At 34.9% G+C, this 71,248-nt stretch overlaps 7 protein-coding genes, 1 long non-coding RNA gene and 2 pseudogenes across 9 annotated transcripts in view; 3 read left to right on the forward strand and 7 right to left on the reverse strand.

Moving 5' to 3' along the window:
- Positions 1-4,275, reverse strand: part of LOC145586495 (histidine--tRNA ligase, cytoplasmic-like) — a 14,758-nt gene extending 10,483 nt beyond the window's left edge. The window contains exon 1 of the mRNA XM_081643340.1: positions 2,838-4,275. Within this exon, the coding sequence (XP_081499466.1) occupies positions 2,838-4,184 (1,347 nt within the window). The 5' untranslated portion in view covers positions 4,185-4,275. The remainder of the gene's footprint in view (positions 1-2,837) is intronic.
- A 1,574-nt stretch (positions 4,276-5,849) lies between these two features.
- LOC145585271 (putative protein phosphatase 2C 25) lies at positions 5,850-10,584 on the reverse strand. The gene is made up of 5 exons (XM_081641986.1): positions 10,197-10,584; positions 8,234-8,410; positions 7,126-7,296; positions 6,825-7,004; positions 5,850-6,307 (listed from the first exon to the last, which is right to left on the reverse strand). The coding sequence occupies exons 1-5, from the start codon at positions 10,560-10,562 to the stop codon at positions 6,128-6,130; spliced, it is 1,074 nt and encodes a 357-aa protein (XP_081498112.1). The 5' UTR covers positions 10,563-10,584; the 3' UTR covers positions 5,850-6,127.
- A 1,546-nt stretch (positions 10,585-12,130) lies between these two features.
- Positions 12,131-16,006, reverse strand: LOC145585272 (protein PARTING DANCERS homolog). The gene is made up of 9 exons (XM_081641987.1): positions 15,886-16,006; positions 14,941-15,065; positions 14,762-14,850; positions 14,567-14,662; positions 14,364-14,458; positions 14,239-14,279; positions 14,081-14,164; positions 12,755-12,924; positions 12,131-12,383 (listed from the first exon to the last, which is right to left on the reverse strand). The coding sequence occupies exons 1-8, from the start codon at positions 15,953-15,955 to the stop codon at positions 12,775-12,777; spliced, it is 750 nt and encodes a 249-aa protein (XP_081498113.1). The 5' UTR covers positions 15,956-16,006; the 3' UTR covers positions 12,131-12,383; positions 12,755-12,774.
- Positions 16,007-17,646: 1,640 nt separating this feature from the next.
- On the forward strand, positions 17,647-21,807 carry LOC145586496 (uncharacterized). Its single transcript, XM_081643341.1, has 4 exons — positions 17,647-17,804; positions 17,901-17,954; positions 18,069-18,120; positions 21,262-21,807. Exons 1-4 carry the CDS (start codon positions 17,662-17,664, stop codon positions 21,454-21,456), a joined length of 444 nt encoding a protein of 147 aa, XP_081499467.1. The 5' UTR covers positions 17,647-17,661; the 3' UTR covers positions 21,457-21,807.
- Positions 21,808-24,220: 2,413 nt separating this feature from the next.
- On the forward strand, positions 24,221-30,347 carry LOC145585273 (uncharacterized). 2 transcript variants are annotated; one of them, XM_081641988.1, is made up of 7 exons: positions 24,221-24,769; positions 25,504-25,556; positions 25,722-25,814; positions 25,906-26,129; positions 26,867-26,933; positions 29,575-29,685; positions 30,125-30,347. In XM_081641988.1, the coding sequence occupies exons 1-7, from the start codon at positions 24,304-24,306 to the stop codon at positions 30,146-30,148; spliced, it is 1,038 nt and encodes a 345-aa protein (XP_081498114.1). In that variant the 5' UTR covers positions 24,221-24,303; the 3' UTR covers positions 30,149-30,347. The 2 variants fall into 2 exon arrangements, with proteins under 2 accessions (XP_081498114.1, XP_081498115.1); XM_081641989.1 differs by lacking the exon at positions 30,125-30,347 and having other exon boundaries at positions 26,850-26,933.
- Positions 30,348-32,959: 2,612 nt separating this feature from the next.
- LOC145585274 (uncharacterized) lies at positions 32,960-34,110 on the forward strand. The gene is made up of 2 exons (XR_014100619.1): positions 32,960-33,132; positions 33,444-34,110. It is a non-coding gene; the product is annotated as an uncharacterized LOC145585274 (long non-coding RNA).
- A 2,220-nt stretch (positions 34,111-36,330) lies between these two features.
- Positions 36,331-39,524, reverse strand: LOC145585275 (putative glucan 1,3-beta-glucosidase A). Its single transcript, XM_081641990.1, has 8 exons — positions 39,288-39,524; positions 38,830-38,949; positions 38,553-38,750; positions 38,260-38,418; positions 37,999-38,168; positions 37,730-37,891; positions 37,212-37,561; positions 36,331-36,537 (listed from the first exon to the last, which is right to left on the reverse strand). Exons 1-8 carry the CDS (start codon positions 39,501-39,503, stop codon positions 36,350-36,352), a joined length of 1,563 nt encoding a protein of 520 aa, XP_081498116.1. The 5' UTR covers positions 39,504-39,524; the 3' UTR covers positions 36,331-36,349.
- Positions 39,525-42,654: 3,130 nt separating this feature from the next.
- LOC145584282 (putative glucan 1,3-beta-glucosidase A) lies at positions 42,655-56,473 on the reverse strand (annotated as a pseudogene).
- Positions 56,474-59,002: 2,529 nt separating this feature from the next.
- LOC145584284 (putative glucan 1,3-beta-glucosidase A) lies at positions 59,003-64,489 on the reverse strand (annotated as a pseudogene).
- A 6,585-nt stretch (positions 64,490-71,074) lies between these two features.
- The window catches only part of LOC145585276 (putative glucan 1,3-beta-glucosidase A), a 4,104-nt gene continuing 3,930 nt past the window's right edge, over positions 71,075-71,248 (reverse strand). The window contains exon 8 of the mRNA XM_081641991.1: positions 71,075-71,207. The gene's annotated coding sequence lies outside the window, so the exon portion shown is untranslated. The remainder of the gene's footprint in view (positions 71,208-71,248) is intronic.

The following is a 71,248-nucleotide window of genomic DNA, read 5'->3' on the forward strand; positions in this document are numbered from 1 at the left end:
TGCATGACTCCAAAGTGTGGACGGCTTTCTCTGTGCTTCTCTTCTCCTCCATGTTGGGTATGTGAGTTAGTGAGGTATATGGGATGAATGTTCTCATCATCTCAGTTGGTATTTATAGCCGTGAAGGAGAATGAATATCTAAGAGAAGGGATAAGAAGATAAACAAGGAGTTAATCATACTTATCTCCAATAAAATCTCTTAAAGTTGTTGAGCATTTCGTGCTAGTAACCATTTGACTTTCAAGTCTATCTTCAGAAAGGCCATCAAGTATATCTCACATATATTTTGTTAAAAAAAAAAAAGTGAAAGAAATTGAAAAATGTTACTGCTAAACATGAAATGTTATTTAGGTGCTTAATCATGATAAGGTCATAGCTATCATTGATTAACAACTAAAGGCATGCAGTACGTACATTTATTTTGTATGGCAAGTAGCCAAATTTGCTAACTAAAATTAGCTAAATTGGATTTTACAAAAAAATTAAAAAAAAAAAAGAGGATTTCGAGCCCGATCACGATTAAACACTCCAACGTGTCCGTGACCGATCTCGAAGGGGGCAATTTGTAGGCACAAAAATTTTAATTAAAGTGCCACGTCGGATATTATGTGAGTCAAAGGTCAAATTATTGACTTGTTTATTATTGACATTTAATTAAAGTAAATTAATTTGGGTAAATATATTAAATTAGCCCATTTTAATTATTTTAACTAAATTGTTCATTTAATAGTGAAGGCCTACTAAAATTGGTTAAGCTATTTTATATGAGTCATGACTACCAAGTCAAAAGCCCAATACATGCATATCAAACCCTAACTAACCCTAAGGGTGTCTCACACTATAAATAGAGTTCTCTCTATTTCATTTAGAGAGGAGGAAAAACCTACCGTAAACAAGGAGATCAAAATACAGAGAAAGCCTCTCAAATACTCCAAACCTCTCCAGAGAAAACCTATCATCAAATACTCTAAACCTCTCCGGAGAAAACCTTTCAAAACCTAGAAGAAGAAAAACAAGCATTCAACGTGCCGTTCTACTCTAGAAGATCACCCGTGAAAGAGATCAAGCCTCGACGGCCCTCAACACAAAGGAAAGAAGGACTTCAAATCATCAAGAACACCGGTTCAACCTCTACATCAAATAGTCATTGATCGAGATCAAGCCTCATCGGCCCTCAATCAAGAATTCAAGTCAAAGGTCTACATCAACAACAAGTCAAAGGTCTACATCAACAATAAGTCAAAGTTTTGCATCAAATCTTCGATCGAGATCAAGCCTCGATGGCCCTCGTTCGAGAATCAAGTTAATCCGTGAATTACATCAAAGTCAAAGTAGAGATCGAATCAGAGGAGCAAATTAGAGATTGTACCCATAAATTATCAAATTAATAAAATTAATATTTTGTTACATTTATTTTGAATCTATATTTTACAGATTTAAAATTTGTGTTTACAGATAGTACAAGCTTATCAAAGAGGCATTATTCGGGAATGAGTTCCAATATAGCTCCATGGTGCTAACTGTTGAATAATTCATGAAATCTGTAACATTTCATGAAATTGTAAATTCTGTATATGAATGTAACAGCCAATTAGCTCCATGCTGCTAACTAGTTGAATAATTCAATGAATCACACCTCTGCATAGCTTCAAACTTCTACTCCCTCCGCCCATAATTACAGACAAATATCTCTAAAAAGTACGGTTTTTAAGCAGGATGGAAAAAGTAGAGGAATATTGTATGGAAAAGATAAAAAGAAAAAAATGTTCTATGGGAATAATAAAAAGTCAATAGAGAATATTATATGAGAAAGTTAAAAATAAGTAATAATTTTTTAGGTATGTGTGTATTTTGTATGAAAATGAGAAAAAGTAAGTAATGATTATTTAGGTATGTGTGTATTTTGTATGAAAAAACTAAAAAGTAGATAATGATTGTGTGTTATTTTTAGTAATAGGAGGAACATTTTAGGACACCCAAAATGGTATATTTGCTACTCCTTCCGTCCCTAAAAGAACGACCCTTTTGGGCATTTTTTACGGGTAATAAGAAACTTAAGTGGGAAGTACAAAATGTTTGGGGAAGTTAATAAAAGTACATTGAAAAGATAAATTTACATGGAATTTGTAAAAAAGTTGAGAGAGAAAGTAATAAAAGAAATGTAAAAAGCAAATTTAACATGGGGAAGTTAATTTTGCACAAATATTATTGCAAAATGAAGGTATTTAAAATGCAAATGGGATGAACATTTTGGGACTAAAATTAGGCCAAAAGGGTCATTTTTTTAGGGACGGAGGGAGTACTTAACATATGTATGTACAAAGATGAATTATCGAAAAGAAATCAGGCAACTTTGTCGATATGCATCAGCCTAATTACCCCAAGCCACCAATTTGCTGGACTTATGCCAGGCGTCATGAAAAGGACAAATTGGGAAATCCCTCGATTATTTCAGCAATCGGTTGGGAAATGCCTACAGTGCCTTGGCAGAGTTTGTTATGGAATGAGAAGTGACGTAAGCAAATTGGTAGTATAAAGAGAAGGGGTGAGGGAAAAAAAAGGCCTTGAGAGACTAGTTCATACAACCATTTTCTGTGATTTTGGGGTGATCTAATAGCACCTTTTATATCATAACTTTTATAGTTCCTCTATTCGTTTAATCTCATTCGTTTTCATCATAGTTCAATCCTTAAATTTCATTCAATAAATGTTATATAATTGTAATTTTATTTGCATTTAAGCAGGAACAATGATTTACAGAAATAAAAGGAAATATGCAACAGACATCAACCGCATAAAAGATACAAAACAGAATCATAAGACCAACAAAACAATACCTTTGGGATCTTTGGGAGTCTTCTGCTTTCATTGCTTTCTACAATTTCTTTTATCTTCTCTATGAAATCACCAAAGGCAGGAACCTTGGGGTCCAATAATGAGCATAAATTATCACCGAGTTTTTGCAAGTTGGCCTGAACATCAGCTCCATCCTCTATAACATTCTGCAACCTGTCTCTAACAAGTTCCAGGACGACCAATGTCCCCTTCCCGAACACCTTTTTCTTTTTATCTTTCTTCTTATCTACTTTCGCATTTTCTCCATTAGCAGCAACAACTTCATTCTTATCAAGCAAATCACTTCCCTCCAACAAAACAATGGCAGTTATCATCTCCCAAGATACCACGGTCATTACCAAGCCAAACAGTTCATTGACATTGTGCACCAACTTCACATAATCTTTCTCACAGGCGGCTTTCGAGGCTATCATATAAGCATCTCGCAAATTCTGTTTAGTTGGACACTTCTCACCAATTAAGCTTTTCAAACTTGACTGTAACCCATCACTAACAATGGAACTAACACTCAAATCCGCCCTACTCAAACTACTTTCACCCAAATTCCTAAGCACGGATTCTAATGACATCAAAACCGATTCCCAAGCCTCCCCTGTTCCACCTACATTACCCTTAGCAACCGAATTCAACTCGGCCCTAGCTATCGAGTGCACAGCCCTCGCAGAAGCCCTCAAACTCCCGTAAACCTTCGGAATACTCGAAACCGCATCAATCTCAACCTTACCAGTCAATTTAGACCCATTAAGCATAACCTTAAGATCACTAGCAACACTAGCTTCATCTTTCACACATTTCCCATCTCCTGAATCAACCAAATTAAAAGCCGACACATTCGCCTTCGACGCCTCACACGACAAAGCCGCCACCATCTCCGATGCAGGGGACAAACACGAAGCCCCATAATCCAACAACGCACAAATACCATCTATCACAGATACAGATAAACACGCATCTAACACACATTTCTCCTCTTCAGTAACATCAATTGACTCAAAAATTAAAGTAGCTGATTCAGAATTTAGGGTTTTGCATATCAAATTGGGGATTTCAATACGAATTGGGGAGCTAGATAGCAATAGCTTGGACAAAAGAACATTAGCAGAAGCTCTAATTTCTTCAAAATTTAGAAATTTGGGAAATTCGATTTGATACTTGATTGAAGGAGAAGCGGTATTATTCTTCGAAGAAGATGATGATAATCTCTCGAAAATGGAGGAATCTATACGTACCTGCGAGAGCTTATTGGATATCAGAAAAACTGAGGTAGATGAGAGAGATGAAGCTTTCCCACCAAGTGTAATGGCCGCCATTTGAGGTTTGTCAGCCATTGATATAAAGGAGAGAGAAAGTAAGGTTTTAGGGGTTTTCTAATGCGACGTCTGCGAGTAGCGAAGTAAAGGAAGCGTCGGGGCAGTGGAAAGAAATCAAAGAAGTCGCAAAGCCGCTAAAGAGGAGAATTTGTTATATACACCCGCGTATACCGTGCATCCAACTAATTTAAGGTTAGTTTTTGTTCTTTATTTGATGATAAAATAAAAGTTTTTACTTTTTGATAAACAAAATCTGGTTTATCTAAAGGTTTTATATATGGGTAATTTTGTAATTTCACCTACTTCCTCTGTTTTTTAATAGTTGCAACAGTTTGACTTTTACACTATTAATGTATTTTCGCTTTGACTAGCTTTGACGGTTTATACTTAAGTAAAAATATAGTCATGTAGGATTTTGTTAGATTCGTCTCGACTTATACAATTTTAATAACAAATGTTTATAATTTTTACATGTTGGGAATTAAAGATATTAACGATTGAAAACATGCATTAGCAAGCGTGAAAAGAGAAGTGTTGTAACTATAAAAAAAAACAGAGGAAGTATAAACAGAGGGAAAATTAGTTTTAATAATCCCAATTTTAGCCGATTTTCTTTGAATAATTCTAACTTTTGATTATTTTGGAATGATCCCAACTATTATAGACATCTTCTTATAATAATCCGAACTTTTGTTTTACAATACATAATAATCCCGGGTTCAACAAAAGCAACAAAAATAACTTTTTGAAATATTTTAGGAAGATACATGTATAAGTTTGGATTATTTCAGAATAATCAAAAGTTAGGATTATTTAAAGAAAATCGGTCAAAGAAAGAAATTAACATTGTTAAAGCTTGTGGAATGGCGTTTATAGAGGATTTTGAATTCGAAAAGCTTCAATAGAAATTTTAGAAGCTTTAAATGGAGAAGTTCATGTTCAAGGGCAACTTCTATTGAGGAACACGTCACCCTTACTCTTTGGGGTTGATCATGCCCTTTATTTCTCCCTTTTTCTTAGGGGTTTTCATTTATTTCATTGACAAAGTCGTCGTAAATAGTGGAGGATGGTATTGAGTGGATGGAAGGTGGGTGAGGATGAAGAAGATGAAGGTGGAGGAAAACTCGAGCTCCTTGAATGGAGTTAACACGAGATGAAGAAGATGGTGTTAACACCAACCTTAATAATGAGCTGGCACAATCCTACTGTTCCTTAATATTACAATAACACAATTAGATCAACGAACTATGTTAATCTAATACAGCAACTGGATGGGGCATTCCTCTAGGAGAAAATACAAGTTTATCTCTGTGGTTAATAAGTGTCGGTAGCAACTTGCGAGTACACTAAATACAAGGTGTGCTAGGGTTTCTTAGGTGGTGATCAATGCACCATTGCTTGTTAGCCACCTTGGATTTTATCAAGATCTAACTTGACATTTATGAGTAATATTAACAGATTACAGATTTAACACGTGGAAGACCTTGTTCTCTATAAAAAGAATTTTCTTTAATATCACCCAAGAAGTAAAATTTCATTAGGCTGATATCATGATGAGAGTCATAAAACTATCCAATGTAAGAGTAAAAAAATTGCTTCTTTGTACATAAAGTAAACATGCACAAATCAAGAATTTGTTTTTCCACACCCCTTTTTTTCTTTTAGCTCCTTTCATAAAATCTGCCAATTACTACTGAAAAAAAAAAAAAAAAAACGTTACAGAGATAATTTCTACTTGTCTACTTGATAAATCTAAAGCTAGTACGTACTAGTTTATTTCTAAGTCCTAACCAAATCTATACAAAATTGATGCAGTTTGTTTTCCCCTCCGTGAGCTTTCCGTTGATCATTGAAACATATCATAAGCATTTTTCGCCACTACTTCCCATGTCCAGCTTAATTATTTATATTTACAGTCCAATAACGGAACATGAAATTTTATGATGTTGATAAATGCACACTTATGTGAATGTTTCAGCACTTGAATCAGCAACCGCGACATATGTTTGAAGGTTGATCACTATGACAGTGATGTCATCTTTGTTACCTCTGCTAAAGGATACATCAACAAGTTTCTTGCAGGATTCCATTGCATTTGCTTCTTCCCTTGAAATGATATCGACAGCCTCTTGTTCACTCACCTGTGTGCAATATTCACCAAAATGCAAGAGATGATTAATTTACTTTCTCTGAATTTTGACTGCTATTGATTGTTCCTAATAGGTATTGATCTAACATGTTTCAGATAAAATGTTTTGACAGTACTTTTTATTATAAATATGATTATGCATGGAGTAGTTTTTACGTTAAAACTAGTAATTTCTAAAAACATTTAGTAATTATTAGAAATCAAACTTATCAAAGTGTAATCTCCTAAGCTAGACAATGCTGCAACCCGTTGGGATAATGGGAGACTTGTCATATTATTAGATTCGACTGTTTGAGGGATAACTTTTCATATTATATTAAGGTGACTTTTTATAATATGTCATGATAAATACAACACATTTGCTAGGTGTGACTTATTATATGTTTGAGGGGTGACTTGTTAAGGGAGACAATCGGCAAACTACTTATCTCACCATATATAGGATGAAATGGGATGCACACAAGACCAAAGACCAACTAATTATAAATCAAAAGGATTTCTTTCTGTACCTTGTCCCAAAGCCCGTCGGAGGCCATTATAATGAAGTCACAATCTGAGGTTAAGGGGACTTTCTGAATCTCGGGTTCAGAAATAATCCACTCTTTCAAATGCAGGTCTCCTATTGCTCTTGACACTGCTAGAGTACCTTGAAGTCTCCAAACTCCGTTGCAGCTATGTATAAATCCACCCTGCAATTTCATGATGATTAAACAAAATTAATATCTTATGATTATTAACTACAGAGTAACAGAGAGCTGCAGTTCAGAGTTATATATGGCCTGCAGGCCCTGCAATGTTAGATGCACTTACTGTGCTTTCTATTCGAAAACGCTCATCTTCTCTGCTTAGGTGGTGATCATTTGTCAGTTTAGTTGCTAAACCTCTTCTACTCAAAACTACTCCACAATCACCAACGTTAGCAGCGTGTAATTCACCATTCCTTATGAGCACACTCGCTGCACAAGCTCCACTACTTACACCCTGCATTTAAAGCATGCATACTGATCAATACTTGCACATATAATATAGATTATCATCATCATAATATATTCTAGTAATGAAGCTAATTCAAACTGTTAGTCATTCAAAAGCTAAGTGAACCATAGATAAATTATGTTTGATAAGGCAATGGTCTCTCATCAAACTCCATTAATGGAATGATCCTATGCTAGAATCTCACTCGATCATCCACAGGTTCAAGGGATGTACAAAAAGGATTTGCCCAGAGAGATAAGTCCTATTGGGAGGGTGGAACCAAGTAAAATGGTGTATGATAGAAAATCTGGGGGCTACTCTACACAAAGTTATGAGGTCAAATGTGCACAACACATACAAGGCCAATAGTAATAGAGAGGTTGTTTCCAATTGACCTTTAAATTAAACTGCGATTTTTAAAGGTAATTAAAAATTTAGACATTTTAACAACCATTTAATGTAGTCAACTAGCTAAAGTTGGGAAAAAAGGATTTTAACTCCATTGAAAATAGATAAAATTAAGGGTACAAAAGCTACATCCTACATATTTCCTAATAGAAAATTCCAATCTTATACTATTCAAAAAATAATGTTGTTACAAAAGTACCATAATTAATATTCAAAAAATGAAGATTGAGAGATTTCAAAAGTAGTCATGCATGACATAACATCCGAATCTGAGTAGGATGAATAATGAGTTGTATATACAACAGCTTGCATATAGAAAAATCATACTTACGTAGGAATCAACAAGGAAATTGCTGAATTGAAGTACATTTTATTAAAGGCATAGACTAAGTCAATAATATTATATGTATCAATGTATACAGCCGTTTTAATTTCTTGTCACGTAGACGCTTTGACATGGTCAATGATTGTAAAATGCTTGTTATTGTTACATACAAACAGATTACAGAAAATTACTTACGGTTTAATAATTTACCTGACTAAGGAATCCTCTATCAGTCTCCAAGTAGCCGTCGCGTATGGCTTGATCCACTTCTTGCTGATCTTCTTCCTTAAGGTTTTCAAGTGTATTCAGAATGTTTTTCCGTAAGTTATCTGCAACATAATCAGCTGCAGCTTGGCCTCCGTGTCCATCAACAACAGCAAAAAATGCCTGTTTTTCCAACGTTTCAATACAAACATCAATTATTGAAACAAATTAGCATCATAACATACTCCCTCTTAAGACAGGCTACTACTTCCTAACAAAGGAGAAGGAAGAAGGGCCTATTGCATTTTCACATGAGGAGAAGAGATTTATAAAGCTAATTTGGAGCATGAATATTCAGCCCAAATGGAAGATATTTTTGTGGAAACTCTTTCATGATGGAATTGCAGTCAAAGGCAATTTGGCTAAAAGAGGAATACAAGTTGAGGTAACTTGTGAGTTTTGTGGGACGGATGAGGAAGATAGCCAACACCTTTTAGGCTATGTGATCTAGCAAAAGAAGTCTGGGGGAATGGCTCCCTGGCAATTTGCTCTGACATATCTGGGTTCAATTCTTTGAGGTTATGGATCCAGCACTATATCCTGCTGTTTTATAGCGAGGATGGTAGGTATGGCACTCGTATCATTAAGTTTATTGCTACTTTATGGGGGCTATGGAAGACTAGGAATGCTCGATGCTTTAAGGGCGTTGAGGGGGGTTCAAGCCTTGTGTTGGAATTTTTTAACTTGGCAATGCGAGACCATGATACCTTTTGCCAAAACAATGGGAATGTCAATAACATTAATGATATCCCTGTGGATGACCCATACATTCCCCCGGGGTTCAACGCTGTGCAATTGGGTAAAGAGAGGAATGGGTACGACAATTTTATTGTGGGAGTGGATGGCTCGTGGGATAAAAAGACAACAAGAGCAGGGATTGGGTGGACAGTGATAGGAAGTAACCCTGGTAATGTTGATAGCGAGGGGGGCAAACATGGAGTGGCCACTTCGGCTCTACAGTGTGAGGCTTGGGCGTGCCTGGAAGCTATGAAGTGGGCTAGGGCGGAAGGTAAGCAAGGAATCCTCGTACTATCGGACTCCATTGTACTTATCAACAATATTCAAGGTGATTCAGGTAAGGATGTCTCTATTACTTGGATGGTGAAAGAGATTAGGGAAGTGGGTACCTTGTTTCAAAGGTGCACAGTTCTAAAAGTCCAAAGGGACCAGGTAAAGAGGGCAGACGAGATTGCCAAGGAATGTCGTACTAATGTTTCGGATTATGTGTAATTATGTTGTTTTTGTTGTATTTTGCTATTGTCAAAAAAAAAAAAAAAAAAAAAAAAAAAAAAAAAAAAAAAAAAAAAAACATACTCCCTCCGTTATATAATAAACATCCACATAATTAGTATGTATGGACGGAAATCATGACACTACTTTAGAATATTTTGATATTACTCCCTTGTCCTATGTATTAAAAAACATTTCACCTCGGATATCATTATGATAAAAATAATCGCTAAACCATCATCAAGGTCCCGTACAAATTAAAACTCAATACTGGGTGTACCATCTAATTTGCAATTTAGTATGACTTATTACATTCGTACGAGCAATATGAATTTTTCTTGTCTCATGATCAACATCATCAGTAAATTCACAGTACTTTCTCACTTTTTGTTCGTTTCCATTCCATCTACGTTCTACATTTCATTATTATGTTCTCATTCAATGACTGTTCCCAAAATTTCAAAATAAGAAAAAACATTAATTATTAATTTTTACATAAAAAATAAATAAAAAACCAGCTAATAAAATATTAGTATAATGGTAGTCATTTTAAGGATGACTATCATAGAATTTTCATAATCTTGGAATTCTTTTAGGGACAAATTAAGGGAAAACCATTTGATTTTTTTTTGCATGAAATCAACTAAATGAGAAAGGTTAAAGGGTGGTGACAATGTACCTGGTTAGAGTCACCAGAAACGTCACTAACGACCTTGTATCGATCTTCCATATGCTCTCGCCTTCCTTTCTTACTAAACACACAATATTCCCTCCCTTGGATTGCAACTTCAACATTTTCAATCTTCCTTTTCTCCGAAAAAAACACATTCTCAGGGCTAAATTCAGGCAAGACTAGCATTGCAGGCCTCTTTCGCGACTTTACTAATGGCACTGCATTGACATTACCAACGTCAAATGATTCATTCCCCTGTGAAAGCGGGGAATGTAAATGCCCTCCAAGTTGATGAACCATAACATCGGTAACCCATGGGAACGAAGGAGGAGACGATAGAGGGACACGAAGTGGCATAGGAACGGCTTCCATTATTATCACTCGAATAAGACACTAAACAAAACTAACTTCCTAGACAATAAAGGAGAAAAACCTTAGGAAATCCTCATCATCTACCATAACTTATGAATTATATATATATAACCCATAACCTTAAGCTAACTTAGCTCGACAAATAAATAACTAATACAAGAAAAGAGTTGTTGTACACTTGTACTTATATAATCCATGGTATATATTAGACGGGTCAAAACCCGGGGTTAGAAGAGAAGGTTGTCACGGTCGTATAATCGCGACAAATGCACGTTTCTCATAGAAGAGAGAATGAAAAGGAGGGAATGAATTGAATTGGAAGCTTTCTTTGGGTTAAGGGAAAGATGGAAATGGTCTTTGTATGGTGACGCATTCTAATTTCTAATTCGATCATTATGATTCATAAAGGTTGACTTTTTTGTATGGATGCATAAAGAATCGTTGAATAAAAGGCACAAAACTATCCGCCGAATTACCAAGGTCGTACTATTGAAAACGACAACAAAAGCTAACATGCACGACATCTCCTATTCAAGTATTTAATTTCATGAAGTCCTATCGATTAAATTGGACGTTTCGAGGAGGGAAAATCATGGGTTTTTGTTATTGGTGCATGATATTTAGGTGGCCGGTGGTCAATCATGAAGTGTCCGATACTTCATGTAATCTAAAACCGTTGCAGAAAGAAAAGGGCTTCATATAAAACGAGTTAGATGGCTAAAATTTTAATGTGTGAAGTACGAAGTATACAAAATTACAAATTCTACTTCAGTTATTAAAGTTTGTGTTGTATAACATTGCAAGAATAAAACCCCTAAGGGCACTTTGAGGTGGAAATTTCTTTTAATCTTCCTCCTCTCCCTAACTCCACTCCAAAGGGGTCTAGCAGATTAAGCTAAGTTAGATTGAGCTGTAATGCTGTATAGGGTTCTAGATCGATAAGCACTTATAACAGTTTTTGACGAAGTAAGATACTAAGATAGAATGGAAAATGTCTATATGCACTCTCAATTTTTTTAGCGCCTCCAACTATGAGTTCACATGTAAAAAGGATTACATAACTAGTTTAATTAGTCTCTGTTTCCTTAACCATGTCAACTCTTTGTTCATAGTCTAATTTACTGTCTATAATATGAGGCGTTATTTACCTAACTTGTCAGCAAGTTGAATTTTGTTATTGGGAAGTAAAAACTAGATATACTATTTTACAGATTGAGTTCAAGAAGTCTAACATTCTTTACTTATGATTGATTATTTCAAAGCATCCGGGCACAAGCTAAATACCAACACCGGCAAATTATAGCTGTGATCTTTGGACCATGGACCATTGTCTCACAAGCCAAAACCAAGCCATAGTGGGTTAGAGAGTAAGAACTAGGTCTTAGTCTCTAAGATACATCATACGCCCGAGTGTATGTAAGAAATTGGTTCATTTACTCATGCACACTACACACAAGAGCTCCAAGCCATAAGGATGTTTTGTTCTATATGATACGTCATTTTTTATTCATTCTGATTAGCGAATATGACTACTACTAAGTAGAAGATTGTTGTCTATTAAAGTATTAAACAATGATGCTCCAGCTAAACCCGGTCCACCAGGTTAGGTGGTAGCTTCCTGAGTGTATTGTCTGATTCAACCCTTTCTTTTTACAGTGAAGCAATACTGAGAGAGAGAGGTTATAAAAGTCAAACATACATTTATCAGCATAAATTTTGGTCAATTTGTGCCAACAGTTTCTTCCTTTAAGTGGCAAATTTTCATCTTCCTCGAATAGCTAGTAGATTAAAATTTCCGCGACTATACACTCATTCTATTGCCTGAAAATGAACGAGTCACAAGTGAAATAAATTAAGAACAGACCAAAAGAGCAGGCATTGACAGGGCCAAACATAGTGCCAGCCACGCAGTATTCTAGATGTTTTTTTTCAGACTGATAGAACATGCAAATAACAATCAGACAGCAGGGTTGTTATTGTTGAACGGTTGAACATAATCAGATTACTTAAACACTGCGTAAGTGCAAATTTCAACAAACTGCTGACATAAATATATATATGATGGTGATTTAATTGCTAGAACTTCTAGTTTCTCGAAACCTAAAGAAACTCTAGACCGATATTTGGAACATCAATAGTCAATGTAATATAGTCGTATAGATAACTTAGAGAAGGCAGATAATATTTCATACCTCTAATTTGATATCTTCACTCAATTAATTTTTGGACTGAGGTAGTACTTTGGATCCCTGAAAAATCTCCAAATAGTTTCTGCCTTCTCAGCTGAAAGGTCGGTGTTTTCCAGAATATACTCCTTTGATGCTTTCGCTATTGCTTCAATAGACCCAATAGCTTGATTGAGCTGGACAGAGCAGATATTTAGTTCTATGTTCTTAGCTAGTGAGAGTATAACTGTATGCAGCCATGCAGAACACCAACGGCAACTGACCCTATTTTAACTATCTGAAATATAGGTCTGGCATCCCTATAGTTAATACAGTAATCATCTATCTGCTAACATTTTTCGCTAAATTAACTTAACATTCAGTCGGTAGGGATTCATCTTTATTCATCCAACTGCAAAAGCTAGTCATACATAAATCAACGGAAAATATTATGGACAAATAGTATTCATTTTTCATGTACAATAGCATGCATTAAGTATAGAAAATTAGTGTTCAGAGGTCCACAGTAATCCATCCGGACCATCCCTCATAAACAACCAGTTCCATCACCCTCTAATACTATCACACTACTAAAACAGCATAAATTTGTACAAGGCTGCTTGGTTAACATAGTTCTAAGGGCTCCCAACCTGAGGGAGGCTTTTTTTCTCCAGATTTTCATTCCATGACATAAGGCTAGAACTTTTGTATATTGATGAAATGACCAGAACCATTTCCTAACATTCCCGGTCAACAAGCAGAGTTTAACATGCATGCTTTCACCATCCATAAAGGCACAAACTAGTAATGATGCAAGCCAATTTTTAGCTATAATGTGAATATGACCAGAACCATTTCTCCTTTTCTAAAACTAACCCCCTTCATCCAGATGTTCTCCTCTCAGAGAGGAATGTTCCTGTCCTTTTCATTATTCATGACTTTAGGTTGGAGGGGATGGGGGGTGTGTGAAGAGATATGGGGCTCAATGATATACAAAATCATGTACCAAAGTAGCCTTCTCATTTTCCAGTTAACTTCATCAAGTCCAAGCCATACAACAGTATCTAGTATCTACACTTCCTCCAAAATCCAAATAATTCTTCATGGACAAGCAAGTCAGCAAGACAAAGGATGCAAATTGTCATTTACCAATGGATATATAATACCATTAATAATCTTTCGTTGCTGATGATAATCTTTTTTCAGTGGACAATCATTGAAATCATTTGCTCATATTTTGAACCTTATTCAAGTTTTCAAAACAAAATGTATTAACTTTTTAATGCCAAGGAAAATGGATTCTTTATTCTAACAGAAAAAAGGTAAAGTGGGATCCAATGTTATTTGAATTACCGAGTTTGCATCATGGTTGTCTATGCCAGGTATAGATGTGACCACCCTGAGAAAAGCATCCATCCCTTCCACAGCTTGTTTCCTCTTCAAGAAAAAGGGAATACATCATGTTAAGTATTCATGTATTAAAGCATAATTCCACTCAAAGAAGAGCTAACCTCAGCCTTCATCCGCGCTATGATATCTTGTTGCTTGCATACTGAACAGGATTTTCATCAGTCAACAAAAAAAGAATGAGCAAACAATCAATAACAAAACTGACATCAGACAAACTATTCTTTACCCCCACGGGCATGAGCAATCTTCACAATTTTCTCAAAACCCATCTCCAAGTCAAGAACTGGCAAAAATGTAGGCCTTCCAATATCAATTCCACTCCTTCACAACGCAAACAAAATAACAATAAAATAAATTACAAAGAGACTTCAATTCCAGTTGAGTGCAATAAAATTAATTCAAATGAGTACAGTAAAGTCAGGGACTCACTTGAAGTAAGAGCGAACAAAGGACTCATTTTGCTCCTTAGTTGGGAGGGTGACAACAACATAGAGGTTTGCAAATTGTTCCTTCAGCTTATGTACCCTATAAATCAATATCACAGTCAGAGAATGAGAGAACTCCTACAAGAAAGTTTAAGGGAAAGCCATAATAAAAATAAAAATAAAAATAAAAAAATATTACCTGCTGTACATTTGTGTGGAGCTGTTGCAATCCCATGAAGTGACAAAGACAAAAGCCACTGACACTCCACCACAGTTGAAAATAAAATCCTACTAACATAGATGATATGTCAACATGGAGTGCTTAGCGAAATGTAATTAAAAAAAATGACAGATTATGAAAAGTTACAAGCGAATTACAGGTGCAATAGGGACAATATTAAACCGGAAAGAGTTTGCACTGAGGAATGTCGAGATGAAGTTGATGAAGGATGGATGTTGCTCTTCTTTCCACTTGTTGCTCATCATACATACCCCACTACTACCTGTATGATGACAGAATTTGACTGATTTACTTCATAATTTCTATAAAGGCAAGACATATTATACAAGAAGCTTAAACTCCTACCTAAATACAACAAACATAAGAAGTCATAAGAGATGAGACAAACTTAATTTTATTCTTCCCAAGTACAACAATCTTTAATCAGCAAAACACAGCCATTTAACCAATTTCCAGGTTGTCTTCCTCATTCTAGCCAAAATCATTTTACGAGTCTCATTGCACTACTAGTGTTACGGCGTTTACAACCCTTACTACTCAATTATATAGTTCAATATGTTCACGGATAATATTGGTAATGGTTTGCTCAAATGATTATTATGAACCTTTCATTACTTCCATAAATCTAGGAAACTAGCAACTCCTAGCAAATTGTAAATATCAGGACTAATCAATAGTTTTGTTCATCACACCTTCACATCAAACATGCTTACAGAACTTGAGAAATCAATTAATTCGAACCTAATTTTGCATTATATATATTATTTGAAAATATACACTGTAATTAGAGCATAATTTGGCATATGCATTGAAGAAATTAAACAATTTCCTCAATCTAAGCGAACATTATGACGATTAATTTTATTTGCCAGCCTACTAAGTAGAGCGATTAATGTCGCGAAATCGCTGATTAAATTGCGAATTAGCACACAAAATTGCACGACTATACAGAAAATATGGCGGAAAATAACTGAAATCAACAATTCTAAGACTACAATGGCGGAAATCAATTGGCAATGTGATTTATGTTATTTCAATTGACCTGAAAATTTGAATAAAAGAGTAAAGGAAGTGGAAATCACCAGTCTGATTTGAATAGTCTGATGAAGTTCGAGATGGTTGGGCTCTGTAATTTCTTCCGAAATCCGCCATTGATGCTGAGCAACTGCTCTGCTGCAGGAGAGCGCGCGAGAGAGAGAGAGGTGGTGAGGGAAGAGCGCGAGAAGGAGTTCACTTGTTCAAATTTCTGTACAGAGATAAGTAGTACTCCCTCTATCCTAATTGATTGCTCCACTTTCCTTTTTAAGGTGTTCTCAAAAGATTGTCACATACTACTTTTGGCATGTTTTCTCACTAGCACTCTCTCTATCTTTCTCCTCATTGATATTTGTGTCAACCCATGTGCATCATTTTTTGCCCAAAATCTTAATAGAGTGAATTTATGATTTGGGACAAACAATTGGGGACAGAGGGAGTATAATGTATGGAATTATGGGAAATTGCCAAATTGGGAATTCCTCTTTGATAATTTTAATTTTTTTTTTGGTTTTTGTTTTTTGTTTTTTTTTTTTGTTTTTTAACCCTTATAGAGGATTGTATGGAATTCCGAGGTTGGTCTAATTTTTTAAATTTACCGTCAAAACAAATCAAGATTATGTATTTATGGTTAGTCGGTCATGTTTAATATTCATTTCATTTCTAAATGATTTCACCGTTTGTCAAAATTCACGAAATAAAAAGAAATAAAAGTACATAAAGTACGGAGTACATTAAAAAGAGAGAAAAATACAAGAATCGTGAGTGGATAGCAAATAATAAATACTCCGTACATGAAAAAAGAATAAAGTACATGCACATGAATGGGGTATAAATATTTAGAGAATATATGTAAGGTTATTTTAGGTAGTTTAGTAAATTCTTATTTTGCTTGAACGCCTTAATCTTATAAGTGGGGTCAGCTATATGAACCAACATGAGAACTTCTCAAAAGGTCACCCATCCTAGTACTACTTTCAATCATCGTGACTCAAGTCAAGCGATATAACAAGGTTTTACGCTGGCCTATCGTAACCCTCTTTCTTTATCTAGGCTTGGGACTGGCAGCGGGAAACTCACTGTGGAGTTAGGTAGTTAAATAAATAACAAAAAAAAAAGGATAATTTAGTCTTTTCATAGAACCATAATGTTCAAAAATGAAAAAAAAAAAAAAGTGAAACAGGAACAATATTTTGGGGACGCTTAAAAGAAAATTAAAACGAGAAGATCATTTAGGGATGTTTAGAAGAAAAAAAATGTCATATTAGAGCTGATATGTGACGGGGCTGGTAAAGAGGAGGGGCGTTTGCAGTTTAAATGTTTAATATTATGTGCACTTGAAAAAATATACAACTATCTCCCATAATATAGATGAACATAGGTTAGGTAATATGAAAGTCAATAAGGTACGACACAAACGTGACATGAAGCACACAAGAGTTATGCTACTGGACCATAGGTCGTGTTACTCGTGTATGAACATCATTTTACAAATTTGGCACTAGCACAACATATCGATTATCGACCTACAAATACTATTTAACATATACTATACATAGATTCGCAAGCATTGATGCATTGGCACAACACGTGTATCGGTTCTTGCACCGGTTTCATTTACAAAGATCGAGATGAGCCAATACCATGACTATTTTATTCTCTATTCAAGACACGACCCGCTTGAGCGCATTGCACAACACATAAGTCTACACGGCTTGGACCATGCGGCCATGCCCCCCTTTATCCCCCTAATACATCCCGTTCCCCTTAAATTCTACGGAGTACATAGTAGTTTCAATAAATTGACGAGTGTGAGTGCTTGAATGCTTGATAGTAGACAAGAGTTGAAGGAAGAAAAAGGCAGAACCACTCAATTATCATTCACAAATACTATTTCTAACTCCACCACCATGCCAACCACCTCCACCACCAAGCGCCTCCTCTTCGACCGCCGCTACGGTTGGGTGTCAGTCTCTCTCCTCCTTTTTATTTCTGAAATTCGTGTTCTATGAATTATTGGCTAAATTTTGATTATTATTTTTTCAATCATTTTTGGGGTCAGAATTGATGAATGGAAAAACCCATCTGAAGAAGCTCTTGCTGGTGGCCGTGGAATGTGATTTACCTACAATTTCTCAATTTTATTGTCTCAATTTAATTTTGGTAAATTTAATTTTACCAATTGCTTCATTTGTTCATGATTTTCTGATTTTTTTATTGTTAAAATTAGGTTCTGCATCGTCCCAATTGCTAAAGGGTTGCTAGAAATGGCCTCTAATTCGGTGAGAATTTCTTCGCTTGTTACTGCTTAATTTCCCATTAAAATAGCGTTTGTGGCTAAATATACCTGGGAATTTCATGTTTTAATTAGCAGTACTTAATTGTATAAGCTCTGTTTATTTGGACCTTAATTTGGTTTTAGCAACGGTTTTGGTTTCTCTGTGTTACATCTATATTGCTGAATATTTCAAAATGAAATTTAAGCGTTTGTGTTTAGTGTAGAATTTTGGAATCAGAGATTTTAATCATAGTTTGAATTCGTGACTCCAAAACTTTGAGCTTTATCAGTGTTTCATGTATCATTTGAACACTGACTCTATGGTATGAGATGGAATAGAAAATGGGATTGAACCGAATTACGTATAACTGTGGTTTCTTCTTTACAGAGTTCTTGATATAGATGAAGAGTTTTCTTACAAAATTTCTTTTATTGTTTCATACCCGCATTTGTCTTGTTGACACGAGTGCTTCTAGAATTGAAGGATGAAAATATGCTTGTTGACTAAATTTTTTTTGTAGTGGACCTATGCATTAGTGATGCGATAGCGGGCTAAATGAGGAGAGTGAAGGTGCATTTTTTGTTGCTGGAAATTATTTTCAACTGTGCCTTTGATATCAATTACATTGGTTCAACAAATTTTATGGTTTGTAGGGGCTTCTGACAAGTCAAATTTCATGGTTTGTAGGGGCGTCTGACAAGTTCAGTTGTGTTAATTAATAGAGGTTTTATATCATTTCTCAATTTTACACACTATCTTTGACCAAAAGCTTTAGTCGAGCCTAGTCAGTAGTCGCGAGTTATCTATGAATATGTTGGTTCCTTACTTCCTTTTCAACCTAATTAGTTCAATCATCTCGCAGCTTGCCACTATTTTCTTTTTGATGAAGTTTTCCCCTTGTCTTAGGAAATTGGTTTCCTGCTTATCAAAGTTAGCCTTACAGAGCCTCTTTTTACCTTAGTTAACATGAAGTTCATTTGCAACCTTCACTGTTGTCCTTTTCGTGAATTATGGTTGATATGTAGTTTCAGAAATTTCTGTTTCAAAGTGGAGACAGTTCTTTGGGTTTGACTGATGAGCAAGTTGCCAGATCATATGCTGACAACTTTGTTGAGCTATGCTAACAGAATTTGACCAGCTAGTAAGGCATTCTTGTTAACTGTAGATTTTCTAATAGGGTAGAAGGATTGAGCGGCAAGCCGGGAAGTTGAGAACTGGTTAGGATAGACTGACTAGTCTGATACTTCATTTTTGAATTCATATTATAGAAATACAAATGTTACAAGAGAGGGAACCTTTCTCAACACTTGCTTGCGGATAACTTAAATTGGCTTGACATCTAATTTTACAAGAATTTGCAAACAAATCCAATAGATATTTCTTACATGAAAATGCATGTAAACCTCATTTTAGAATTGGGAATATGTTCGTGAATGTCATGGCCTGCACCTGTGTCCAATCTCAGGACAATGTGTGTCAATAATGTTGAACCTCAATATTCGACCACGTACCCAACACTTGAATATACTTCCATATCTGACACTCATAACCGAGTTTGATCAACTAAGGGACTTAGTTTTGTATCAGGAATACAGGATTCAAGGTTAGTTATAATGTTGCAACTGCATAGAAAATCCTAGGGTTTCTACGAGCTGTATAATTGTAATATATTACTATTGGATTTATTATACTATCAATATGGAAATTGGTGGATATCTGGATTTAAGTTTGTCTTTAGTTTCTGGGTCAATCAATCAGAAATTACTTACTAATTGTTAATCTCTTCTGTCAAACTACCAAGTATGTTGAAATTGAAACTTCAATGCAATTAGATGAGTGTGAGTGTGGCAAGAGAAGGTCTTGGTATTAGATCAGTAACGCTTTATCATTATTCAGGAGAGGGAATTAAGTAAGGGAAATGGAGTTTCTCAACATCAACAGAGCACAGGTCCCCTTACCCAGCACTCCCTCTTCCCCAGCACCAACATTTACTTTATATCCTAGCAGTAGAAACATCTGAGTATCATTCTTCCAGACATTGCCAGACCCCCTACATCCACCAGAATCATCTTGCTTGCCCCTACTCTACCCAACAGGAGGCCTCATTATATCAACTTCATCTGCTTTCACACTATGACTATACCATCTCCATGTTTCATGACAATTAACCAAGTATGCTTATTCCAAACTTCCTATCCACCACCACTATATTAACTCTGTAACCGACTGCAATGACCATCCTAGTCGTGAACTTCCATTTCCAGGTCTTTCTATCCAAGAAAACACCACTTTGCTAGAGTGCACCTTTATATTTTTTAATTCAAAAAAAGATCTCCGAAAAATCAACCCACTGGTTCTATTCAGCGCCCTGTATGTCATTTTTGGTAAACCCTATCCTAGAATTTGACCTTTATCCGGCAGATAATTCTTAGGTGGTCCAATCTGATCACTAAAGTCAATGTGGTAGAGTTAGAAAGTGGGGAGATAAAAGTAGGTTTTGGGGTGCATAGAGAAAGCCAGAAAGGGAGAAGTGGTTGGGATTTGATTGAATTGGTCTACCAAACACAATGTAATGATTTCGATACTCTTTCCTCTTCCCAAAAAAGTCATGGGTAAATTGAAAGGCCTTTCATTTCTTTCCTTTCCTTTTCTGTCTTGATTTATTTTCCTTCCCTTGAATCAAAAAAACCCCATATTGGCCATATTTGACTAGTTTTTTTGTTTAGGTAAGACATAAATTCTGCCTTTATTGCTTTAACTAAATTGATGACCATTCCTGGATACCTTATCAGCATATGGCTTTTTCTTGATGGTGAACTTACTGCTGTGAAGTAAAATGTTCATTCTGTAACTTACAAACCTTACCCTTCTGTTTCTTGAGGGCTGAGGCAATTGCAAAGTTTGTCAGTAACTGCCTACAAGCTGCTCAGTACACTTTGTCCACAAACTTGTGGGAGTATTTGCTAGTTAACATGTCAAGTAGTAGTGTTGGACTTTGTCATAATTGCATCTGTATATCTTTGTATCTGATGAATTATTAGCCGTTGTTTTTGTATTCTATTAGCCGTTGTTTTTGTATTTTATTAACAACTTAAGACTATATGGGCTTCTTGATCAAGAATGAACTTAACTGTGTTTTCATAGATAAGCATTGTGGCAAACTCTGCAATTGAAATTCTGGAAAGACGTGACCGCTTCTGTCCTCAGCAGTTGCAAGCAACAGTTGGCAATCAGCTTCAGCAACTGGCAGCTTCTATACAGAAACCAGGCTTATCCTTGTTAAAGTTTAAGAGGAAACATGCAGGAAATGGTAACCTACAAGAACTGGAAACTGCCTAAGAATGGATTAGGCCTTGCTGTGTATGCTGGTTTGGTTTTAGTATTAAGATGTTGGTCGCATGTAAAACAAATGAGTATACCATACGTCAATACTGTTGCAGGCACACATTTGGCCTTCCATTCTGGTTTCTATTACTCAGTTTTCGAGTTTGTGCTTGTTTCAGGTGAGAAGTTAGATACACATTAGGTAAGATTATTTTCTGCAAAGATAGATTTGGAGTCGGTTTAATGTTTAGGATGTTTGATGTTTCAAGTTATTTTATTTTTTTCCTCTTGCTGTAAAAGTTGTAGAAAATTATAGTTGTACTGTGTATTATTTTTGGAAAGTGCTTTAAACAATTTGGTTAACTACATGAAGTGCCTTTAAGAAGTTCCTTCTTCGGTGTTCAGAAAATCTTTCCTCGAATTTATATTTTTAAGGAACGGTCGTCACCACTAATCACTGTCATGGCTGCAGCCTTGTGGGTGAGGGCAAGGTGGCTAGTTTGCTTGGGAGTATTGATGCAGTAGCAACAACGAAAAGCTATGATAAGTGGCTTTGAAAGTTGTCCCGTATGAAAGCTTTTGTATTGAATTTCTCAAGTTAGGGTTGAATAGGGGTTAATGGCCAAAAATTGATGATCGTTTGTCATAAAGATTATTTCTCAAGTTAGGGTCGAATTTTGAATATGTGAGGGTGTATTATGAATAGGCAATATCAGTATATGCGGTTAAACATGGGCAACAGGCTGTGCCGTGCCGCCGCGGGCCGTGCTGCGGTGGGGGGCGTGCCGTGCCGTGCCTAATTTTGGCACACCCCAGCCCACGTGCCTGGCGGGCCGGGCCGCGGGCCAAACCGTGCCACTTAATTATTTTTTTTATTATTTTTTTATTTTAATATATATATATATATATATATATAAATTGATTTAATCGATTTATATAAACTTATTTAATTAAGTTTATTTATATTAACTTATTTAATTAAGTTTATAACTTAATTAAATAAGTTAATATAAATAAATTTAATTAAATAAGTTTATATAAATAAACTTATTTATTTATTAATTAAATAAGTTTATATAAATAAACTTAATTAATTAAGTTTTATTTGGGCATGGGCCGTGCCACGGGCCGTGCTGGCGTGTTGTGCCGGCATGCCGATGACCGTGCCCGTGCCGAATTTCAATTTTTTGTTCACGGCACGGCCCACAAGTGGGCCGCCATGCCGTGCCGTACCGGGCCCGTGCCGCCCGCGTGCCGGCACGGCCCGTGCCCATCTTTATATACGGTGAAAAACTGTACAATGAAATAAAGTCATTAATAGATTATATACTGACAATGATGTATACAAGATTCAATCCATTTCTCACAGGTTAATTCTAATACTTTATCAACTATTTAGGTAATTGTATTCCACCATTTAAAGTCTAAACTCGTATTCGTATGTAAATAGATAAATCGTGAATCTGTGTTGAAATAACAAATAAAACTAGATAACCCAACTAAAATCAATATAACCAAAATTGAACTAATTTTATTACAAGTTACCTATGATTAACAAATTTGAAAGACAACGAATCCATATTATTACCAAAATACAACCAAATAAACCCACCTAAATTCAACTGAAACGACCCGTTCACCACCTCTCCTAATTCCCAAAGAGACATACGTAGTACAAGATTACTAGGTGAAGGAAAATTGTGGTCAGTATAAGCAGGGATATTCCTTTTCTCCAGAGCACCCTCCAGAAGATCACACCAACACTGCTCCTCCTAAAACTTCGAACTACACTTTTGTCAAACAGACCTCCACTCATATTTCCATGGCACTCACTCTTCTTCCACCACCTTCTTCATCATTCTCAGCCCCGGCCCTGAGGGTAGGCGGGGAGTGCCGTGGCCTAGGGCCCATGGCCAGTGGGGGGCCCAAAAAAATATATTACTCCAGTTTTCTTAAAATAAAAAAAAAAAAAAAAAAAAAAAGGAAAACTCTAATGCATGACAACACTCTTTAATTCTTTGCCATTAATTCTTTATACGCTTCGCTTCACTATAAAATTGTTGCAATTCCCGTTTTCCAATTCCCTGAGCATTAAATACAAGTTAAAAACTTCATTTCCCACCAAGTAAATTAATGGGTTCTTGCCTTTCACTCTTATCAATTCCCCAAATATTTTGATACTGTAAATGAAATTATGAAAATGTTTTAAGCACGTAAAATATCCTTACAACTATTACTCATTAGTTTCAATTATATTCGTAAGTCTCGTATGTAGTACAGTACGGAGTACATTTTAATTATCCTACTATGAATGAAAATAACAAAATCATTGGTTTAATCATCTCATCGAGTTTTTTTTGCGTGTATTTGTGTCCACTAATTGTGTTTATTCTCTTTCACATTCAGGTAAAGTTTCTCTCTCCTTTCTCTGTTTTTATCCATGGATAAATATTGGGATTACTGTTTAATTTACATACTCTATCTTTAACTTTTAAATTAACAAACTTTATGATCAAGTATTCAACTTTATTTTTTGGGTTGTTGATACTCTTAAAATATAGTACGTAGTATAGCAGTAGATCATATTATAAAGTTACAATGAAACATTGTTCTTATTTACTCTGTAATACACGTACATGGAGTATGCTGCATATTGTATATTTTGTACTCCGTACTAGATACAAAGTATATATTATATTATTTTAGAATGATTTTTTTTTCTAAGGGCCCTTGATTATGATTTTGCCTAGGGCCCATAAAATGTCAGGAACGGTCCTGATCATTCTCTTGAACTTTCCCAGAAATATTAAACAAAAATTCATCAACAAAACTGAACAAAAAGGGTGTCAAAAACCCAGAAAAATGCGGAGTCTCTTAATCCTAAGACCACCCTCACCATACATTTCTTCTCTCTCCTCCTCCAATTCGCCGTCTTCTTCTCTCTCTCCGCCACCTACAACCACCAGAAGTAGCAGAACCTGCGGCAGGTTGCCGCGGCGGTTTCAATTTCTGAGTCCTTCTTGTTCTTCTTCGAAGAAACAGCAGCAACAAACTTCGCAAACTACTCTTCAGAAATCTCCTCCTCCTCAGAGTCTTCGACGTTTGTTGAATTGGAACCCGAAACCAGAAGATGATGATTCGAAATCCGATGATTCGGGTTCGAAAGATGAGGTGGAAGAGGGTGAATTGGAAGGTGATACCGCCATTAAAGGTACTATTGTTGCTGGGTTGTTGTTAGTTGGTGTTGTTGGTGGGTTTGGAGCTGCTGGGTATTTTTATAGGGATCAGATTAATAGTTTCTTGACTCAGTTTTCTACGTTGATTGAAGGTAATTTCTGTAAAGATTGTTTAGTTTTTGTTCTGTTTCAGTTCATTTAAATTTAGTTAGGAAATGTTAGGAAATTCAGTTATCAATCATTGCTAGTTTGCTACTTAAGGGAATGTGACGACTTTTTCCGGACATCTTAAATTATTATTAATGAATAATGTAAGGAAAGAGTATACTTATATTTGAGTGTTGGTTTCGGGTGGATGGTCTCCATTATGACTGTTAAGTTTGTGCTACATTTCACTTTGGTATTATTAAGGAAATGTTAGAGAGACTATGACAACTTTTTTCCAGACATCTTGAAATACTAATCACTTCATATGGAAATAATAGATATGTCGGTAGTATAATTTGAACTAATAACGTGACAGCTAAATTCGAAAGGAAAGCATATGTGAGTGTCGGAGTCCATATTAAGTGTTAAGTTTTTTGCTTTGGCTCACTTAATGTAAGTTAGGATTTGCTAGGAAAATAGGAAATCCAATGACCAATATTTTATTTCAGGGAAGGTGAACTTTTTCTGGACATTTTTAAAAAGTGCTGAATCCATTCAGAATTTATAGTAATGTTGGTAGTGTAGTTGAACTAGTAATGTGAGGTGAGGAGGGAGTATATTAGAGGGTTGATTTGGGGGTGAAGGAATTGATCATGATATTATATAATTTTGAAGGAATATTGCGTATCCTTTGTAAATTTTTTGATCCTGATTCTCATGGAGTACTTTCAGTATACAGGTTATGGGCCAGCAGGATATGCATTATTTGTGCTTGTATATGCCGGACTTGAGGTTTGTTATCCCCCTATGTCTTTATTATCACCAAAAGTTTTTATTGGAAGAATCCAGCTAGTGGAATCTTAATCTAGGAACTAATCCATGAATGATTTGGTCATCCTATGAGCTTGTTGGATTGGATTCTGTTTCCTTAAACTAACCTTATGCCATTTCTTTTAGGTTCTTGCAATTCCGGCTATTCCATTGACAATGTCTGCCGGTCTTTTATTTGGTTCTGTCACTGGAACTGTACTTGTTTCCATAAGTGGAACAGTGAGTTTTTTTGTCTTTCCTTTCTATTTTGTGTAACCAAATGCAAAGATTCTTGCTAATTATCCTTAGGTTTCTCTTGTTTCTGTTTCAGTTAGCAGCAAGCATTGCTTTTCTAATTGCAAGATACTTTGCCCGTGAGCGAATATTGAAACTTGTTGAAGGAAACAAAAAGTTCAAAGCAATTGATAAAGCCATTGGAGAGAATGGTTTCAGAATTGTTGCCCTCCTTCGCTTGAGTCCTTTGCTTCCCTTTTCCCTAGGGAATTACTTGTATGGACTTACGTCCGTCAAATTTATCCCCTATGTTTTGGCAAGGTCTGCTTCTTGTTATCTCACTATTATGCCTTTTGATTTAGTTGTGGTGGTAAATGGTTTTTGGTGAGTGCTGCGTTTATCTAATACACTTGTTGGGCTGCAACTGGTGGTTTAGAGGCTTGTCCTTAGACTTGTGGCTCAGCTCTTGGTAAAAGCTTTGTTGAAGCAACGAGATCCTAGGGTGTGTTATTGATGATGTTTTCTTGAAAGCTTTAAACAATAAAATTCAAAAGTGAGAAGAGGGTCCAAATGTAACTTATGAGTAAACATTCCTGATCTAAGCTGTAAGTGCAGCACTCGTGTTCAAGATGTGCACCTTGAAAACAATGTGTGGAGACATATAGTGTGGCGAAAGGACATATCCTCTGTCTTTGTGTATTGTGCTTTTGGGTCCTTTCCATATCCGTTAGTGTACACTGTACAGTTTATCTATTGGGTTTTTGTTTGATGTTTAATATTGAATTATTGCAAGTATACAGTAGTTTCAATGATCTGCAATTGCATTTTCAGTGAAATTGTTGGTCATCTTTATTCTTTAATGTGCATGTAACTGCTGTCTTGTTATTTCCATTGATGTGAGTACAGTTTTACTAGCACTAGCATATTTTGCATATCAAGCTCATTATTATTTTTTTTCAAGCATCTATGTGGTGCTAAAAGCTGATGATAAAGTTGAATGAAGTTATTTATCTACACTCAATTGCTAACATACTTATTCAGCACTCAATATCACGCAGTTGGTTGGGGATGCTTCCAGGGACATGGGCGTATGTGAATGCCGGAGCTTTTGGTCGGGCGATTATTGTAAGTAGCATTCTATAACTTGACTTCTGTTGTGAGTTCCTTCAAAAAAACCAAAAAAAAAAAAAAAAAAATCACACAAATTCCTTTCATATTGTTACCAAGTATCTACCTGAAGTTTTTTTTTTTTTCCCACCCAAGTTGAGATATAGGAAATGGGAATGAAAAACTTCTTGGTGACTTTTGTTTACAACAGTAGTTACTGATTGTTGGTGTGAACTGTGAAAGTGGTTATTTTTTGGAACAATACTACCTCCCCTTATACTACTTATGAAGATTAAGCTGAGTATCTTGGCTTTAGTTGCTGTGTGCGTGGAACTGAAGTTTTTAGAGCACCCTTACTTATTATCAGGGGCTGGTTTGTTATCAAGCAAGCCTTCAGGGGAAATTGATACTCTTATCCTCTTTTATGAGTAAATGATTTTCCCTTTCCTTTTTCCATTTCCATTTCTCCTTATTGTGTTCATCTGGATTCCCTCTTCTTTGTTCCCTACCTCTTGGTAGTTTAACTCCCTACTATGGGATCTTTCACATTGCACCACCTACCCCAAACCCACCCTCACCTCTCCCTTGACAGGACTGCCATAGTGCCATGCTTTTACCCACTACCACCATTTTCCCTTCCATGTCCCATCCCAACGACCATCAGTCTGATCTTCTATTGCCACCCAAACCAACAACCCTGTGCACTTTCCCTTTACAGAAACGCACCACATCCAGCTCCTTTATTAACCTGAAGCTATCCAAACCACCTTCTTGATCCCCTCGATTATCCCAAATCTCATGGGCATCAACTCTAGCTGTACCCAACAATCTGTCGTAGCCCAACTACCAACACTGCAACTCTGTATTTTCCACACAGATTTTTGATTTCCACATTGTCTACATCAATTGAAAGATAATTGCTTTCCAATTAAGGTTGCCTGAGAGTCCTGAATAGGCCAGTGGTGATGAAAACCTATATTTAAGGGACCTGTATAAATATATAAATAAGAATCGAAATGTTAGTGATGTGGTTGTATGAATAAGAGAGAGAAGACCATGATCTGTTGCCAAGTTGGTGGTTATGAAATTTGGTTCAGGAGCTTGAGAGTGATAGAGATAGAGAAAAGGGTGCCTGCGAGGATGGTGATAGGAAGTGAGAATAAATTAAAGATTATCCTTTCTTTTTCAGTTAAAATATTGTTAAGGGGAATTGGCTTTCATTCTCTATATCTATTCAAGGAATTTCCTTTTCTTATTTTCTTACCCCTCATTACCCTTTTCAGTTTCTCTGGAGTCAACCAAACAGGCCCATATGGCACAGAAGTATTTTACATAGTCAACATATTGCTATGCTGTCAAGTGTTACACTTTTCTTGGATATTTAGATAAAGGGGAAAGGAAGGGTAGAAAAAGGTGTTCCCCTCCCTTTCCTCCTCCCCCCCCCCCCCCAAACACACACACACACACACACACACACAAAAAAAAAAAAAAAAAAACTCTCCATTTCCTTATCCAAGCAAAGTGTTAAGGTTGGGAAGGGCTCTTACTCTCTTAGGACATTCAGTTTAGAAGGAGATGCGGTGATAATTATATATATATATATATATATATATATATATATATATATATATATATATATATATATATATATATATATATATATATATATATATATATATATATATATATATATATATTGACAGGTGTGGTGATAATTATATTGATATTGCAGTGATTGTGATGATATATGTTTGGTTCATTATTTTCACCTTTTAGATCAAAGAAAAGAAATTTCAAAGAACATGTACCTGTTCAAAATTCGCCTTCAATGATGTTATAGTACCTTTAATATAGGGATAACCTTAGGAGGGGTCGATTTGGGAAGTCTAGTATTATTAGGTTAGTAGTCTGTAGCTTTAGTATAAATAGGGGATAGGGTATGTAGTAATCATTGTGTGAATTGTGAGGAAATATGTTGAGAGTAGTAACCTCAAGTTACTAGGAGAGTGATAACCTTGAGTTAACAAAAGAGTAATAGCCTCAAGCTATTAACCTATCCTTTTGTATCCAAATTTCTGCTATTATCAGTCAAAGACTCAAGCTTTTATCTTTATTTGTTAGCCTTGTTGAATAAGAAATACAAGTCAGATTAGTAGTCAATTACAGATGTTAAGGGATTTCCTGAGCTAAATGGATAGTACATTGGGTTGCGGCCTAGTATTGGAATTGCCTTAGGTTGTATTCATGAAGTCTTCAAATGCCATTTTCATTTATTTTTCTTCTTCCCTAGCTGCTCCTTTTCTCTCTCGAGCAATTGTTAAAAGAGCTGACACAGATCTTGCTAACTATAATTTGGTTTTAAAATATTCTGGAATCAATTAGCCCCTCACCGAAGTTGATATTCATTTGCAGTAGTTGCCTGGACAATTTCATTTGTTCTGTTTCTTTTCTGAACGTGTTGTGGAGTCTGATTTGCTGTCATAACAACGATCATGTTTCCATGCTAAACCAAATATGAGGGACTGCTTGCCCTGCTAATTATTGTTTAACTGTGAAGATTTCATGTCCAATTTGTACTCAAATTTTAACTTATACTGCTGTCTGGTTCTGGTTACCTGGGCAAGTATAAGTGTCTAATTGTACCATTCTTCTTGTACAGCAAGAAGAAACTGGTGTTGGTGTGACGGGAGGAAATGGTCAACTTCTTACATTGGGGCTGGGATTATTAGCAACAGCTCTGGCTGCTTCTTATGTCACAAAACTGGTCAAGGTAATGCCTCTGGACTCTGGAGTATTTCATTGTTGTCTCACTATAGTGTCAATCCAACATATGTGTAGAGTATAATAGTGTGATCCACCTCTTGGTATCCGGTAAAAGATTATTCTTTCAAAACTCCAATAATCAGAGGAATGCCTTAGAAACTGATGATTATTGATAAATTTGTCATTAGTCCTAATATCTCGTACATTTATAGATTATCTCATACTCAGTCGAATGACATACTCGCAAACTTTTGCTACTATTTGATGTTTTTAGAACTTCTGCTGTCAGTCTGTCATAGAGTTTAACAGAAATTGTATTCTATGATGCTGATGCTATCTGCGTTTGAATCCTATGGTCAATTAAGCTTCAAAACAATTATTACAGTGACTTCGGATATTACAGAACTTTAAAATATACTGAAACTGTATTTTCCTTGTGTTTGCAGGATGCAATGAAGGACATTGAATGAAAGAGAAGCACGAATGTACGTAGGCTGTAAAATCTATAGGTTACATTTTTATCATGTAAATTAAACAATAGAATTATTATCAAAAATCTTAGTTCAAGTTTATTTCTTTTACAGTAATTGATTTATTAATTCACGTGAAATAATGGAGAAGGTATTTACCCAAAAAAAAAAAAGTGAACAAATGAACGTCTGAAACTCATTTTTGACTTTGAAATATTTTAATGTTCTGCTCCAGTTCATATTCATGAAATTCATGTGAACTTAACCTTCTTATCTCTTCCTTTGGAAAGTTCTACAGTTTTCTTAGTCCTCTGTTTTGGGATATTTTATGTCAAAATTTATGACTCAATATCTCTTAAAAAATGTGCCAACATGTGATTTCGGTCAATACTGTCAACTTCCACAATCATTTATATCACCGCATTTTAGAATTAATCCATAAAGTCAAGTTGCCCTAATTAATTGCAAGTGTTGCAACTATTGTACAAAACTCCAAGCCTTTGATGAAGAGCAGACTGCATCAATTTGAAACCGTAGAAAATACTCTGAAATACTTCAAGTAGTTCCTGTTCATTTTGACGTTTAGTAAGGTTGGAAAACCAAGAAAAGTTCTTGGTTGGTTTAGTTGGTTGGGATTTAGGAAAACCGAAACCTTAAGGTTTCAAGGGATCTTTATAAGTACAAGCGTTTGAGTGTGAGAATCTCTTACCTTTCCGCTTAAATTTTTAATGTTGGGTTACAAATACTAGACTAAAAAAAGCGTAAGAATTTAGGTTTGATTAGGCCAGGACCAATCATTTTACTCATCAAAACAAAAGAAAATATACAACGGTTGTAAACCCAATATATATTTCCTATGGAGAATATATTATAATTCGGTTGTACACTTGGCCTTGGAAGCTGTGCAACACGCACCATTGAAAGATATCTATTACCGCTTTAGATGCAAAACACTTCAAACTTTCAAAGGACCCTAAAGAAATCCTATAGTATGGTAGGAACAGAAGAACAATAAACAACTTGTTATTAAACGCATGTTTCAAATTTGTAGAACAAATCACCCATTATTACGAGCAAAGGAGATCCCCCACAACGTGGGTGATGTAGTGATAGAAATATAATCTATGATTCTATGTATGGTATGAAGTATCATCTCTGTTGATGATGCAGTGTTTCAAAGACGGTTCTACATACATCCTAACTTTCATGCAGACATGATCTAACAATTACTTCATGAATCATGATCATATCTTATCTTATCTTTCTTGAATAATTCGTTTTTTGTACTTCATTATTTCATATAATGCACGTCTAACAATGCATCTATACAATTTTATGTTACTTCACTTTTTTTGTTTGTAACGAACCAATTGACACTCCAACAAAGATATGATAATCTTACATGATCTATCCTTCAATTATGTTAAACCACATCTTTAAATAAAATAGTATATACAAAGGTAGAGAGGAACATAGAGTAATATAGAGAAAATTATGGGTTGGATCTTAATACGAAACAAGATTAGGACTTAGGTCTATTTATAATTCGTGTTTACATACCCAATCCATACACCATATGAACATTTAAATAAAGTATATGTATCAACGTATGTTACATGAATTTCGAGTGGCTCATATCCAACTTTTTAAGACAATGTTTTTGTTAAAAAAGAATCTAAATTCCTTAAATGTATACCTTTATCTAATACGGATACACGAATTTGGATAGTGACTGTACTCACACATAGTAACATTAAATTAAAATACAAAGTTCTTTTATTTAAATTTTTATTTAGTAAATTTTCATTAGTCAAATATATATTACATATATAGTTTCATTTTATCATTCAAATAATAAAGATATCATGATGTAAAATGTTTGGTGATCACCCGAAAAAAAAAAAAAAAAAAGGATATCAAACAAGGTCATCTTAGTTTTCCGTGTCGATGTAAAATGTTGGTGGCTACAAATCTATACTTGTAATTAGCTAGCTATTTGAACCAATAATCAGCAATGACATATTCACTTGGCAAAGAATAATCAACTCCCTCCACGTGTCCTACAAAGATATACATACTTACAACATAAACATTATTACAAATTAAAAATATGTATTATGAATATGATGTTCAATTTTAAAACAATATCTCCGTGTCCTAAAATCTTCGAGTTTACATCTTAACTTTATATAACATAGTAACATTCAATACATTACCTGTATCTGAGTAACATAGTGACTATGTACATGATGAGTACTTAGCATTAAGCCATTAAGTGTATAATAAAGAATTATACGATCATTATTCAAATACGTAACAAGGACAGCAAGCAAACATGAAACATTCACCCTAGTTTTCCGTGTCAATGTAAAATCTTGGTGGCTAAAATACTATAATTAGCAATATCAAGTTATATACATGAACCACTAATTAGCAATGACATAGTCACTTAACGAAAGAATCAAAACCCTCCACGTGTCCTACAACAAACTATTATACAACGCCATGTGTCCCATACGTAGTTGGTACGTATATAGATTTTTTTTCTTTTTTTTTTTAATTTTTTTTTAAACAAAAAATTGTAATAAATGAGAAAAAGGAGGGGTGGAATTACTCTATACAGACTGTAAACTCTCACATGAAATTGCTCTATTCTTGCCACGAATTTGCGAGCCATGCAAAAATGCCCATTTCGTTTGCCATGTGTTGCTTAGTCATTGGGTAAGATTCACCTTTTTCGTTGATTTTTTTATTTTAAAAATATGAAATAAATGGTAAGAGTTTACTATATAAAGAAAGAAAGGTGGGGTGTTGAATAGTAGTAGTCATAAAACATACATCATCAAAGTTAAGAAGCTCTCATACGTTTTATAGTAACACATATAAACAAGAACAACTTGATAGTAAACTAACTAACTAATATGGCAACAATGGAGTGGTCTCCTCAACATGCAATGAAAGCTTTCTTGCAAACTCTTCATTTGGTAAGTATATATTCATCACTTTTTATCTCAATCTCTAATATTCGTGTTAGATTCTTGACATTACGTTATTAGTATACAATCTATATTGCTATAAATCATGATATATTTTTTTCATAAAATAATCGAGTCTGAAACTTGAATATATATGGTATGCATATCAGTGATGGACATGATGGTTCCATGAGCTAGGGTCGGATTCATAACATATTTTTTTTTTCATTTTTTTTTGTTTAAAATAACCGTGTCTGACACTTAGTCGTCATATTAATCATTACTCATGGTTTTTTTTTTTTTTTATTTATATTTTTCAGTGTAAAGAGAATAACATACAAAATGAAAAAGAAAGGTATGGAGTAGATGGAAGCAAGGTTATAGAACCACAAGGAACAGAGTTACTATCAGCTTTAGCAGCAGGAAACAAAGCAAGAATAATACTAGACATAACATCCCACCAAAAAGGCGTTACACCCTTAACACTTGCACTAGCAGTTGCTGCAAAACAAACCGAGGGAAAACTCATATGCATTCGGCCCACTCTTCAATCCCTCTTCGGACTAGACCACTACGTCGATCGCGACCACGACAACTGTGATGCTAGTGGCGTGACCGAACTACGAGTTGGTGATCCATGTGAACTAATAAACGACATTCGAAACGTAGATTTTGCTGTCATTGACTGCACCGGTTTCGACCCGAATCGCCTGAGATCATTATCCGAGAGGTTACATCTGAATCCAAGAGGTGCTATAATTGTTGCTAATAATATAACACATAGAGAACAAGGTGTTGTGCTAATTGATCAGTTATTAAAGGGTAAAAGAGGAGTTGAATCTTCTGTTAGAACTTTACCTTTGAGTTCTTCAACAGGATTTCAACTCATCATTAAAATAAAATCTAAGTGTCAGAGGAGGAAACATAAGAGATTTTTTGTTACATTTGATGATTGAATAATGATCATCTAATGTTGTTTTTTTTTCATTTCTGTTGTTTCATTTTCTGAGTGATGTTATGTACACAATGTAATACTTGTACATTAGATTTAGACAATTATAACTGTGCTCCCTTTTTATTTTTGTTAGTGCAGTAATTAACCAAACTTGTTTGGTAATTACTGTATTAATTTTCCATGATATTCATGTATGATGTATCAGAAAGGAGAGCTAGGTTAAATTACTGTATAATTTTATGTACACACTTTTTGCCCAAGTGTTTACACTTGCCATAATATGGACTGTTTTTTTTAATACTACCTTCGATTTTTAAAGTTGTAACTAAAAAAAATCGAAGGTAATAATTATTTTTCAGAGTACTTTTTTGGGACTTTATTTTGTTATCACTACAAGTTAGCTGATATTATTATGGTCCCTACTCTTCTTCTTCTTTTTCAAAAAAAAAAAAAAAAAAGAAAAAAAAGTCCCAAACTCAAATTGTCCAACACATTACTATTTTTTTTTTTTTTTTTTTTTTTTGCATTGCTTTTGAAAAAACGTAATCACTCCACCAATCAATTCATAAAAAAGTCATATAATATCTACAAATGAAATCTAAATTAACAATTATATAAAATAGAATCAAATAAAGATTTTCTTCATCAAAACTACAATCATTAAATAGGTTATATTATACCTATCTTTTTTAAATAAAGCTTGATAAGCTATATATTGACTATCCAATTAATTTTGTTACGAGAATACCCTAACTGAAGGGTATGTATGAATGTATCCCTATACCAGTAATACCATAATCAATAGGTATAAATAATACTCCCTCTGTCCCTTAATACAAAATCTCTTTCTCTTTATTATGTGAGTAATAAATGCTAAAAAGAGGCTTTGTATTAAGGGACGGAGGGAGTATCAATTAAGTGAATGATTTAAAAAAAAAACACTCCATCAATTCAATTGTGTAGCAAGGCAAAAAAAAAAAAAAAAAAAATTAAAAAAAAAAAGACATGTATTGAATATTTATAGGTTACAATTCATTTTTTTTAAATTATAAAAGTCGTTTTGTAGTTTGGTTTTTGGATTAAGCTGAATTGAATATGCCCTTAGTCTAAGCAATATTAAGTAGATTATTTGTGTATACCACAATTTGTGTGCGTCAAACCACATCATGTATTTCCACGTTTTGTTATGCCAATTTATTATTGGCGTAATCGTTGTAAATTTGTAACAGAGCTATTTATATCTTAATCAAAAATTTCAATGCATATTAGAAAAATATTAATCATATATATATGTGGTCCTAAGTAATAATATTCCAACATCATTTTCCATCAATAATGATTTGCCATGTGTAATACATCGATCTTTCCCCAAGATACAATGTATGTTTTAGGTAGGGCTATCTTTTTCTAACTATGAGTACTCTTACGTTATAATTTGGTTAAATATTCAACTTGAAAACTAATTATTGGCCTATATCACAAATGGTGTGGTGGCTTTGGATGCACCATGCATGTAGTAATCTCATTAAGGGTCTGCTTTAATTTCTTTCTCTAATATTGATCGTTAATTGGTTATCATAATAGAAGGTACTGAAAACCCACGTTGTGGTCTAAACCCACATGCATTGTTAAAAAGGGATGGAGATAATTAAGAGCGAGCATGAAAAACTTTTATATATACCCACTTTACACTAATATTAGTGTATATTGAGCAGTATAAGGGTAACTTTTAGCTAATTTAAGATAACTTTTTTGTCTTTTTTTTTTTTTTTGTAACTTTAAATGTAATACAATACAACTTTTATATAAATAGACAATAAGAAAAGTTTTATAAAGGTAATTTAATTACATTCAATTGCTAGTAATTGAATTTTAGTCATTTAAAATGTGATTCTTTACTAATAAAGCGTAGATAATTTTTATTTGTATTGGGTTACTTTTATGCAAATTGGAGTAACTTTTATTCATTTCAAGGTTAACTTTTGATTACTTTAGGCTATCTTTATAATGGATGTACAATAATTAATGTTCACCCGATTTTTTTAAAGGTTTGTGAAAAACAAATAACTAAACAGAGGGATACCATCTTTAAAGACTGTAATTACGTAAATCACGTGCTTTTAATTTTACTGCATTTGTATATAATTTTTATTATAGTTTGACGGAATACAAAAACTTCTTAGGTATATATTTATGCAATTATACAAATAATACAACATATTGATATAACATATAAGCCTTAAATCTAGAGGATGGGTTGACCAATCGATATTATCTACCGTTAAGTTTGATGTAACCATTTTGAATCATCCACTTAAGACTCCAATGATTGTTCACATTCTTGTAAGTCCAATAAGCCCATCCATAGGTTGCGCGACCAAACACTTGCAGCTGTGCATTTGCAAATTTTTGATATTCCTCCTTTGTTCCATTCACTTTCCACTCAGCAACCCATTCTCCTTCATCAACATTAAAATGAAATATTCCTAGATATTAAGTGCTAAAGAATTTAATTAGGTAATTTATAAGCTTCAAATTACAAAAACACCAAAAACATAAAAAACAAAAAAAAAACCAAAAAAAAAAAAACCCCTTAAAAAGGATGTTTGATTTATTTAAATACTAGTGCCCTAAATAAGGTTGGTTTTTGTAACAAAACGGTATTGTTTGTAAGACATAAAATTCATTTGTTACAAATAATAAGAAACAGAGGTAGTATGAGTTTTAGTGAGAAAAAAAAATTACATTTATGTTTAGAGAAAAAAGTAATTTAATGTGAAAAGAGATACTGTACGATGTGGTCCTAACCAATATTAAATCGCCATTATTTTACATCAATGTTGATTTGCCAAGTGTGATACACTTTAGCCCGCAAGGCTATCATATTTTAGCACCTTGATAGAGGTTGGTTAAGTTTCCAAGTTAAGGTTAATGGCCATGTATTAATCCAATCAAGGGGCTACTTTCATTGTCTTAATATTGATTATCTTCTTTATTATTCCTAACTGTCCTATTATATTCTTAATTAGATTAGATGTATATGTTAGAGGTTATAATATCAGCATTCATGGTACAGCTACTGTATGCAACCTAGTACAGTATAAGCTGGCTTTCCTTTAATTTGATTACTTACCAACAAAAGTAAGGGGGCCGTTGGAGGTGGTGACATAGCCCAATTCCGAGGATCTGTTGTTGTAGATGAAGTCGAGGTTGTGTTTGACACTCATGCTGTTTACATCATAAATGCTGTAGTAATGGACATCAATTACAGTTAACTGCAATGCACTAGCAAGGGGAAACAACTCCCTTGGATCCATAGGCTGCTTTAAGCGATTGTTCATCATAACATACGCGCTTGAAGAGTGCTTGCGCACTGCATCATATCCTGCCTTATAGTACTTTTTTAAGGTATCCACAGTCACTACAGGCGCTACAGGTTCATTGAGCAGCTCTACTGCTAGAAGGTTAGGGAATTTCGCGTATCTGCATTCAAATGACAGTATGCTTACAACTTTCAGTATGAAATGTCAGCTACATATACAAGGTACTTCCTCCGTCCCTTGATTAGATGCCTACTTCTCTTTATTATGTGAGTAATAAATGCTAGATATAGACATCTAATAAAGGGACGGAGGGAGTAGTGCTTAGTACCTGGATGTTAAAAAGTCGATAACAGCAACAGTCTGTTCTATATATATAGTATTATTGGATTTTCCCCAATTAATAGTTCCATCTCTAGTTCCACTGTGTTCAAATCCATTTTGTGCCCCGGGTGCTGCGTGTAGGTCTATTATAACCTGGACTCCATATTTTCTACAGGTTAACAATATGCACTTGACAATATTAGTCCCTTTTTTACAAATTATTTGATCAGGAGCAATTGAATAAAAAGGACAGCGAGTATAAAAAGAAAAAAGTACTGTGCCCAAGTGAAGGCGTTGTCCAAAGACTGCAACGATCCTCCCACGAAAGGCTTAGGAGGTGTCGGGTCACTGGTTATCCACCATCCTACAGGAATCCTAACAGCATTGAGTCCATTTTGAGAAATAAACCTGAAATCATCTTCTACTATAAAAGTTCTCCAATGTTCCTGATACAATGAACAAATTTATGTTCTGTGACAAAGTATCGACTTTCAAAATTTTAAGCAAGAAATTAGAATTTAAGTTTGTGCTGCTTACCCTCATAACCTGTGGAGCTTGTTCAGAGCCATAACCATTAGTGACCTGAAATTCGCCTTGTAAGGTTTCAACAATTTTTATCACGAAAACCGATGGGTTATCATCCCCCCAGCCACCATCCCCTGCATAATCTGCAGTGACCTGATCCTGTGTCTTTGCCTGCAGGAAAAAAAAAATTAAGAACTAATCATCTCGCTTAAGCCACCAAATTTATACTGAAATTACTCGTAGAATAACTTGCACATATGATTCTAGCAGGGAAAGTAAGGAGGACAGTAAGAGTTAAATTAAACCTGTAGAAATAGACCATTAGGAGCTTGAATTCGAACACGATTTTTGTCATCAGACTTTCTGACAATCCGAAATATTTCAGAAGATTTTGGGGCATTGGCTACTGCAACTACTGCAGGGCTGCCTCTGCTGGCTTGCACTCCTGCGAACTGATTGTTGGACACCCGAAAATTGAACGTGTTTTCCTTGATTCTCCATAGCTACACCAAAATTTTGTTAAATACATGAAAATTGTTGAACAGTTAAATTAAGTTTATGTGTTTAGATGATGTAGCTCACCTTGAAGGTTTCCCAACCTGATGCAGAAGTTCTGTTAGCTACTAAGATTGTCCCTCCGCCTTTCTCAGCGCAGACGTACTTGCCAATAGTCACTGATTTTAGCCGAATCTTTGTTCCATCCTGTAAAAAATAAATAGTACTACACAAATTCAGTGTCCTTAGTATAGAAATAATATGCTTTTATGTTATATTAGAATTTTGGCATAAAATGGAACTCCTTTCCTCATTAGAATTGTACATGTAGACACATCAGTAGAAAATGCAACTTCAAATTTAATAAGGTATCACATTCTGAAAGAGTGAAAGTTACTCTTCATGTGACCATGTACAAACTTAGTTAGTAGTCATGTATATATTAACATGACACGATCTGATGTTACAAGAGTTAGTAATAACACGTGACAACTAATCTCGGACAAAGATGAAATTTAGACGACAAGCAAGAGATAAATACAAACCAGCAAGTCTTTGTTGGGAATGCCATCAAAAAGAGAAGGTTTAATCCATCCTTCAGTAACAAGCCATCCTCCAAGATTAACTGCCTTAACTTGAAAACCCGGGTTTACGTGATGACTTCTGTGAGCCCTCCCGGCTTGGCACCCTATTATCAAACTTTGTATAAAAACTCCCACTAACAATGAGCATAAGAAAGTGAATTTAGCACCAACCTTCATTATATTGTGATGAATTTTCAGTTGCTGCATGCACCTGACAATTGATATTTTCTGCTAATAAAATTGTGAATTTAAGGGGGTATTTATACAATGTTGTAAATTAGAGATTATGGGAAGGAATCACAACGATGCAACTATTTGGTGGACATCATTTGGCAACGAAAGCACTAGTCTAGTTATATAATCAATGTTTGATGAACGAGATACATGTGAATATTTTAAAAATTTTATTGCTAGTTTTATGTACTTGCAAAACTAATACTTGCAACATTTTCTAACTATGTAATAAAAACTGAAAACTCTAGCTAGCTAGGTTATTAATGACATTTTATGTGACACATCTTCCTATTTGGGTTTGGCAAAGTGTGGAGAACGGTTCAAGGCGTAATGATGCATGGCTTAGGAGTTTAAGCAATGGACTATTGCTTGGTGTTAAGAAATGGTGGGGAACAAAGGGCTGACTTCGTATGAAAATATCTCAAAATCTAGAGATGATTTTGAGGTGATTCAAGTTTGAGGTGATAGCTTGTCTCAATATCTTTCCAACAACTAGTCATAAGCTCGTTTTGGAGAAAAAACGAGAAAGTTATGATCGTTTTACGAAGTGATGTCAAGTCTGCCAAGTTCGCGCTTCCGCGCAAGATATGAGTCCGCGTCCACATAAAAGGGGGCTAATGGGAGTCAGAAGATTTTGCCTGTCCGCGCAAAGTAAGCATAGCGTCCACACAAGGTGCTGCTATAGCCCGATTTTGCCACTCATTATATTATTAGCCATTGATGTTTCATTTATGCTCAGGGTATATATGCTCATAGCCGTCATGTAATAGTAGGGGAGAACATGTAGAGAGAAAAGGAGAGCCTCAATGTAAAATCTAAACACTTAAGGTTTGAGTGTTTGAGAAGGTGAGTTTGAGGTGGAAGCTTTCATGGTGTTTGAAAGCTTGTAATATACATTGTTTTTCATCAAATTATTATTCTATAGTGGATTGGTGGGTTTTTCTCCCGGTTCTCGGGTTTTCCACGGTGCTCCTTGTCTCGTTTATTACCCGTTTTTCCGTCTTCGTTGTTAATTGTCGTTAATTACAAACTAGCTAGCACATTCATTAATCCTTTCACTTCCTTACCATCCCTTACAAGTTTTTGAGTTTGCCCCACCTGATTTATCGAAGCTTAGCTTCGATTACATTTAGGTCCGACCTGAGTCGCACACCTGGCTTATGGTGGGTGAGTCTTCCAACAAGAGATTCTTGCATTCGGTAAGGCTAGAACTTAAGACCTTCCTTAAGAGATATCAAGCTGCTTACCACTTGAGCTAACTCTTGTTTACCAGCCTTTTAAAACGGTTTAAAGTTAAAGTTATTACTATTGTTTAATTTTTTAAAAGAAAGAGTTATTACTAAAATGCTAAACCTTGGTGAACTTGTGAATAATCAAATTAAACATTCTAATTTTAAGATAGGCCAGGTTATTTTGTCAATGAAATTGCACCCCAAAAAAAAAAAAAAACAAAAAACTTGTCAATGACTTCCTTTTTTTTTTAAAAAAAAAAAAACAAATAAGATGAAGATTCTTACCAATAATAGCTCAAAAATTAGATGTACTAGTTTTTTTTGTTAATAAATATGATTTGCTCTTTAAAATTAATTCTTATACTCCGATTCCATCTAGTCACTATTATTGATAGTTTTCTTATTGGGAAAGTTTAGGCATGTCAATTAGACATTTTTTGTGAGCTCTTTAAGGGTTAAAAAAAATATATATATATACTTCGCATTTAGTTGTGAACACCAAGTCCTTTCTCATGAATAATAACGGGTCATGCTAATTTGACCAGCCCAATTCATGAGTAATTACTAATTATAGCAATTCTGCGTTGCCCATGTGCTACAAATACATGCAAGCTGGTCCGCTTGATGTTTAAGTTGAGGCCATTGACGCATAACCACTTTGTTTCAATCACATACTTCCTCCGTTTTTAAAAACTTGCAACAATTTCCTAAAATGGGAATGTCTCAATAGTTGCAACACACTATAAATGGAAAATTATTTTAGGGAAAAACTACACTATTTTCCTTATTTAAAGCACATGACCCACTAAATTACACTCCTAACAACCATTCATCCTATTTTAAAGTGTATTAAATCATGTAGACTCCACCTTTCTTAAATACTGTAAAAAAGTGTGTGTTGCAATTATTAAAAAACGGAAAAAGTACTTTGTATTCATCACATAACAATTTTGTATATATTATTGTCATTCATTGAATCAAATTAAATATGTAAAGTAGTACTACGTATTTGACGTGCAAGGAATAATTTTTTGTTTGATTTTCTAATAAAACTTAGCATCCCTAACCTCAAAATATCGCAATCTTATAAAGGCAAATTTACATCTGCAAACTGCAATACAGTTCAACTGCTCAAGTAATCAAGTTGAAGAATGAAGATCTTAAATGCCCAACTTAAAACAAAAAAAATTATTCAATTTAACTTTTCACATGCTTTTATAAAGACGTTCACTTCAACCACACGCTTTAATTCCATATACGTAGTACTTCGTAGTATATATTTTGATTGTTATATTGATAAATAAAAGTCGTTTACATTATTTTATACCAAAGTCATAATCCCATAAAGTTGAGGTAACTGATGATCTCCATATCCACGGATGTGTACAACACCAAAGCCTTAAACTTAAAAGGGTAGCCAAATTCGACTGATATACTAACTACCGGTTAATAGTAGGGATGGCCTAGTCTGATCCGATCCAAAGAAAAAAATCCGAACCAAATCCGAGAAATAATAATCTGAATCAGACTTCGCACTTCGTTTAAAAAAATCCAACTCCGACACAGAGGAGGGTCGGAGTCGGAATCTACTTAGAATCTGACTTATCCGATCTGACTCCGACTTTTCTATGTACTTATATATTTTTTTATTATTCAATTCATGAATTTATAGGTCTTTGAAGTTGATTATAAATGGGTTGCTATTGATAATTGGGTCAAAATTAAATTTAAAGTCAGATTCGGAGTCAGATCGGGTCAGAGTCGGAGGTTAGAAATTTAAGTTGGATTCTCGGAGTCGAATATCGGATGTCGGAGGCGGAGGGAAATTAAAAATCCGACATCTTGTAGGGTCGGGGTCGGATCTAGCGGCATAGTGTGATCCGATTCGACCCATTATCATCCCTACTAGTTAGCGTGATATAGCCATTTTGAATCATCCACTTAAGAGTCCAATAGTTATTCACATTCTTGTAAGTCCAGTAAGCCCATCCAAAGGTTGCACGACCATACACTTGAAGTTGTGCTTTTGCAAAGTTTTGATAATCCTCCTTTGTTGCTCCTTTCACCTGCCACTCAGCAACCCATTCTCCTGCATTTAAATGAAAAAAAAAAATGAAAAAAATAGATGATTGATTATCATCAGTTTCAAATTTTTAAAAATGTATCAGGTGCTACATAACTATATACCATACCAACAAAAGTAAGGGGGCCATCGGAGGTAGTAATGTGACTCAATTCCGAAGACATGTTGTTGTTGATGTGGTCTATGTTCTGTTGGACACTCATGTTATCGAATATGTTGGAGAAAAGGTTGTAATAATGGACATCAATTACAGTTAACTGCAATCCACTAGCAAGGGGAAACAACTCCCTTGGATCCATTACATCTATAGGTCCTAACCGATTGGACATTATAACATACGCGCTTGAAGAGTACTTGCGCACTGTATCATATCCTTGCTCATAATAGTCCTTTAAAGTATCCAAAGATACTTCAGGCGCTCCAGGCTCATTGAGCAGCTCAACTGCTAACAAGTTAGATTGTTTTGCATATCTGCATTCAAATGACATGTATGTTAATGCATTCAGTATATATAATAAGGTCAGAACGAACATCTTGAAAGGCTTAGAAAAGTAACAGATGATCTTGAAAGTACAAGATTACATTTACATTTACATATATATACAAAGACAGGTTTTTAGAAACATGTTTCCTTCCTACTTGAATAAAGTCTACGTAGGCTATATTAAAACAAGATTTAAACTCCATTGGAAAATGAAATTTTCCTTGAAATTAAAATTACAGAATTTGAAGCTTCTAATTGTGATCAAGTACCTGGAAGCTAAGAAGTCGATCGCAGCAACACTTTGTTGTACAGAATCATCAGTTTTTCCCCATTCAATAGATCCATCTCTAGTTCCACTGTGTTCGTTCCCATTTTGTGACCCGGGTACTGCGTGCAGGTCTATTATAACCTGAATATCATATTTTCTGCAAGTTCAACATAAACACATCACATATATGAGTCCCTTATCAACAAATTATGAAGTTCTTGTGAATTTGTAATCAGCACATACTAAAAAAAATAAAGACGTACTCTGCCCAAGTGAAGGCATTGTCCAAGGCCTGCAATGATCCTCCCACGAAAGGCTTAGGTGGTGTCGGGTCACTAGCTATCCACCATCCTACAGGAATTCTAACAGCATCGAGTCCATTCTGAGAAATGAACCTGAAATCCTCCTCAACGATGAATGTGTTCCAGTGTTCCTGAGACAATGAACATGTGCATATTTTTGTCAGAAAATTTTAAATTTAAACTAGAGAAGTTGGTCTATAAACCAATATATTAAAAGAGATATATACCATATAGTATATATGCTGCTTACCCTCATAACCTCCGGGGCTTTTTCCGGGCCATAACCATTAGTGACTTGGAATTCGCCGTGAAAGGTTCTTACTATAGACATCACAAAAACAGATGGGTTATCATCTCCCCATCCACCATCCCCTGCATAATCTGCAGTGACCAGATCTTGTGTCTTTGCCTGCAGAAAAAGACCACTAGGAGCCTGAATTCGAATACGGTTTTAGTCATCAGAGTTTCTGACAATCTTAAATATTTCAGAATCTCCAGGGGTGCTAGCCTCTGTAACCACTGAAGGGTTGTCTCCACCGGCCTGTACTCCTGCAAACTTATCGTTGAACACCCGGAAATTGAATGTGTTTTCGTTGATTCTCCATAACTATATACAAAAAAAATATTGTTACAGCTTACAACAGTACCATAGAAAAATGTCTGATTATCACATTAAGATCGAGTTTAATTTGCAACAATTTAACTAAGATAGTGTTTAGATGGTAGTGAAGCTTTACCTTGAATGTTTCCCAACCAGAAGCAGAAGTTCTATTAGCAACTAAGATGCTCCCTCCACCATTCAGCACATAAATACTTTCCATTATTTGTCATTGATTTTAGTTAAATTTGTGTTCCATCCTGTACAGCTTTAAGTACTTAATTAACAGTTTAATCAAATGTCTTAAATAAGGGAATGATATGCTTCTATTTCTGATAAATAACTTGACATAAAAATCAAAAAAGAACTTTGTTTCTCATTGATAAAGAATATATAAAACGGCTATTTCACCAAATGCCACTGAGAACTTTAAAAATTCACCAAATGCCATCAGACTTTTCAGAATTCACCAAATGCCACCCAGCTTTTAAATAATTCGCCGAGTGCCATTAATAACTAACGGCCATTAACTCCGTTAGTCATTAGGGTTTAATCATGACACATGTCATGATATGATTGGTCTATTTATTTTAATTCATAAAAATTAAAAGAAAAACAAAAAAAAAAACCCAAAATTTTCCCAGCCACCTTCCCACCACCGCCAAACCCTAGCCCCTCCCCTTATCTCGCCGGAAAACGGCCGGCCACCCCCTTAACCACTAAAAAACGGCCGATCGGCCCTTTAGCACCCCACCTGACCCACCGTCGACCCCCAAAACCACCCACACAACCTACCCCGACCCCAAATACCACCAAAATGAGCTTTGATTTTAACACCCAGCGTTTTCCAACCACCGCGCAAAACCACTCCTCCTATCCTCCACCCTTGAAACGACGAAATCGACCATTCTAGATTTCCATGGTTGATTTCGGCCGTTAGAGGGTGAAGGGTTTCCACAGTCGGGTTCTATTTTGGGTTTCCATGGTCGGTTGCGGTGGCTTGGTGATGCGTCGTGTTGGTGCGTGAGGTGGTTGCGGGGGCTGGGGTGGGGATCAGCGCAGGGGTCGTCGGGTAAACGAAGTTTTGTGGGTCAGCGTGTGGGTGCTGGAGTCGGGTAGGCAGAGTTTTGGGCATTGCGTGAGATGGTTGCGGTGGTTGGGGTGGTTTTTCGGGAGGAGGAAATGGGGATTAAGTGGAGTCGACGGTTTTGGTGGGGTCAAGGGGTTCTAGCGGGAGGTCAGGGGGTTTCGGCGGAAGGTTAGGGAGTTCCGGCAGGAGGTCAAGGAGTTCCGGCGGTTGGCTTTGGGCTGTCGGTTGGCTTTGGCAAGTGGTTACGGTGGTGGGGCTGGGTTGGGTTAGGATTTAGTGTTTTTTTAATTTTAATTTTATTTATATTTTTTAAACCAATAACCGATTGACACGTGTCCACATGTGTCATGATTAAGCCTTAATGACTAACTCCGTTAGTCATTAATGGCATTCGGTGAATTATTTAAAAACTGAGTGACATTTGGTGAATTTTGAAAAGTCCGATGGCATTTGGTGAATTTTTAAAGTTCTCAGTGGCATTTGGTGAAATAGCCATATATAAAACGATCTTGGGCTTCAACCATTAGCTTAAGCTTTTGGTTGATCATGAGATGGTCTATTAACATGGCATCAAGAGCCAACGTGACACAAAAGCCACAAGTTCGAATCTCATTCACCTCTTCTTTCAAAGTGGAATATTAAATGAGAGGTTCAACCATCATCTTAAGCGGCTCACTAACACTCACCAAAATAAAAAATCTTTATTATCTCTATTATATAAGCCAATGTGATGTCCCCTGAAAAGACTTTAGGCTCTCTTTAACTTAAAAACAAATTATTATATACTACCTCCGATTTTTTTTAGTTGCAACTTTATCTTTAATTGCATTTAATTGATCAATTAAAAAGCATTCACATATTCACATCACCAATTATCAATAAAATATGTATTTAATTTGTTCAATCAATGTCATGATCTAATATATCATCTTCTATAACGACATCAAATTACTTTTCAAATTAATCAGTTTCATTAATCCCCTCAATTAGTGATTTTTTACAAAATCAATCTCTCATGTCAATCAAATCACAAATTCCCTAATTACGATAAAATTATTTCATCCATTAATCAATCACTCATCCACAAATAAATAATTTACCTAATCAAATCCCTTAAATATATTTATTTCACTCACTCATTTGATGGGTATGAAAATACATACACTAACAGTTGACTACAATTGGGTATCAAACGGAAAAACCAAAACTACAATGGTACCAAATGGCAAATCCCTTATTTTTATTTTACTACCTATTAAATTCTAAAAGTATAGATTTGATTTGGTACCACTAAGCAGTTTTCATTAGTGGTCAGCTAATTAATTTATTTTTCATTTTGCGTACCGAAAAATATTTCATAGAGGTTTTTGAGAGCTTATCACAGTTGAATCGATCTGAATTTGGGCGGGTTTAAGGCAGTTTTTTTTGCTCGGTTCGAAAATGGCCTACAAAGCCCGCAGGCCCGACCATTTTGGGCGGGTTTGGACATAGGATTTTCTAGAGGTGATCAAAATCAGGCCGGGCCAGGCCGTAACACAATTCTTCATGCCTAAACCCGCAGAAAAGTTACGGGCTAGTCAGGCTAAAGCAGGCTTTCGGGCTTTTTCGGGACGGGTTCGGGCTTTTTAACAAAAAATGCGTTTTATACTTTCCCAAACCCGCCCTATTTTCGGCCGAATCGGGCCGGGCCAATGTTGATCACCTCCATGATTTTCGACTGGAAGCTAGGCTCGACACGAAAAATTGGCAGATTTTTAAGCCTCGGCCTGCTCATTGATCAGGTCTAGGTTTTTGGGAGTATTTTAGTTCCAATTTTGAACTTTATTTGGTTCCTTTAGCATTAAAATGACCCCCAAAATTTTATCGGAACATTTTTTGTACCGTAAAATGAGAAAAAAAAAATAATTAGCTAACCACAAACGGAAACCATTAAGTTGTATCAAAAGCTATACTTTTAGAATTTGATAGTAATAAAATAAAAAGATATTTGAAAAAATTGTAAATAATAATCCCAACTTTGTTGCCTGATTTTCTTTTAATAATCCTAACTTTGGATTATTCTGGAATAATCCTAACTTTTGGAGGGTGTTTACTTTCTTCAATTCCAAACCAGTCAACGAAAGTCAATGACCTGTTATAATAGGTCATGTGCCACGTATCAAGTTGTAATTGGTCTAAAAAAATTAAAGTTAAAAAATAATAAAAAAAAACCCCTTATCCCTCTCGGATCACCGTAATTCCCACCTTGTAACGCCAGCCGACCGCCCCAACCCCCTCCCTTCCCATGCCCCGATGTGCGCCGGTTTTCCCCCAACCCCCCACGGTAGAGGTTGCGACCCATCCACACCCACAATAGCCTTCTTTTTCAGTTCTCTGCCTACATCAAAAAGCCTAACCGAACTCCCTTTAACCCCTCCATCCATTCAAAACACCATGAAAACTGCTCCCTCACAAACGAGAACCCTCAATCGCCCTTCCCCACCATGGAAAACCTTAGCCGCTAGTGTTTTGAGGTGGTGGGAAGGGCAATTGGACGTTTTCGAAGTGGGGGAGGGGTTTTCTTAGCTTGGTGGTTGCGTGGGGGTTTAAGGGAGGGGGGATGGTGGTTTAGCGGGGAAGCGGTAGGGGCGACGCCAGGGGTGGAGGAGGGCCCATTGGCCGACGATGGAGGAAGCTAGGTTGAGTGGTGGCCGGATCGTTTGGGGTGGTTGGGGTTTGGCTGGTTGATTTTTTCTAAGTTTTGTTTTGTTTTTGTTTTAAAATTATTTTTAACCAATTAACAAGCGACACGTGTCAATTAAAATAACAAAAAGTAACCCATTCAACCGGTCATCGGTAATTGGGATTGAAGAAAGAAAACAACCCCAAAAGTTGGGATTATTCCATAATATTAAAAAGTTGGAATTATTAAAAGAAAATCAGGCAAAGTTGGGATTATTATTTACAACTTTTCCAATATATTTTAGATAGGTACCAAAAATCAAAGTATGGTCTTGGCTTGGTGTTGACAAATTTTCAATTAGCCATAATAAATCTACAACACTTTAGGCAATTTAAAAGTTAGTACTCCGTAGTATTTAAAGATCTTGAAGAGAGTGGGGGATAGCTCAAGTAGTTAGAGCTCTCCTTCAAATTTCAAAAGATTTTGAGATCGATTCTCATTACCTAAACATCCTAAAATAGATTTTTTTTTTAATTTTTTTAAAAAGGTAATCCATAACCATTATAAAAATGCAAAAGTTGCTACTATTCCTTATGAATAGTGTTTTTTGGTGCTATTACATAGGTGCCCCTGAATTCATTGAATTGCCGATTTTGCCCTTGCTTTCTCACCTACTTCCTCACCTTCTTCCCCTCTGTCTTTCTATCTCAGAAGAAAAAAGGTCAGATTTAGGGGAAACAATGAGAGAGAACCTAGAGAGAGAAAACTAAAACTTCAGCAACTCAAGACCACCGATCATCCCTTTCGACGATGGGGCTTCGGGATTTTTGCATATATGTTAATGTTGTTTTCGAATTTTTTGGGTTGAATCTTTGTGGGTGTATTTGTGTGTAGGAAAAAGAAGAATTTCTTGAAAAACCCAGTTCTTTATTTTACAATTTTCGTTGATTCAAGCATGATGATGAACTGGGTATTTCTTTTTTTAGTCAATTTTTTTTTTCTTAACAGAAATTAAAAGTGAATGGAATTGAAATAGAACATAAAAAAAAAGAGATTCTTAGTAGTTAGGAAATTGGGGTTTAATTTTAATTTAGTGGTGAATAAGTTAGTAATTTCCCCTAATTTGATTTTAAACAGAAGGAAAGAAAGAGGAATTGACATGGAAGAACAGGGCTTGGAAGGTGGTCAACCTGTAGATCAGTCGAGACATCCATCTGGGATCATCCCAACTCTGCAGTATTCTTGAGGTAAGATCTCTATCCTTTAATTTTTATAATCATCTAATATCAATTTTGACAATCTTTTCACAGTAATCCTTTTTTGTGCTACGTTTCTTTGTTAAGCTTCTTAATTAATTTTCTCAAATTCGATTAATAACTTGAACTATTTTAAAATGAAGGAGTGGTGATGAAACCCTCAAGGATTTTCGCCCTTTTGATCTTAAAGGGAAAAAGAGGAAAGAAACTGTGATGAACGGCGCCGGAGGTAATGGTGTTGGGGAAGTTCCTGCCATCAATTTGATGAAACTCAGAAACTTGTAAGGTATTTTCTCTCCTTCAATTTGATGTGGTTGAATAGAAATATGTAAAAATTGCTCATTTCTGGAAGATTAGGGTGTAATTTTTTTCTTGGACTTTTGCTCAACAACTTTAATTTAGATGTTTGTTTTTTAATCATCAAAAATCATTTCTCGATCTAGCATTTCATTGTTAATCGAATTAGAGAAATTGAAGCAGCTCACATGTACTTTTTCAATTGATCAGTTGTATAGATATAAAGTAGGGATATTAGAGGATATGATAAAGCAAATTTCAGTATATTGCTTGATTTTTAGTTTTAAGCTACTAATTACATAACCAAGCTTATTTTTTTACATTTAATTTATTTCATGTATTTATTGTTTGTATTTCTCATCCATTAGACCAAAATAAATCCTTCTTAAAAAAATATATGGTCAAAGTTAATAAATAAACCATGCAAATGTCAAAATGTTCCTCCATATATACAAATAATTAAAGAACGGAGGAATTGAAGTATATATATCATTCAGTTAATAATAAAGCATGATACGAGTATTATGATAATTTTTATTTTCATCGCATAAATATGATGTTGATTATGATTCATGATCTTTCAATTTTCTTTTTATTGTGTGGACATAATACAATACCCAAAAAAGACGACTCTACAATTTATTCGTCTGCCACTCTTTTCTAGCTTAGCTTGCATGATGATATAACAATCAGGAGAAAAGAAAAGAGTATAATTAAAAGCACACATCTTATGCATTTTACAGGCAAAAGAGCTACTTTGATTGGAAACTCAAACCAACGACTAGCTAGACACTTATACAAGAAGTTATTGGATGCATGTATAAAAATCTCATACCCTAACGAAATATATCTATGATTTATACGAGAATAAAAGAAACATTCATCTTGTACATATACGTTTAGACAATATACATTTGTACGAGATATTATGGGATGAGGAGCTCATAGTGTAAGTAAATATGACTATGATATACAATTATACAGGTAATCCTTAAACCTTATAAAAATGCAAAAAATTTACTGTAGCTTATGAATAGTTCTTGCTGGTGTTATTACAGAGGTGTCCTTGAATTCAAGGAACTGACGGTTTTGCCCCTGTTTGGTCACGTGGCGTTGATTCCAATGCCAGCTGTTGTTGTTGCTTTTCCTTACCAGAGTTGGTTCTGACTTGCTTTTGTGTTGATTTAGCCTTTGCTTTGGTTTGTATCGCTCTTGTTTTGGGAGTTTGCGGTTGGAATGCTCAGGTGCGGGAGTAGGCTGCTTTTGTCCGGCTGCCTGTGCAGGAATGGCTGGTATGTTTTCCTTGTTTAGATTTTTACCGTTCCTATGATTCGTAGGTTTGGGTTATTGTATTATGTTCTGTTTTAGGTTTGGTTTTTTGTTTCTGAATTAGGAGGTTATAGTCGGTGATGTATGGTTTTTGGTTAGGACAGCCTTACTTGGGCTCTACTCCAGTGTCCTTTTCCTGAAAAATTAAAAAATAATAGTTTTAGGAGACTAAGGGATGACTTCGCTGTGCTTGCATTTGTCGTGGGCTATATATAGCCTGAGGGGTGGGTTTGTTTTTGGATGTGGTGGTTTATTTGTGCTCAATTACAAATTCTCTTTGCCTTTGATCTATCTGAGTTTCCTGTGCATAGGTATTCTTTTGAGAGGTGGTTTCATTACATTTTGGTTTCTTTATGATCTCGCAGATGTAATTTGGACTACAAATTTTGAATCTCTGACAAATAGGACTTTAAATTTATGAAATTATTATTAATAAATTGAGACAGTTTACCCGTAATTTGATCTAGATTGTTTGTGTGGGTGATAGCTATTTTGCCTCTGCTTTGATTATGGCGTATAGATTCCAAGAGCTTATTGATTATTTGTTCTAGATTGATCTGTTGCATATTAGCTGTATGGTTTGCCAAATTGTATTTTAAGAGAACAACTTCTATTTCCACTGCTTTTGGAGTTTATTTGTCCCCGGTCTAAATTTGTGCTTTTCCCGGGTTACAGGCTTGCTGATTGCATTGCTTGTGGGTCTGCTGTTGCAGAGTTGCTTGTTCTGTTGGGGTTAGGATATCTGTTAAGGTATCTCTTTTGTTTCTGGCATGTACTTTTTTTGGTATATATATACTTCTTACCAGGCTTTATGCGTTCATGATGTCGCTTAGCTATCTGGAATTGTGTTCCTATATGTGTTTTTACTATTATTGTTTGGTGCATTTAGCAGCTTGTGCAGTGTAGAGTGATTCTTTATAGCTTAGCTTTTTTAAAGTTGCTAGATTAAATTATTTCTTAAATTTGGTGCATTGTATCATAACTTCCTTTAATATCATAACTTCCTTATCTATCTATATAATTTTTTTTTTCTCCTTCGTATTACAGGTTAAGGTAATGGTAATTTGTGCGTGAAAAATAACTTCCTCAGCGTCAATGGACGGAAAAATAATCAGTTTTGCCCCCATTTACGGCTCCCTTCCCAACAACAAAGGCTTCCTCCGAGCAGGTACTCAAAAACAGTAATTGGTACTATTCACAAGCTATTGGTGCCATTTACATAGATACCCAAAATCAGTAATTGGTACTTGATTTATCTGTTTATTTGTTTAAAGATTTTTTTGGTTAATTATGGGTTATTGATTAAGGAATTATGGGTTATGTATTGAGGAATTATGGATTAATTATGCTAAAATTTTGTTAATGGCATTGGCAGAGTTGAAATTTAATTTGAGTATGGAAGCAATTGATTAACACTTATCCAGCATAAATTATTTGCTTAGGAATTATTTTGTAAGTATTACATTTTTTTTTTTTTTTGTGTATTTCTCAGTGTTGGTTTCTAGCTATGCTTAGTAATTATTTTTATTTCAAGTATAGTTGTACTGTTCTAATTGCATGCTATTATAATAATTTTAAAAACATATACATGTTTAATTTTTCAAGGCTTATTATATATGATTTCTATTTAGAGTTGATGCAATTGAGTTAGTCTTAGTATTGAACCTTAATTTTATGAGCTTGGAGAATTTCTGCTCTATTTAGCTTCTGTGCAAGTATCATGATGATTGTTGTTGTGAGTGACTATAACGGGTAGCTGTTGTTTAACGCTGTTGCCGCTGTTATTCTGGTGCTGTCCTGTTACTGCTGTTCTGTTCGTCCAAAAATCATCGACCTGAAGTTGTTTTTAGCTCATAGTCCCTTCATCAATGTTTTAGATCTTGAAAAGTTATTCAATCTAGGCTCAAGAATTTATCGATTTGGAGTTGTGTGCTAGGAGTTATGCCTTCTGGAATTTACTGTGGTCTGCTACCATGGTTCTATCGCAGCGGGCTGTTATTGCTCATTTGATGCCTGTGTGGTGGTGTTGTGTTGAGTTGGTTGGGGTGCTAAAATGAATGCTTGGGCTTCTCCTATTTATTTTGTCTTTCCTTCTTCCATTTATTTACACATTAGTTATAAAGTTAAAATGTGGCCAATTTTGATTAATGACTATTTGTTCAATTGGTTTTCGATTATTTTAGGGTTTATTTGATCGTTTTGTTTCTGGTTTTTGGTTTTCGTATTTTGGGTTGAATTTGAGTGACTTATCGTTCTTTTGGGTTGAATTGTCTGATTCATAGTTGAATTGTTGATCTCTAGGTACAATTCTCTCTCTCCTTTCTCTTCTGAGGTTTCTCCAACCCTCCACTGAAGCAACTCCTGGACTTTCCACTCCATTGAAGAAGCTTGAGAGGTTATTTGATGATTCTCTTTTCTTTCACTCTCGTGTTCTAATGGTTTGAATAAAGCCAAAAAATCAAAACTTTATCATATAGAAAACTTATAATCATTAATAATAATGGAAAAGAAAAGCAGTAAATTTAAAGGGCAGTTTAGTGAACTAAGCTGGTTTTTGCAAAAAACTTTGGTTAAACCATTTCTTCTTTTGATTATGTCTACGTTGATTTCCACGCTCCTTAGTGTGGTCACTGCAAGCGTCTCTCTCCTGAGGTATCCCACTTCATTTATTGGATTGAATTGAATGATTATAAGTTTTCTATATGATAAAGTTTTGATTTTTGGTTAAATTGAATGATTATAAGTTTATTAGGTGATAAAGTTTTGATTTTTTTATTATATTATATGCTTTTTGGGTGATAAAGTTTTGAACTTTTGATTTTTATGCTTCTTGGATTATAAACTACTTTTGATCATAATTGTTTTCTTGGATGATAAAGTTTTGATCTTTTTGATTTGGCTTTGCAACTATTCTGGGTTGTCTTTGGTCTTCCCTGTAATGTTGAGCCTTCACTACCAGAAGCGTGTGATAGGTTTGAGCCTTTTTCTCTTATCTGCTTACCTCATTATAAGTTAAGTGTTCTACATTGGTAAGTTTTGAGTTGCTACTTGTTGGTACATAATTGGCATGCTTTGTCACTTTAGAAAGAGTAATTACCAGTGAATGTCAACATGTAAACCGATGATCCTGAAATTTCTTTTGCTAAAGTAAAGGTCTTTATATTGGCTTCTAATCCATGGATGATGATGTTTAGGAATCTAGGGCATCCCTCCCTTTCTACACATACCCCTCCACCACCACCACCACCACCACCAGTCCACCACGGTAAAATAAGTCTTGATAATGTAACCATTTGAAGTGACTTTTCAAATATTGGTACAACTCGATCTATTGGCATACACTAGAAATCAAAGTTTCTCTGATCAAAATGAAAAGTTAGTAATGCCTGATCTTTTTCCATGCTTACTATCTCTTTTTTTGTTTACAACAGGCTTTGTCTTGCTTTCATGGGTAGAACATGGAGGCTGGTTCATTCATTGGGAACTCTTATCTTTAATGTCAGTCTGCATTATTTCATCTCATCAGTCATCATATTGTAGATGCTGATAGTTGGCAAAAAGCTTATGAGTGTATCTCTTGCAGTTATTAAGATACTATATTATGACTGTTGTTATGCTCTTAAACTAAGCTAAAATTTTGTAGAGTTGGTGGATTTGCACTTGCAAGTTAATGCCAAGTACATTAAGATTAAGACTTTGTTGTTGACCTTTGAACTATGCGTCTATATGTTTTCCATTTCTATACAACTATACAAGTATATATGAAATATATATTTGTAATCTTTGCCTTTATTTTTATCCGGGACAAAGGTCCTGACAATGGAACATGAATATGATTTTCAGTACCTGGTGGACTGCTGGTAGATGTATAAACACTATGAAGTGCTAAACTTCTTTATTGTGTACTTTGTCTCTGAAGAGCTTAGTAATTTTTTATTGAACAATCGAGGACAAAATTTATACTTTTTTTGTTGCTGCTGGTTCAGGTTTTGTACTTCATTATCAGTCATTTTTTACTTGATCTCGGGTTTTGCATATTTTATTGTTGTCCTGTTTTAATCATTTCAGGACGAGCTTAGGCAACTATGCTTTTATGCTATTTTGTTTCTTCCATTAAAGAGCATGGTGTACAGAGATAACAAGAAGAAAGTAGCCTTCAGATTTCTGACCCATCCCCCCCCCCCCTCCACCCAAAAAAAGAGAAGTATAAAAACACACACTTTTGCACACCCCAGTCATAGCATCTAATTTTTTATATTTTATGTATTTATATTTATTTATTTACTACCTCTGTTTCTTATTACTCGCAACAAATGAGTATTATTTGTGAGATATAAAATATTCATTTGTTGCAAGTAATAAGAAACGGATCGGAGGTAGTATTTTTATTTGGAGGTCCTAGATTATCCACCAATTGAAAGGTCCTCTGGTACTCAAAGAAAAGTTATACATGAGGGGTATCAAGAACAAGTTTTTTTGCAAGAAACAGAGTTCACTAAACAGCCCTTTAAATGTACTGTATCAGTTACAAACTCTAACAATTATAATTTTCAATAGAAGAACCACTCGAAAATTTTCAACTTTAAATAGTCTAACAAACATGTATACAATTCTTTTATATATTTTACATTTAATCCATTTTACATAACTTTAACCTCTAATATTGCATTTCCTTATTACTAATCCTTATTATCACAATTATTTTAAAATAAAGCTCTTCGATATTATTTAGGTACTCAATAAACCATATTATGTTCTGAAATAATATCTAAAGCAATAGTATACTTTTTTAAAAATCATTAAATTCTAACAAATTCCTTGTTAGTGCTTACAAATTCTTGTATCCTTGCTATTACAAAACCCGAATACAACCACGAATATTACAATAACCGAACACAACTACGAATTTTACTTATCTTACAAGCTTTATCACTACCCCTTCTAACAACTTATAAATTAAAACGCCTCTATAATTATTTAACCTAAACAAAATCACGAAGACCTCAAAAAAGGAACAATTTCACGAATCATACTTATCTTGCCGTCGAGGGAGCACGCGCAACGCGCGTGCTCCAACGACTAGTAATTAATAAACATTAAGAAACCCTCCTTGCGAGAGGAATTCCGTGTCCTAAAATAGAATATATGATTAGTATTAATCTCAGCAAAATAAAAGATGGATAAAGATCAAGAGAGAAATACAAACCAGCAAGTCATTGTTAGGATTTAGGAATGCCATCAAAAAGCGAAGGTATGATCCATCCTTCAGTAACAAGCCATCCTCCAAGATTAACACTTTTAACAGCCTTCATTTTAGCGAATTCCTATTGTCAAACTTTGTATACAACAAATTCCTACTAACAATGAACATAAGAAAGTGAATTTAGCAATCTTCATTATATACATAAATCCCATGTATTTTTTTTTAATGAAATTTCAGTTGAAATGTTCTGGTTATTTAATTATATTTTAAAGGGTATTTGTATATTTATATTGTGTATGAAATATGATTACTTGGTGGACATGAATGTCAACGTGCTAGTAGTCCAGAAATAACGTGCGCTGTCGGCTAGAATAGAAATAATATGTATCGGAGCTTATCCGATGTCGTTTAAGACTTTGACTTTTTACCTAGTTGAATATTGCAAGGTATGAGACTTTAATACGTAGTACTTTATTAAGTCTTTCTCTTGAAAGTGTTACTCGTATTATATTAATCGTTTTTACATAGAGGAACATGGATAGACTAAATTTGTTTTAGTACTTGTAATAATACTAGTTTAAAACCTGTGATGTGCATTTATTGCATTTACAGTAGTAATGTTAAATTAACACAATAAGATCCAATTAATATACGTAGTAGATAAATTTATGAGTGATAATTTTCCTGAATAACAAAAAAAAGATACTCATTTCGATCAACAATGATAAAATTAGCGCACGATGGGATATTGGTTGTCCGGTTGTAATTCTTAAATGGTTCGTTTGGATACCTTCCCCCAAAGTATAACAACTTTGGCGAAAATGAACCTCAAATAATAATATCTAGCTATTATTTCTTAAAAAAAAAAATAAAAAAAAAAAAAAAAAAAAAATAGCTAATGTCCCTGCATTAGTCATTATTTTACTCACTTATCTATCTTAGCTTGATAGTGGTTGGTTAAGTTTTCAAGTTAATATATACCACTAGTAGTTTAATGGCCATGTTGCCCATGTACTAATTTAATCTAATCAAGGGGCTACCTTCATTGTCCCTACAGACAGGGGCGGGGCAAGGAAATTCGGAGCCCTGTGCAATATCTTAAAATGGATATTATTGTTACTCATCATACTCAGAATAAACCTATATACTAACTCCGTTTCATATAAAGTAGAGAGGAAAAATGTCTAATCGTTGTAAATAATATGAAACGAAGATAGTATAATTTTGGGCCCCCTTAATTACAACCTAGCTAGTATAAGGCTATCTATAAGCTGGCTTTCCTTTGACTATTTACCAACAATTACCAACAAACGTAAGGGGTCGTTGGCCAATTGACCAAATTGGTAAATAAAAAAGACTCTAGGAGGGAAATAGGAGGAAGGGTAGGGAAAAGAATGGGAAGGGGGAGGTGAATCCCAATTTCCCTCCAAATCTCTCCAATTTTGGAGGGATTATGTTTATTTAAGGAAGAGGGAAAATGGATCCCTCTCTCTCCTTTCCCTTCCTTCCCCCAATCCTTTACCCAAACAAGAGAGTTCAGCCCCCTTCCTTTCTCTTCCCTTCTTTTCCTTCCATTTTCTTCTATCCAAACAAAGTGTTAGTGACAATTTGGTAAAAAAAAAAATAATAATAATAGCTCCGATGAAAATTTGGTAAAAAAAAAAAAAAAAAAAAAAGCTAACCTCAAACAACAATGTTAAAAAAAAAAAAAAAAAATTATTTCAGATGACAATTAACCCAAAATATACAAATTTTTCCGATGAACTAGTCGCAAATGCTTAATTTCGTTGTGTTTTTTTTTTTTTTTTTTTTTTTTGTGTGTGTGAGATTTCTAATCTAAACTAACAATTAGAAGAAAAAATTTTGTTTTTTTCTTTTTGTTAGAGGGAGATGCTGAATAGATTAAGTAAATTGTCTAACATTGTTAGACAATATTTATGTAATTAATAGTGTCTATATAGCATAATGTAATTATGTAAAGTAGGTTAACTACGTACCCTATATATATTGTGAATATGCATACAAGCCTCCTGAGGGAGAATTCCATAATTCTAGTCGCATTCGTGTGCTTCATGTATCGTCTTCTTTTCAATATGCCGATATCTTCACCAAAGGACTACCAACACCGCTATTTGTGGAATTTCGTTACAGTTTGAGCATTCGTCCTCCTCCCGCTCAAACTGAAGGGGTGTGTTAGACAATATTTATGTAATTAATAGTGTCTATATATAACATAATGTAATTATGTAAAGTACGTTAACTATGCACCCTATATATATTGTGAATATGCATACAAGCCTCCTGAGGAAGAATTCCATAATTCTACAAACATGACAGCCAAAGTACATACAAAGTTTAGCACCATCAATGGGGGTCAAAATAATATAAGGTGGTACAACACCCCCATAGATGTTGATAGATCCCCATTGGGACTAATATTAGCAAAGTTATTCACTTAATTTTCCCTTTGTATGTTATTTTCGTTGGTTAATTGGAAAATGGTCATAGGTTCCATTATTTTATTTATTTTATTTATTTATTGTTACAACATCACCAAATTAAAGTCTTAATTCCACGGATGCGTACATACAACACCACCAAAGCATTGAGCTTAAAAGAACGGCCGGGTCAATCGATACTAACTACCAGTAATTGTGATGTAACCATTTTGAATCATCCTCTTGAGACTCCAATGAAGGTTCACATTCTTGTAAGTCCAGTAAGCCCATCCAAAGGTTGCACGACCATACACTTGAAGTTGTGCGTTTGCAAATCTTTGATAATCCTCCTTTGTTGCTCCATTCACTTTCCACTCGGCAGCCCATTCTCCTGCATCAACATGAACAAAAAGGAACATAATAGATGATTAGTTGATTATCTAGTATGGTTACACAAGATCCAACACATATATTGCCCATATGTAAATATTTAAAATAAAATGTTACGCAAATAGGCATAGGACATTTGATAAGTTGAACACACTCTTTCCAAAGGACTCGTCACATTGTGCGCATTAGAAACGTCGGAATCCCAAGTAGTATCAAATTTACGAAAATTAATTAGGTATTACTAAACTACTTACCATGCCAATGAATTGGCATGAGTGATTTCAATATATATTAGCGTGCAATTAACTTGTTATATACGTCTTTTTTTGTTTTGGAGAGGAAACTTATTAAATACGTAGTATTATTAAAAAAAAAAAAAAAAAAAGGAAATTTTACGTCAAGAATAAGCCAATTTTTACGTGATTAGTTCAAAGTAAGACAATGTTCTAATTAAATAAAAATAAGTTGTCTTTTAAAGAGTATTTTCTTAAAGATAGTTCAAATGACCTATACGCTTAAAATAATTTTTAATAAAAAGGAAAATATGACAACATATTGTTTAAAGAATAATTCGAAAAAAAAAGTATATATATATATATATATATATATATATATATATATATATATATATATATATATATATATATATATATATATATATATATATATATATATATATATATTCTTCTTGCATGTTTAATTTCATATTTTTTTATTAAAATTATTTGGTAAATTATCTTTATATATGTTAAACATTTAGTAGATGGTCAACAAGTGGAATAGAGCACTATCCAAATAAAATTCGATCCATCAACCACTTTTCATCATTTAATTTGGGTCTTTGTCCATTTAGCTTAAAATAAGTGAATGAATTAAGTGGATATTCATTTAATATTGTCATACCTATCCCACCCGGCCACCCTCCTACCAGCAATTGCACAGAACATTTCCCACCCCTAGCCCCTTTCTTTTCCCCCTCCTAAACGCCAACCAACCCCCCACTCTTCCCCGCCTGAGCCCTGGTCTTTCACTAACCCCCCATCCCTAAGCATCGGCCGAGACCAATCCAAACCCATGGACCCAAACCAAAACCCATCTAAAAACCAGCATACCCTCTTCGAATCATTACCACCCTAACCACCAAAATATCACCATATTTATCCCAAAACCCAGCCCTAACCGTCTAAGCCCACCCCATCCACCCAACACTCACCAAAACGAAAAAACCCCCCTACCCTAAAATAACTCATAAAAAGAGTAATAAAAAAGGGGAAGAGTGTAGACGACAGTGGGAGGAGAAAAGGACGGTGGGTGGGGGTGATTGCTGATGACCAGTGGGCCGGGGGAGGGACATGGTTTGCAATGGCCCGCTGGTGTAGTGTTGTGGGGGGTGGTGGGGATGTTCTATGGTAGTGTGATAGGAATTTTTTTAAAAATAAAAATATTTTTACTTAAAATTTTAAAATGAACCAATCATATTATGACACGTCGTGACATACTTAACCTAAACAACCGGTTAATTCGGATCCAAAACCAACAGCTTAATTCTAACTCATTTTGAGAAACTATCTTATGAAGGTCGATTTATTTTTGACAGTGAATAAGATCATATTGGTCCCGGCTAACAATAAGTTGGCTATTATACTGGTTAAGTTACCAACAAAAGTTAGGGGGCCATCAGAGGTTGTAACATAACCAAATCTGAAGCCCTTTTGTTGTAGATGTAGTCGATGTTTTGTTGGACACTCATGTTATCAAACATGCTGGAGTAGAGGTTGTAATAATGGACATCAATTACAGTTAACTGCAATCCTCTAGTAAGTGGAAACAACTCCCTTGGATCTATAGGTCCTAACCGATTGGACATTATAACATACGCGTTTGAAGAGTACTTTCGGACTGTATCATATCCTTGCTTATAGTAGTTCTTCAAGGTCTCCAAAGTCACAGCAGGCGCTATAGGCTCGTTGATTAGCTCTATTGCTAATAGGTTAGACCGTTTCGCATATCTGCACTCAAAATAACATCAGTATATATAAACAGGTAAGAGAAATGTTTATTGACAACTGAGAGGATTTCTAAAATAAATAAATGATTGTAATTGTGCAAAATTACATCAACATATACAATGGCGGTGTTTTATATTAGATGCATGTTTGATGTTTCCCTCTACTTACAGGAACAAAGACTACAATAGTTATATAAAAAGGATTTAAGAGCATTGACAATAATGAGCAAAACAAAAAAAAAAAAAAAAAAAAAAAAAAAAAAGTGTAGACGTATAACTCCATTAAACAAAAGATAATTAAATATAATACAATAGTTTTTTACTAAATGGTTGATTGATCGGTTAATTTTCGTTGCATAACTTTGCTAAATATTATTTACATAACTGTTTCAATATAATTACATTTTAACTGTTTCAAAAATGTAAGTTATAGTAGTATAACTCCATTAAACAAAAGACAATTAAATATGAATATGGTGATACACGTATAGAGAGAGAAATGTTAGTGAGGCATTGAAAAAAGTAGGAGAGAGAATGGTGAGGAGATTTAATTTGTTTGATCATTGCTAGGATAAAAATATGATCACTAAAAATGTTCATGAGCAAGCCAAGAGGAGTGAGAAACTGGGTATATAGAGAATGAGGAAGTGTTATTTTGCTCATAGTTGTGCTTGTTCTAAATGACTCAATTTCAGAAAGATAAAGAGTTGTCATTATTAATTCTTACCAAGCACCTGGAAGCTAAGAAGTCAATGACAGCAACACTCTGTTGCATCAGTTTTTCCCCATTCAAGAGATCCATCTCTAGTTCCGCTGTGGTCATTCCCATTTTGTGACCCGGGTGCTGCGTGTAGGTTAACTATAACTTGAATACCATATTTTCTGCAGATTCAACATACACACAAAACAATAACAAGTCCCTTAATTCAAAAACATACAAAAGTCCTTGTAATTAGCACTATTTAAAATAATAATAATAATAATAATAATAATAATAATAATAATAATAATAATAATAATAATAATAATAATACTGTGCCCAAGTGAAGGCATTGTCCAAGGCTTGCAACGATCCTCCCACGAAAGGCTTAGGGGGTGTCGGTCACTGGCTATCCACCATCCCACAGGAATTCTGACGGCGTTGAGTCCATTCTGAGATATGAACCTGAAATCATCCTCAACAATGTACGTGTTCCAGTGATTCTGTTACAATGAACATTTTCATATTTCTGTCAAAAAGTTATTGTTAAAATCAATTATAAACCCACTTATGAGTATCCCAAATTAGAAAAAGAGGAAGTAGGAATCCACTTTATAAGATAGAGGAATTACTCCTGTAATTCTATTATTATCAATTAATTTTAGTATCGAACCTCCTTTGACTTTATTTGTGAACTGAAATCTACTCCTTATTTGGGTTGTACAGACCACATTTTATATACTCTCTCCATTACATATTACTCGCAACAAAAAAATATTTTATGTCTCAAAAATAATACCCCTTTGTTGCGAGTAATTCGTAACGGAGGAAATACTATCAAAATTTATCAGTTACAAATTTAATTCTCTGTTTTCGTGAGCATATATGTTGCTTTACCCTCATAACCTCCGGGGCTTTTTCAGGGCCATAACCATTAGTGATTGGAATTCGCCTCCTAAGGTTCCAATTATAGTCATCAAAAAAACAGATGGGTTATCATCTCCCCATCCACCATCCCCTGCATAATCTGCAGTGACCTGATCCTGTGTCTTTGCCTGCAAAAAGTTATTTCCGAAAATGTTTTAAAACCAATAAAATAATCATGTGTTCTAGCCAGAAAATGTACATAGTATAAGAAAAGTAAGAGTCAAACCTGCAGAAATCGACCGTTAGGAGCTTGAATTCGAATACGGTTTTTGTCATTAGAATTTCTAACAATCTTAAATGTTTCAGAGTCTCCGGGGGTGCTAGCTTTTGTAACTACTGCAGATCCTCTTCTTCCACTAGCCTGCAGTCCTGCGAACTGATTGCTGAACACCCGGAAATTGAACGTGTTTTCGTCAATTCTCCATATCTACAAACAAAAAAATTGTTACACCTTACAATAGTATTATATTAAGATTTTGCAAGAAATCAAACTTAGCTAATGTTTGGATGGTTTAGCTTACCTTAAAGGTTTCCCAACCTGATGCAGAGGTTCTGTTAGCAACTAAGATGCTCCCTCCACCATTCTCAGCGCATACATACTTGCCAATTGTCACTGATTTTAGCTGAATTTGTGAACCATCCTGTATAATTTTAACTACTTAACAAATTAATTGTCTTTAATTAATAAATAATATACTTCTACTTATTATCCAATAGCTTGGCATAAAAACGAACTAGTAACAACTTTTTTTGAGTATCCTACTGAGGGCCTGTGGCTCTTCAGATTATTTTCAGTTCAGTTCATTTCTTAATCTCCTTCTCTCATAAAATATTCAGTTCACTTAAGCTCCAATAAATTTAGTTTAGTTCAGTTCAACTCAATTCAGTCAATCAAAATAGACCCTGAATATCTTTCTCACTTGATGCCTTATTTTCCCACAAGAATTGCCCAACCAAGACTTAATAAGCAAGCCAAAAAAAAAAAAGCCCCAAAGTTGAATTTAAACCAAAGACGTAAAGTGCAAATATAATGGGTTAATTTATCTTATTCATAAGGACCAAATGTAACACATTTTACATGTTCTGAATTTTCCAATGGAGAGAAACTAAATAATAAATTATGAAAATCCAATACAAATATAGCTAGGGCCGGCTATTAAGCTGTGCAAACAGCCCAATAGCATAAGCCTCACAAATGGAATCCAATTTTAAAATATGGCAATATAGAATGAGTATAAAATGTTTAAATTTAAATGCCTAATAAATTTATTTGTCGAGCAATTCTGGCATAGTTGGCAAAGTATTTTTTATAAAGGCCTTGTTTGGTAAATGGCTATTGGTGGTTAACTGGTTTACTTGATTTGTTTGATCAGTCAGGATGTTTGGCTGTTATTATGGCTGTTTATAAAAGTGTTTGGTAAATTAATTGTTAGTTGTTGGTTGTTAGTCTTTGTTAGGAATGCCATCAAAAAGAGAAGGTTTAATCCATCCTTCAGTAACAAGCCATCCTCCAAGATTAACTGCCTTTACTTTAAAACCCGGGTTTACGGCAAGACTTCTGTTATCCCTCCCAGCTTGACACCCTATTATCAAGCTTTGTATGCAACATATTCCTACTAACAATGAACATAAAAAGGCAGATTTAGCACCAATAATCTTCATTATATTAAATCTTTAGCCTGTATTTATTTTTACTGATTTAACGATCAGCTTTTTACAAATGAAATATTCTATTTGTATTTGATTATGATTTAAAAGGGTATGCCGTATGCACATTTATACTGTAAGAGTATACGGAGTACTCCGTATGAAGTAAGACAATTGGAAGGAATTAATTGTCATAATTGACAACACGCAATTAGTCAAGAAATAATATGATATTGCGAAGTTGAACTTTTTCTAATCATCATTTGTTTGCCCGCATTGAGGTTTGATATAAAGATTTTCAATGAAATATTAGTAAGGAAATTTTGTATTTTACCACCCACAAATAACTCACTTTTTAAAATTACCACTCAAAAAAGTATTTTTAAATACCATTAAAAAAGACAAAATGTTATATTTCACCACCATTTAACAATTTCTATTAAAAATACGTAAATCTAACGTTTTAAAAAAATTTCTTCGATTTTCGTATCAAAAACATATTTTAGAGGTTTTAGGCATCATTTTACCCTTTGAATTCAATTTGAGGTCAAAATTTACAAAAAAAAATATAAAAAATGTCTCACTTTGCTTAAGCAACGCTAAACGAGGTATTTTTGAGTATGAGTACACAAAACAAAAAAAAGTATATAGTTCCTTTTTTGTGGCTGTATTTTATTTCTTGCTCCATATTTTATTTCTTGATCCACTTTTATTTTGTGGCCGTATTTATTGCTTGCTCTATAATCCTTTTTTGGAAACGTTTAATATTATTTTACTCTTTCCTCTTCACTAGTAATCCCCTCGTATCATATTTTAATTTTTTTTTTTTTTATATTCTCTCCTCCCTACTCTACTCACTTTTGCTTTTTTAGATTTTTTTTTTTATTCTTCAGCCAACTACACTTCCATCACATTTAAGGAGTACTTTTTAATTTTTTTTATTATTCTTCCTAAAACTAGACACATTGAAAAATTGAGCAAATAATAAAACACGGAGGGAGTATTACGAGTAATTAATTACATCTTCATACTGAGTACGTTATGTTTATTAATTAATTGGAAAATGGTACTAGGTTTGTACCATATACTCATCAGTCTTACAACAATTACTATTTTGCACTATTCATCACTCATTTTCAACTACAAATTATGATTTATGCGTTAAGAAAAGTATAATTATATATAGTCTTATTAGATTCGTCTTGTAATATAATTTCATAATATCAAATTCTTATAATTTTTACGTTTATATAATTATAGATATTTAGCATATAAAACATGTTTTAGAATGCGTAATTTTATATTTTTTACGTTTATATAATTATATATATTTAGCATATAAAACATGTTTTAGAATGCATAATTTTATCCTTTTTACAATGTTAGTAAAACAAAGAAAATACTCCGTATATGCGTAATATTCACATCAGGTAATCATCACGTGCATCATATCGTACGATATTTTGTCAATTAATCACACGATAGATACGTTATTTATATTGATCCATTTAAAAAAAAAAAAAAAAAGGTCCAGTTTGCGTACAAACAACATCGAAGCCTTAAAATTAAAAGGACGGGTCGGGGTCGATTGATACTAATTACTAGTTGGTTAGTTGTTCGCATTCTTGTAAGTCCATCCAAAGGTTGCATGACCATACACTTGAAGTCGTGCATTTGGGGAGTTTATATAATCCTCCTTTGTTGCTCCATTCACCTCCCACTCAGCAACCCATTCTCCAGCATTTAAATGAACATGACAAGATGATTAGTGTCAAATTTACCAAAATTTATTAGGTGTTACTGAACTACATACGTTATTTCTACACCATGCATGCTATTTATAATTAATTAGCATGTGTGATATGTACCACAATACACGGATCTCTGCATTATATATTAGCGTGCAAGCAACTTCTTATATAAGTACTTGCGCATTGTATCATATCCTTGCTGATAGTAGTTCTTCAAGGAGTCCAAAGTCATAGCAAGCGCTAATGGCTCATTGATCAGCTCAATTGCCAATATAGCAATAAAATTATTTGGTAGTTGATATTGTATTGAATAAAGCATATAAACCAATTATAGGTTTTAACCATCATCAGCTTAAGTTTTTGGTTAACATAGTCCTCTTACATGTCATCAAGAGTCACCATTCTAAACCCATCCACCCCGGTACATTGGCAAAGCCAGCAAGGGACAAGGGGGGAGGACAATCCCCCCCACTTTTTCTAAAAAAAATTGTTTAAATACATACATCTTGCCTAATGTTTTAAACCAAATGAAGATAGAGCAGCGGTCAGTGTCCCACTAATAGAGACTTGGGGACTTATGGACATGGGATCAATCCCTATTTTATGCCATATATTTATTTGGATAATTCTAATTGTAGCTTTGCATGAACAATACCGCAAATTACGGCTATAATAGGGTCTTAAAAAAAATGACGGCTACAATAGGGAATTATGAACCATGCATTAAATTGGCTACATTATTTATTGTCTGAATTCTTCAAAAATTCTAAATACATAAGCATGTATTAATGGAGGAAGAATTATTGGTACATGATGTTCAACTTTTTTGACTAAGTACTCCATATTTTGGAAATTTAGAGTTGTAATACTTTAACTATTTAAGTCTATTTGTGTTCCAACATTTTTCTCAAACTTAACGATGCCTATTTGTCTCCCTGGTATGCAATTCCTAGCTCCGCCACTACTATTCTGGTAGCCCAGGGCCGACTATAAGGGGGAGCAGCTTGAGCGACAGCTCAGGGCCCCTGTCACGGGATATTTTGTGAACTAGTTTTTTTTTTTTTTCTAAGTTAGGAACTTAGGAGGTTTCCGTGATGACGCCTAGACCAGCCTAACACTCAAGCAACAAAGAATATACGCACACAAACAAGAGACAAGGCAACAACAATGTAAACACTTTATTATTTTCATGGCTTACAAATTACAAGGAGTTTCTCTCTCTAGAATCTCTCTCTAGAGCTCCCAAATTCGTGCCCAGCAAATGAATGCCTTGGCCTATTTATAGGCACTGATTACAACCCAATCAGATAAGTAACTGCCCACTATGCCCAGTACACCCATGATCTAGTAACTGCCCACTATGCCCACTACACCCATGATCTAGTAACTGCCCACTACGCCCACTACACCCATGATCTAGTAACTGCCCACTAGTTGGATGCTTATTTGGATGTATCTGGCCTTGTCCACGTACATGGGGAGTTTATCCACGTTCAACATGCTCCCATAACTGCTTGGTAACCGCCACACCCCACTATGCCATGTTCTTACATTTTAGGAGACATGCATTAGTGTGCATATGTGGCGCTCAACCGCCTGATCAGTGTAACCGCTCACTCCCTTAGTGTTCCTATTTTCTAGGGCCACTAAGTGAGTGGTGTAACTTCCACATAACGTGGCATTATCCTCTCAGAGTAACTACCCACGTTCATGGTTACACCCCATTCTCTGGTGTTCCTATTTTATATAAACCGCCCCCGTAGTGACTTAATCGCGTTCCCGTTTGACCATAGTCAAAGGCACAGTCAAGATAACCGTTAGTCAACCCACTAACATCATGGTCCTATATTTTAGCAACCATACTTACCCACGTGCCACCTCAGCATAACCGTCCCGACAATTTAGGGAGAGTGGTGCAACGTAGGAGGTTACCTCAACCTCCCTTTAGCCCCACTATTTAGCCAATCACTAGATTCAAGGCAACCGCATGTAACCACGATAACTAAGTATAACCGTCAAGTAATCCCTACTATAAGTAGTAGTCCACTAAGGGAAGGTTTGGTTAGACCAATCATCAAGTCAACACTTTTCCTCAACATCCAGCACATAGCCACGCAAGCCTATGGTTCCCCCGAAGGAACCAAGGTCATCGTTGGCCAGGTCCACACTTGTTCCTCCATGCCGGAGCCACTACGGTCTCCACTATAGTAGTGGACCATAGAGACACCTTCACATGATCCCAAGAGCATCCCTTGGCAAAACCACATACCACTTAGCTAGCATCCCGAACTAAGCCCCAAGCCCTTGTTAGTCGCCTCGTACCTACCCTAGTCGGGACTACCGAGTCGGTTTGTCCTATCGAGTGTCCACCATAGCCATCCAAGTGTGGTATAGTCCCCATAAGCCATCCTATATCCAAGACTATGCCCAAGGCCTCTAGCCCTAAGGCCACCCTTAAGTCAGCCCCTGACCCTCGAGTGAGCACTCGCCCCCTAAAAAGCTTTATTTTGATTTGACCATGAAATACTAGTGAACACCCAACTGACATTAACACAATAATGGGCTCTCAAGCCCAATTATTGAACCCCACCTTGGCCCTATGGCCTTGTATGATCTATTAGGGTCCTAATAAATCCCCTCAATAAGTATCAAAGGTTGTTATGGAGTTTTGATCAACCAAACATTCCGAGGTTCTTTTGGTGCGCACGCGCACTTACTAGCCATAGGCTCAAGGCCTAGTCGACCAAGGCTTTGCTAGCACCATGGCCTAGGCTCTTGGGGGTTATCCAAACCTTAGACATGGTAGTGAGCAACTCTAGCCTCACTTGGCTCGTTCTTCCGAATCGAGCACGCACTTGCTCGCGTGGGCAAGTGGGATTCCGAATGCCTCGCGCGCCTATGCAAGGTGGTCGACGGCCTTGCCTAGGTCGACCCAAACGTGACCGTGATAGCCCCACCTTTTAATGGGCCCCGCGTTGATAATTGAGGCTAAAGGTTAGAACTCCATTGAAGCTATATACACCGGGCTTCATCTTAGAAGGAAAGTACTCAGATTGAGAGAGAAAGGAAAAAGAAAAGTCCAGTAAAAAAAGATAGGGAAATTAAATCTTGGGCCCACCATTTCACTAAATTACTGATTTCTTGAATTTAATGTGGGCTCATAGAAAAATGTGAGAAATTTTTACTCTATTATATTATATCATCATTCCGTCAATATATATATATATATATATATATATATATATATATATATATATATATATATATATATATATATATATCATCAGTCATCAGATCATATTTATCATTTGACTGATAGGCATGTCGCGTACCTAACAAAAATAATCGAACTAACTCTATTATGTACTTGAGCAAGTAGGGGTCAAATCCCAAGAGACTAAGAACTAACTAATTAAATAGACTCAAATCAATACTAAGCAAGTAACCAATCAATATCGAGAAATCTATACTAGAACAATTACGAACTATCAAGCAACGAAAATTATAATAATGAATTAATCAAGAACTAAAGACATCTAAGATTAAGTATCCCCACTAATATGAATCAATGCAATAGAACAATTCTTTTCCCTCAATTAAATCAGTAAATATTCCACAGGATAGATGCTCCATGTAACAATACTAAGAATTTCTTTCAATCAACTAATAGCTTCCCTAACATGCAATCATACCTATTTTCATGGAACCATATACATTAAATACATTGAAAACGGCATCCTATAAGTCCTAGCAAAAACAATTAGCTATTCTCATGCATAAAAGTTGTTACTTTTAATTAGGGTTCTAAAATCAATTAAGAATCAACTTTTGTTGTAAACCTAATTACATTCAATAATATTATTTCTAGTTAATCATTGATAATAAAAACAACCCTAACAAAGAGGAATTATAAATTAATTAAATTGGACATTGGGAATTAAATAACACATTAATCCATATTAGGGTTCAACCTAACCCTAGATTATGAAACTACTCACGCATAATAATAGAAATAACAAGACAAATAATTAAAGAAAACATAATAATTAGGGGTGAGCGTAACAGGGTACCCTGTAAAAATCTCAGGACCCGGAACTGGAACCTGTTGCAACAGTTTCCAAAAAATAGGACCGGGAACCGGAACCTGTTCAACAGGTTCCTAAAAATTGGGAACCGTAAGTTTCGGTTCCGGAACAGGGTACCCTATCTTTCAAAGTAAGCTTAATAGTTACATGATTGTCTAGAATATTTAATACAAAATTACAAATACTTATATTAATACTATTAATCAAACCTTTAAGAGTAAGATTTAAAATGAATAAGAGGAGGGAGAGAGGTTGACGGCTTATATAATTTTTAATATAAGGCTTTTATACTTGGGCTTAAATGATAGGCTCTGGTTTCATGTACCCTATAGGGAACCTATACTAACAGAGTACCCTACAGGTTCCGAGTCCAAAATTTTACTACCCGGAACCGAAACCTGTTGCAACAGGTTTCCAATTTTAGTACCCGGAACCGGAACCTAATCTACAGGTTCCGGTTCTGAAACCTACGGTTCCGAACAGATTCTGATTCTAGGTCAGGGTACCCTAAATTTTTGCTCACCCCTAATAATAACAATAGAAATTAAAGAGAATAAGGAAGAGAAATTAATACTTGAATTAAATTGATGAAATTGCAATAATGAATGTTGAGAACAATGGAACTCCAAAACCCGCGTTCAGGAGCAGCCAAAGAGATGAAAAATAATATTTTTTTCCAACCCCTCATTAAAGTCTTTCTCAAACTATGTATATGCTAGGAATATTATAAGAGTTTGACTAGGATTTAGACTCCTAAATCACTAGTTTAAACATTCACTTAGTTTAATTTGTTTCGAACTGTAGTCCCAATGTCATCATATTATTTAATAAAAGGACTTAAGTTTACATCATATGATTTTGTTACAATAGATGATCTTCGTATCCACGGATGTATTGCTAAATTAGAGAGGAAATAGATTAGCTTGTATTGCTTGATT

Source organism: Chenopodium album, chromosome 16 (genome assembly GCF_948465745.1).
Source record: "Chenopodium album chromosome 16, dcCheAlbu1.1, whole genome shotgun sequence".
Classification (NCBI taxonomy): domain Eukaryota; kingdom Viridiplantae; phylum Streptophyta; class Magnoliopsida; order Caryophyllales; family Amaranthaceae; genus Chenopodium; species Chenopodium album.

Bases quoted from the DNA above. Each gene is read 5' to 3' on its own strand.
- LOC145585271 (XM_081641986.1), bottom strand. From the start codon at position 10,562: ATGGAAGCCGTTCCTATGCCACTTCGTGTCCCTCTATCGTCTCCTCCT. The intron at 7,005-7,125 runs GTAAGTGCATCT...ATGAAATTGCAG, and splicing joins GTTTTCGAATAGAAAGCACA to GGTGGATTTATACATAGCTG. The intron at 6,308-6,824 runs GTACAGAAAGAA...TATTGCACACAG, and splicing joins CCGACGGGCTTTGGGACAAG to GTGAGTGAACAAGAGGCTGT.
- LOC145585272 (XM_081641987.1), bottom strand. From the start codon at position 15,955: ATGGCGGATTTCGGAAGAAATTACAGAGCCCAACCATCTCGAACTTCA. The intron at 15,066-15,885 runs GTGATTTCCACT...GTCATCATACAG, and splicing joins AGACTATTCAAATCAGACTG to GTAGTAGTGGGGTATGTATG. The intron at 14,280-14,363 runs GTAAAGAATAGT...AATCCTGTTCAG, and splicing joins GATTGCTCATGCCCGTGGGG to TATGCAAGCAACAAGATATC.
- LOC145586496 (XM_081643341.1), top strand. From the start codon at position 17,662: ATGCTTGATAGTAGACAAGAGTTGAAGGAAGAAAAAGGCAGAACCACT. The intron at 17,805-17,900 runs GTCAGTCTCTCT...TTTTGGGGTCAG, and splicing joins GACCGCCGCTACGGTTGGGT to AATTGATGAATGGAAAAACC. The intron at 18,121-21,261 runs GTGAGAATTTCT...GTGTTTTCATAG, and splicing joins TAGAAATGGCCTCTAATTCG to ATAAGCATTGTGGCAAACTC.
- LOC145585273 (XM_081641988.1), top strand. From the start codon at position 24,304: ATGCGGAGTCTCTTAATCCTAAGACCACCCTCACCATACATTTCTTCT. The intron at 25,557-25,721 runs GTTTGTTATCCC...CATTTCTTTTAG, and splicing joins TTGTATATGCCGGACTTGAG to GTTCTTGCAATTCCGGCTAT. The intron at 26,934-29,574 runs GTAAGTAGCATT...CTTCTTGTACAG, and splicing joins CTTTTGGTCGGGCGATTATT to CAAGAAGAAACTGGTGTTGG.
- LOC145585275 (XM_081641990.1), bottom strand. From the start codon at position 39,503: ATGAAGGTTGGTGCTAAATTCACTTTCTTATGCTCATTGTTAGTGGGA. The intron at 38,751-38,829 runs GTGAGCTACATC...ATTTTGGTGTAG, and splicing joins CAGGTTGGGAAACCTTCAAG to CTATGGAGAATCAAGGAAAA. The intron at 38,419-38,552 runs GTTTAATTTAAC...TTTTTCCTGCAG, and splicing joins CTAATGGTCTATTTCTACAG to GCAAAGACACAGGATCAGGT.